This window comes from Cryptomeria japonica, chromosome 11 (assembly GCF_030272615.1).
Source record: "Cryptomeria japonica chromosome 11, Sugi_1.0, whole genome shotgun sequence".
Lineage (NCBI taxonomy): Eukaryota > Viridiplantae > Streptophyta > Pinopsida > Cupressales > Cupressaceae > Cryptomeria > Cryptomeria japonica.
In genome coordinates this window covers 481703327-481775415 of record NC_081415.1, presented here as the reverse complement: position 1 = coordinate 481775415, position 72089 = coordinate 481703327, and positions in this window count along the sequence as shown.

The following is a 72089-nucleotide window of genomic DNA, read 5'->3' as shown; positions in this document are numbered from 1 at the left end:
CAATTTATAAGAAAGAAATAATATCTCAAGTTTGATTTCTCTTTCAATTCAATTCTTTTATTTTATTTTCAATTTAACTCTTTCTTTGCATATTGGTTCCTCTTTTGTGATAAACTAATTCCTTTTTTTTTATGATTAAATGACAAATTTATTAATTAATTAAATATGCTAGGATATTTAATAAATTAAATAGGATAATTGATCAAAATGATTTTCTTGGAATGATTTAATTAATTAAATAAATATTTAATTAATATTGAGTTATTGATTTACCAAAAGAATTAATAATGTGCTCAAGATTGATTTAATTGCCTTTGGTTAGGACCTTCGTGATGTTGTTGAGATTAGGGGCCCATGGTTTAGTTGACCATTTTTAGGGTATTACATTTTCCCCTCTTTGAATTAATGTGCGAGCAGCGCATTGGTTCAAAGAATAGTTGATGTCTAGCAGATACCAGTTTTGAACTTGATTAATCACAAACTAGATGAAGAGTGAGGTGTTTAGCTTGATTTGAAGCAATGAAGCTGAACAAAGTTGATTAAACCAAAACTGATCTTGAACTTGATTGAACTAGGACCGATAGAGAGCAAAGATATCGAACTTGAACTTGATTGATCAAGAAGCGGATCTTACAAATCTAGAACTTGATTCAACTAGACATAGTGAGTGAAGATAAAATCGATCTTGAACTTGATGGATCAAGACACGATGAGAGAAGATAAACTCGGTCTTGAACTTGATGGATCAAGACACAATGAGCGAAGATAAACTGTCCAGCTTGATTTGAAGTGATGAAACTGAACACCTACTTAGATTGAGTGTGTGATCAAAGATACTCTTTAAACTTTTGATTGAGTTTAAATGAATAATTAGCTTGATGAAAAGTGATGAAACTGATTAACGTTAAGAGACTGATTCAGATGAAGAAAAATATCAGCTTGATTTGAAGCAATGAAACTGATATGCCCCTAGCGATTGATTCAATTTAGATGATCGAGAGATCTCAACTTGATATGAAGCGATGAAGCTGAGATGCCCCTTAGCAATAAGAATTTGATTTTCTTTAGTTGAAAAAGATTTTGGCTTGACTTTTGATGAAGATTTGAAAATTTTCTCGACTTTGAAGACGTGAGGTCATAAGGTCATGAGTATGCCCCCTCAGGAGAGAAATCGAAAGATAGCGAGAGTACATGATGATTATAGGCAATTTTTGGCAATGATAATGATTTGAGCACAAATGATTCAGAGGAATTTTTGAAAATTTGGTGTCGATTGATGATAAATTGAGCGCAAAGTTGATTTGTAGAATAAAATTAAGATTCAGCGTTGATTCATTAGAAAATGAGCTCAATTTGAAGAAAGATTGAGCTTTTAATGAAAGTGCTAAGTGGTCCAAATTGTATTGAAATTGACTAGGAGAATGATCTCAGATTTCGATTTCGATCCCAAAAATCGAATCAGGATGGGCAAATTAGCTACGAGTACAATTTTCATGTCCATTGGAGCAAGTTGAAAAATTAGGTTATGGGCTATATAAGGGGTCAAAGTGTCATTTTCAATTCATTTTAACCTCTCCAAATTTGAAATTTCAAAAAAAACCTTCTGCAAAGAAAAATGGTGGTTCCCACATAGGAGCATCAATTTGAGCGCCAGAGACAACATAATCGACCTTGGAACTATGAGCCAACGGTAAGAGTCTAATTTTTAGCCCTTTCATTTCATCAATTTTGAATTTATTTGTTGATTTTTTTGAATTTTTAGCTTTGTAAAACTCAGGCTTTGTCGATTTGTCATGCGAGATGACATCCTGTGTCGTACGACAAACTGCTTGGTATTCTTTTGTCATTTAAGTCCATTAGATTTGTCATTTCACACCTACCCTTATATCATACGAGCTTGTTCAAAAGAGACCATTTTGTCATTCTAAAGCTTATTTTGTGTTGTATCAGAGTCTTTTGTTGTCCTATACCCAGTCTTGACTCGTATGAGTTTATGCCTCTTCTGTGTTATGTCGTTTGAAAAACAGTGAGCATTTTTTAAGGGTGCAAACATGAAATTTTGATTTTGCAATTGATTGTTTTGGATTTGCGTGATGTTTTACTTGGCGTATAACATAATTTGAAATGTTTTTTGATGATATTTTGTTTGATTCTTGCAGGTTCGACTACCTCACGTTTTTTTCTAGATGTGTCTATCCACCGACAATGACATTAGTTCATGAGTTATCTGATGTGGGCAGGGTACATATCGATTTATGCGGGTTTACTCATCTTCTTGACATGCCTGATATCCATGTAAATCACGGGATGCTCATTGCTCTTGTAGATAGATTCCATTATGAGCATAACACATTTCATTTGCCAGTTGGGGAAATGACTATCACTCCCAAGGATGTATATAGGATTCTCTAGATTCCATTCATTGGGATAAGGTAGATTATGATTCAGCACAACGTTCTGGCCTACTAGCTTTAAGACAGGTATTTCATGATGCAGACATTCTGACACGGTCTATCAATTGGGATGACATGATGGCCAGGTACAGTCAGCAGTTTCCACTGGCATGCATCCTAGCAAGATTCATCGGTTGTTTCCTTATGCCAGACAAGGGACAACGTTGTTTCTTATGCGACTGGGGTAGGATGCTAGAGAGGCTTGTGGAGCACCCTCAGAGATTAGGATGGTGTTCTTGTATTCTGGTGCACATGTATCATGAGATGCATGAGGTGCTTTACTTAGAGGAGAAGAGTATGGCTGCAAGGGTTTTGATATTACAGGTATGGGCCTGGGAGCACCTCCCAGTTTGCAGACCGATTGTGAATGACGCCAGAGATCCACAATAGCCTATTGTTTACAGATACTCTGGATATGTTACTCATCCCCATCTGGGCAAGACAGAGTATTGAGACGGCAGCTAGATGATCTTATAGTTGTCATATTATAGGGGTCTTGAGCCTTGGGATGAATGGAGAGTTATGCGCAGAGACTATTTATGACTCAGCCCCTCATTGGCAGATCAGTGATAGTGGTCGAGCGGTTTGTGGTTACTCGAGTGATGAGGTAGTATGGTAGACCTCAGGGGATCTTGCAAGAGTTTACTGCATACGCGCGTTATGCAGAGGAGGAGAGATGGGGATGGGGACCTAGGTTATCATACGCTCTAGGCATGCAAGAGTTGACTGGGTTGCAGCAGCTCAGGTGGGATTATTTAGAGGATATTGTAGATGAGGGGGTATTGCCCTAGTACAGGGATTGGTTCCAGCAGCATCCATTCCCTAGATTCACAGATCCGGTGGAGCAGGCACCTCTGATAGAGGAGATTGAGGATGATGCCCCTGCGCAGGAATATGGAGAGGGACAGAGGCAGGGACAGAGATCTAAGACTCCGAGGCGGGCAGGTGGTGATCCTAGTGCTAGCAGCAGCAGGGTACCAGCTGGTGGTAAGTAGCAACAAAGAGGAGAGGGTGGATCCCTAGGGGCTATTGGTGTCAGACTGAGTGGAGCTAGGGTACCAGAGGGTGGAGGAGAGGAGGATTGAGTAGTTCCTAGGCAAGTGAGATAGAGGAGAGATGAGCAGGGGGAGTTGGAGGTGGAGATGGAGGTGGTGATGGAGGCAGAGAGCCTGCAAGGGAGAAGGGGGTAGATGTAGTGCGGTTGATGAGAGTACGTTCAGTAGGTCTACAGTCACAATTGATAGTGGCATAGACACAGTTGGTGGACCTTAGAGAAGAGAGAGATTGTTAGTTAGCTGATGTCAAAACAGAGCACAATCATCAGGTCGCAGAGATGAGGGTAGAGTGAGATTCTTTTTAGTAGGAGGTGTTGAGACTCATTAAAATTGAGTCAAAGTTTAGAGGCCCAATTCAAATTTTTGCTTTGCATTTCCAAATAAGTCAGTTTGAATGGCCTAGTTTGCGAGCGGGTGAAATGGAGCCAGTTGATTTTCAGAGGGTAAGGCTCAGGATTCATGTCCCACACCTTTCATTTGGCCTATGCAGTGATGTGCGACTTTCAAAATTCAGTTTGGAGAAGTTTATCAGGTACCCATTTCGAGGGGTGAGTTGAAAGTGCATTTTAGGCACAAATGCAGATTTTATTGAGTAGCCTACTTTGAGTGTTTGTATCTTTTTCCTTGTTGATTGTCATGAAGAAACTAAAAATGGATTCAATTCTACGCATAAATTTGAGTCAGCCTACAAAATTTCAAGTCTTGACAAATCCATTTGCTTAGTTTTTGAAGCCAAATCCATTTGCAGTTTGTGTGATTTGGCAAGTCCCTATTTCGACAGCTAGTCGGAGCCCTGTTTCACATAAGTCTAAAAGTTGCCTCAGTAAGCGTCATGTTAGAATGTTTACTCTGGGTTAATTCTGATATAAATGATGAGGTATCTTTCAAATTTCAAGCCTCTGCCAATCTGTTTGATCGGTTTTCAAAAGAGTTCATTTAGCCATCGTTTTCAGTTATTCGTACTTTCAATGCTATATCAGTTAAAGTAGTTGTTTTTATGAGTGCGCCATTTGCATCCAGTCAGGATTTTGGTCAAACCAAGAATTCAAGGAGTTAACATGTACTTCAAGGTACCTGTGTTTCAAATTTGAGGGCCTACAGAGGTCGTTTGATATTTTTGAGAAAGGCGTCATGTGTTGCCAGAACATTGACTTCATCAGGTCCGCAGTGTCGACAAAGCCAGTTGGCCATTTTCGCCGATTAATATCTCTTTGCTTGGGACTCGTCTTGAGAAACCACTTGGCAGATTACATGCTTGTATATCAGAGTACACGCCTATCAGATGGCGAGCCCCAGAAAGGTATTTTGATAGGGTTGAAAAATACGTCTTCACGATTAAATGCGAAAATGTGGTGTAATTGCTTGAAGGTTTCATAATTCAGTCTGATGATTTGAAAATGATGTTGATTGTTTCCAGAGGTATGTTTGAGGTTTGTGAAGCATTTCAGAGGTCAGTTGCATGAAAATGAAAATTTATTTAGTCGGACCCACTTTGGGGCCCGACCTGACTTGCCATTTTCAAGTGTCTTTTAAGCGAGGTTTACATTGTTATTTCGCAGTCATGTTATGTGATTTAAATATAATGAAATGGAGGTTCGATGCATTTTTACAAGATGGATAACATGTCTTATGGTGGGCATGAAATTGTTGGAGCACACTTTCTGCTTGGATGTGGTCTGGCCTTTGCAATTAAAATAAAAAAAGTAGATGGAGTATCAATTACTTCTTATGATAATGGTGCTCCATCGGTGTCTTCTATGATAAAGAAGATAAAAGGTCATGATGGGAAGAAATTGGATAGAATTCAAGACCGTATTGGAATAATCACAAGTATGGTTCTTAGTGACAAGGCCATAAGTGTGGCACAATCTGGCAATGTCAATCTTCCTTGCAGAGGGTGTGGTGGCTGAGGAAAAGATTTGTTTTAAAGGAGCCTGCAGAGGAGTCAAAGCAGATGTAAATAAACTGCAGTAGCTTCCTCTCTCACATGCCCCCACAAGACTTCACTAGGCATGGTGTTTTGAAATGGATGCAGGAGTAGTATGCAACGTGGTGAGTAGAGTATGGAGGAAGGAGAGGCCAAACCTCCTACGTGATGTGTGGAAAAGGGGGGCATTTGTAGTTTGATCAAATGAATGCTAGTCAAAGCATCCTCCCTGTTGAGTGCAATGTGGTGTTGGAAGTGCTTCAGCGGTGGCTTCCACTCTCACGTGCCCTCCCAAATGCAGCAACCAAGGCAGCGTGGAGTTCCTTTGGTAGGTGTAGCCCCAAACGCCACAGGCTCGTTATCTCCTCCAAATGCCATGGGCTTGTAACATCTTCCAAATGTCGTGAGTTGCAAAGGTAAAAGGCATCACGGAAAAGGTAAAAGGCATCACGGCAAAGGTAAAAGGCATTGGTGATGGAGTATGGTGCGGAATAGAGGTAAACCAGCAGCATCAATCCTCCCCTCTAAGCAATGTTAATGCCTCCCCCCGCGTGGAACATGGTAAGTGACTAGGCTGCAGAAGCTTCAGAGAATGCAATGGGATGATGAAAAAGACCAGTAAAACATTCCAAACAAATCTAACGTTTGCCAGTATCCTTTTATCCTATGTGGAAAGCAATGGAGTTTGAGAGGCATTGATCACTTTCCTCAGGTCATGTGAGCCCTCTGTGAGGCATTGAAGTTGCAGAGAAAGCTTAAAAGTGAAGTTCTAGGCATAAGCCTTAATCCCACATTGGCTGGGTGGGCATGTTTTTTGGTATTTAAGTATAGGGTTCCACCCAAGTATAATGTCAAAGCCATCAAGGCTTTTGACGGACGGTGCCCATTCGGCGCCCAAGGTGGGCACACGTGCGGGTGCGGATCTTGAGGCGATGGAGGAGGTGACTGAGCGGCGACCAGTGGACCCCATGCAGGCACGCTTCTCAAGGCAAAGAGGCAAATTTTGCAGAGAATGGTCGGCTTAACCAGTGAGCAGTTTGCAGAGGATCTGACGAAGCACATGATTTCACGGGCCGAAGATGCACACGAGTTACACCCTGCGAAATGGCAAAAAGGGTAAAGATCATGCATGTTTTGGGAGATCAAACGATCCACGCGGTTTTGTGAAGGAAAGTTGCTCATGAGTTAAGGTCCGTGAAATAGCGAAACACGAAATGATGAAAATGGTGAAAATGCAGTATGGTAAAGGTCGAGCAAGTTTGGAGCAGATCGACAGCCTGTGTGGTTTTGTGGAGTGAAGATGCATGCCAGATAAAGGTCACGAAATGGCAAAAGCCAAGTGGCGCACAAGTGGCAGGTCCAATCAGCGGTCCAACTGATGAGGTGGTGATGAGGTGGCAATGACATGGCACTTAGGTGGATGACGAGCAAGCAGACACGTGGCGGAGTGACGAGGTGTCATCCCAGGTGACGTCCAGTAGACCCTACAAACCAATCAGGTCTCGCCACATGGCAAGGCGTCAAAGCACAATCAGAGCAAAAATTAAAATTAAAATCAGTAAAAGATATAGTTTCAACTATATTAAAATTCAAAAAATTTAAATGATGTGCACATGTTGAGGATTAATTCGCCCAGGGTCTCATTTTTGGCCAAAATATGAAGTGTTATATATCGCCAGAAAGCTCTCAGAATGTGGAATCCAGTCAGATAGTTAATTTTGACAAATGTGAGATATTTTGAGAGTAGTTTCCATGAGAGTGAAATTCAGTTAGAGAGGAGATATTTGGCAATTTCAGTTGCAAATTTGATTTTCTTCCCTCTCCTTCTTATTCCCAATTCTTCTCAATTGTAGGGGTTCTAGTTTTGGAGAGATTTTCTCCAAGGGAGAAATTCGAAATTGCAGGTTCCAATGATGGCATATTTTTATCAATGCAAATGACAGTGTGTTCTTCTATGTTTTTAGTGTTGTCTTTATTGTAGGTTTAGTTTCAGTTTGCAGGTTCACACTTATACAAGGCATGTGTGAGTTTCCATGAAATTGTCTCCAAAATATACTTAGATTCATATAATTTCATATTATCAAGGATAATTTGAGTTGTCTCTTTTAGATTCCTCTAAGAGTGTAATGTTTGTCTTTTGGGTATTCTTCAAGGAAGGATTTAAATCCTAAAACCCAGCATTAATGATTTTGAATGCATATTGGATATATATATATATATATATATATATATATATATATATATATATATATATATATATATATATATATATATATATATATATATATATATATATATATATATATATAAGTATAGTTTTGTGACAGAGCAAAGGATTATATTAATGTAAGGCATTGATACATGAAAATTTAATGTTGAAAAGAATTTGCATCTGAGATTTCTCTTCCAGTTTTATGCATGACTCTGTGGCCTGGATAAGACACTGGTCTCTTGTACTATTGAAAGGTTGTCAAAACACCATTTAAAAATCCAAAATCAGAATATCTTTTATATTTTATGTTATGTGGAAGTGTCCCTCCATCTCATAATTCAAAAATGTTGAGTTATAAGTATGGATCTAGCCCGTCTACAGTAACTTCCTAGTTTTTGAACCTTTTGAGATCCATCTGCTTTTGATTGATGCAATCTTGTGTGTAATAGGTCTGATTAAATGCATCAAAGGTACACCCACCTAGGTTTTGCAAAGCCTGAAGAGAAGAAGGATTCATATCCTTGTCATGTTGTCCAAGCCCTGAGGTTCTTCATAGATTGAATTGGCTACTGCATAGATCAATTGCAGGTATACTTGGGTTATCACTTTTGGTGAACAACGGGAGGTCTTACACCAGACTAGTTGGACAGCTTATTACGTTACGGCTTATAGCGTAGCAGTTCCTGTAGCGCAATAGATTGTACCCTACTCACAGTACATGGCATGGTCTAAGGAAGCTCGGGCACCTTGTCAGGACCTTGGTTAGTAGGCTCCACCTCCTCCACCTCCTCCACCACCTGACAATGAGGGAGAGGTAGAGAGCTATATTTCTTACAGCTCTTAGATTTTTGTTAGATACCCCATTTTTTGTAGCCCATACGATTCTTGCTCAGATGGGAGATTGTATACAATAGTTATATCACTTGTACCCGAGATATTGATGATTATATACACGAGATCTTGATTTGATTTCATTGTACTTGTGTCAATTGATTTATGAGCTGATTTCTTCTATATGTTGTGTTCTATATGTATGCATATCTTTTCAGTATGGATGTATATAATGCAAATGAATATGACTGTTTGTTTTTATTTCTTTTCGTATGAAAATAAATGATGAAAATGAGTAACTAGTAATGCAATTGTTTTTCATTTTTCTGTGCAATAAGATGAATGCAAATGAATGTATAAATCTATATAAGATGCTTATGTATGCAACTAACTTCTCAATACACAAGTACTTGATCAGAGAAATGATGAAAAAGAGAGACCACTTAGCTTAGCAATGATGAAACTTCAAACTCTCATTCATAAGATAAAGAGATCATTGTTATCATGCAAAAATCACTCTAAATGGTAAAAATGCAGAATGAATGCAAACTAAAACTAGTCACTGGATTTGAAATGCTTAATGTTCATCACTGAGAGTTTACAAACATAGCAGTCAGATTAGAGTTCCTTCCTTTTCATGTGCAATATTAATTATCTTGTCCACAATGACCCTTTTTTCATTCATATCCTTGGACAGATTACGCATGGACCCCGATTGCACATTTAAATAAATTCCCTCAAAACAGATAAAGAAATGATGAGAACCTCCTTGTAGCATTCAAATAAGTGGAGATGAGGTATGTGTAGCAATTTCAACTTGATGTGAAGGCTCTTATCGCAGACACCTAGCTAATTAGATGTTTCCAGATCATCGAAATCATTCCTACAAGCAGAAAACAAAGAAAATATTATGCCCCTAGTCCTTGCTCCTCTTAGTCAAGTTAGACTTCCTTGAGTTACTCAAAGGGAATAATAATTGAAAACCAATATAAAAGACAACACACAGAAAATTTTCATTCATATCTCAAATTTTTTAGTGATGGTTTTCAGTTATGTTGTTTTGCTTGTGTACTCAGTGATAAAACTCTTCAGTAGTTAGGAGACAGGTGACTGACTCAGATTGGACGACTAGGTATCACTGATAGAATGATGACTTGGTTGATAATTCTTAGGACACGTAAATTGCTCAGTCGATTACCCTAAGACTAGGACATTGATCAGTTTCAAGCCATGAGGGTTCTATAAGAACCAAGATGTCACAAAAGCGACTAAAATATATGTACAAATGAAATCAAAGATGCATGAAAGAAGGAATGCCAATGTTGCGTTGATAGATGGAGCGTTTCAGTACAAGAGGCACCTATTTGCTAGGTTTTCACCTGCTTGGCAAAGATTCTTTTTTTTTCTTTTTTTTTTCAGGACTTTTTCAGATTTAAAAAAAAAATTCAGGACGTTTTAGCTATACAAGTTGCTGGAGCAAAGAATGTTAAGTGAAGAATTTCTTCAAGTGGATGGTGTTGATCAGTTCACGGAGTTGTTCTTCTTCTAATGTTGGGAGCTGATAGGCATCAGAGCCAAATACTACAATGATGATGTAGGGACCTAGCTAGTTGGGTTCAAACTTCCCTTTGTTGTCTCGAAACTGTTGATTTTTAGGATTTTCTCTCAAAACAAGGTCACCAACCTGAAATTCTCATTATCGAACCTTCTTGTTATAACCTCTGGACATTCTCTTTTGATACACTCTCAGATGATCAAAAACCACTTTTCGATGTTCATCCAGCTATTTGAGTTCTTGCAATCTAGATATTCTATAATCTTCATCAGTAACAAGACCTTGCAAAGAAACTCTTAAAGATGGTATTTCCACTTCAATAGGTAATACTACTTCGGATCCACACACCAAAGAAAAAGGTGTAGCCCCGGTAGGTGTTCTAATACTTGTTCTATAAGCCCATAATGTAGGATTGAGCTGCAGATGCCAATCCTTCTTAGATTTGTTTATTATTCTGTGTAAGATAGTCAATAGGTTTTTGTTAGATGCCTCAGCTTGTCCATTACCTTGAGGGTAATATATGAATGACCAGTGCTATTTTAATTTGAATTTTTCACACAGCTCGTCTAGATCTTTATTCTTGAATTGTCCTCCATTGTCAGTCATGATGGACGAAGGTATCCCATACCTAAAAATGATATGGTTTAGGATGAACAGAGCTACTTGCTTATCAGTTGCTTTTATGAGAGGAACCTCTTCTACCCACTTAATGAAGCACTCAGTGCCAGTTATGATAAACTTGTGTTTGTTAGATGATGCAGGATATATTTGGCCAATGAGATCAAACGCCAATTGCTAAAAAGGTCAATGTGTAATGAAGGGTATGAGAGCTCTTGCTAGAGCATGTATGAGATTCTCATGTAGCTGACACTTCTCACAAGTTTTAGAAAACTTTATAGCATCCTTCTCCATGTTTGGCTAGTAGTAGCCAGACCGTAGTAGTTTCTGAGCTAAAGTAAGACTATTCAAATGAGATCCACAAATACCTTCATGGACTTCTAATAATGCATGTTGGGACTCTTCAATTTCTAGACACCTAAGAAAAGTACTATCCAACCCTCACCTAGATAGATCGTTAGTGATGATGACATATCGTGAAGCATTTTGGGTTAGGTTCTTTTTCTCATTACGGGTAAGATTTTCAGGGATAATATGGTCACACAGATAAGAGTAAATGTGGCTCTAGCGAGATGAGTCATGTCCAATAATAGAACAGACCATCTGGGACTCAGGAGAATCATAGGAAGGGTAATGTAACTCTTCCACTAGGAATTCAAAGCAAAAATTAGACTCTTGTAACTCTAGTATGGATGCCAAGGTGGCCATACCATCTGTTGCTCTATTTGCGGATCTGGGAATCTGCTGGAATGATACAAAAGTAAAATATTTCTTGAGATCATCCACCATTCTCTTATAAGGCATAATTTCTCATCTCGAGTCTGATATATATCATTGATTTGATTGCTGATTAGTGGAGAATCTCCATAGATGTGTAATTCCAAAACCTTCCATTCGATAGCTAGCTTGATCCCATTTACCAGAGCTTCATACTTTGAAATGTTGTTTGTGCAGGGGAAAAGAATCTTGTAAGCCTTCAAGATTGAATACTTTTGAGAAGTAATAAAAATTATTCCAGCACCAGAACCATTTTGAGTGAAAGACCCATCAAAGAACATATTCCATGATTGTTGAGTAGGGTGCATTATTGATTCATCTGGAAATTCTATATGCAGCGACTGAGTGTCTTCAAGTGGAGCATTAGCAAGTTGATCTGCAATTACCTATCCTTTGATGGCTTTGCGGTCTACATATTCAATATCAAACTCTGTAAGAACCATGACCCATTTAGCCAATCTTCTTGTAAGTGTTGCTTTGTTGAGAAGATATTTGAGTGGATCAATCTTAGCTACTAGCTTGATAGAATGTGCTAACATGTAGTTTTTCAATTTTTTTGATGCAAAAACCAATGCCAAGCATATTTTTTCTATTATAGTATAGTTCATTTCATAAGATACCAATATTTTGTTGATGTAATATATAGCTCTCTCTTTTTTATTTTCATCCCATTGCGCCAGAAGTGCCCCCAATGATGAATCAGTAGTTGATATGTATAAGATCAATGGTTTACCCTGAATTGGTGGTGTAGACATCTAAAAAATGGTCAATGCTTGTGGAGTCATACTTTAACATTTGCGCATTGCCTTATTTTAGGGTTCTTGCATCGCATTAACATTTCTTCTATGTTGCGCACTTGGTCTTTATCATTTGCGAGCATCGAGTCCTTCTTCTGCATTCCTCATTTTTCTCGCTTTTGAATTAGGTCTTGTCGATAGCAATCTTCAGTCATGATTTTGGTCGATCTTTGTCCTTGTCAATCTCGTCATTTTGTGATCGATTCATCATCGATCCTTGTCCTTGTCAATCTTGTCATTTTACGATCGATTCGTCATCGATCCTTGTCCTTTTCAATCATGTCAATTTGGATCGATTAGTCATTGTTCCTCATCAATTGGCACCTATCAATTTGATCTCCTTGTCAATCTTGGTCAATTTATCATTGATTTTTTTCAACCAATCTCAATCATTTATCAACATTGGTCCTTTTCCAATCAGAATCATGATCGAACCTACATTAATTTCTTGTTGTCTTGACCTAATTCCTTGTCCTCTTATTTCTAGGGTTTTATGATTTGTTCATTTAATCTTTTTCTTTTTCTTTGTGGGTTAAATAAATCTATTTATTTAGTCCTAGGTCTCTTTCATGAATTAATTAATGGATGAAAACCTATTAATTAATTCACCTAATTTCTATTTCATCTTTTTCCTCAATTTTCTAATTTGCTAATTTCTCCTAATTCCTAATTTCTATTTCTCCTATTTTCTTTAATTTTTCTAATATTTCCCCTAATTTCATTCCTTCATTTTCTCCTATGTTTATGCTTCCACTTGCCATAATTTGTCATAATTTGTCATGTATTTTGCATAGCAACTCATCATAATTTACCATACTCCTTGCATAGCAAATTGTCATTTGTCATAATTTTGCCATTCTTGATTTTAATTTCCTTTCAAATCTCTTCATGCTAATCTTATCCTCTCTCCAATTTGTCTATAAATTGGATGATTTTCTTCAATGAATGGAGGAATCAATCACATTTTCAATCAATCAACCACGCTTCTAGTATCCTTATGCTGCAATTTTCATCTTGTCATCTTGCTTGCTTTCATACTTTGCTCTTGCACTTGTAGGTGAGATCCACAAACAAGATAATTTGAAGGAGAAAGAAGGACAATGGAGGTCAATTGAAAGAGACATTGGTGATGATTTTTCATTTATTTTGAATGTCTTATTTTCAATTCTTCTATTGATTGTAATAGGATTTTATTTCATTGCAATTTAGCTTTGTGGTTAGCTAATATTTATTGCTTTGATGCATTCCATTTTTCCTAGTTACATTTTTTGGTGAACCCGACGTGAACACGTAAATCTAACAATTTTGTGAGTCTGATATTTGCATGCAGGTTTTATGTGTGGATTTGTTTTTGCATGCATGTTTTTGGTGTTAATCTATTGTTGCTCGCAGGCTTTTTGGACTAATCCATTGTTGCATGTGTATTATTTGTCCTAATACATTGTTGCATGCAGGTTTTTTAAACTAATTTGTTGTTGCATGCAGGTTTTATGTGAGCATTTGTTGTTGCATTTGTATTTTTTGGACTAATCCATTGTTGCATGCAGGTTTTTTGCACTAATATGTTGTTGCATGCAGGTTTTATGACAAGATCTATTATTGCATGTGGGTTTTATGGAGTCTAAACAATGATTTATGCAGGATTTCTTAACATGCAATGAACAACAAATCTTCACATAGCCTAATTAGGAGGTTTGAATGAATCCTACAATTCTCAAATAGTTTTAATTAAGATTTGGATCAAAGAACAACAACAAATTCCATATTTCATGCATGCAAAGGGTTTAAAATAAACAACAAATTGCATTTAATCATGGCTTAAATTGATTGAATCTTTTTCAAATTAATGTGGAATTAATCTCATCTAGTCTTAATTAGGATGCAAATGAATCAATAAACTCATTTGATTTTCTAAAGGTCAAAAAAATCAATGCTTATCATGTCTTTTTTTTAATTTTGTTTGTGTGTTTTTAGCCTTTAGATACTGGGCCTACCTCCCGATTTGCCTGGCACTTCTCACAGGCATTGGTGAGAGGGAACGACCCAAAGTGGTGATGGGCTAAAGCCAAGCTCTTCCAAACCACTCTAAATAACTATGGATGCAACAAAAGTTGTAGACAATGGGTGTTGGAATGGTATTGTGATGATTTATTCGTCGGATCAATACCCACCCAAACGGATGCCCTTACTAGAATCTCTTGTTTTTAGATGTCAAAATCCTTCTATCTGTTGGCTTAGGCATTGTGATATGTGCATGTTGAAGACACCTCTCATGTACTCCTCAGTTAGAGATAGCAAGTTCTTGGGAAGTAATGCCCCTTGAACTCAAAGCTTGGTATGCTCGAGAAGTGAGTGCATTGTAAGGGGGAGCCAGTGCTACCAAGCATCTAGCTATCTGGCTGAGTGTTGTATTTTATGGTTAGAGGATTCAATAGATATTTCCCTTGCTAGCCATAGGATTTGTTGTGAATGTGCTTGATTGTCTTGAGTCAAAGTCAAACAAACATTTTGTCTTCCGTGATTGTCAAAAGTTAAATAAAAAAAAAACTTTCAAAAGTGCTCATAATCAACTTGGGTTTTCAAAATCAACAACCTTCAATTCAAAATAAAATCCAAACAAAATTCCAAATTTGTCCAAGTATTCATCCAACATTTGAACATGGCTTGTCAAAACATTGAATATCTTTGTTTGAAAATTCATGTCACTTTAGGCTAGGTTTTGCATAGTCCAACTTAGGTCCTAGGACATATTGTCACCTCCCTTCATTTTAGTCCTTTTCATTGCAAGCGTCCTCATTTTGCACTTAGGTTCAAAATCATTTCCCTAAGTTTGCATTTCATTGTCATATCCAAGCTAGATTTCCATTTAGGTGACATTCATGCATTATCCTTGTCATGCTAAAATTAGGTCTTGCCTAGGTTGCATTTTGCATATTCCAAGTCATTGGTCTTCGCATATCCTTATCATTGTATTGTCATCTTGTCTTGGCTTCATCTTGTCATATCATATCCTTAGATCATTTTCATGTCATATCCTATTTCATTGTCATAATCATTTCCTTCTTTCATTTAGTCTCAAAAATTTTGTTAGTCAAACTTGAAAACTCAAAACTTTGGATGATACCCTAAGTTGTTGTTAGGGAGTCTTGACCTTGTCTAAAATTTGTCCTTTCATTAATATCATTTTTGTTAAACCTAGCTTATTATCCAAGTATATAGGTGAGACATTGTCAATTTGTCCTATTGTCATTTGGTCCTTTGTCCTTTAAGGTCTTGGCTTCATTTCAACTTCCCAAGGTTGTGTCTTTAGCTTTGCATTTCAAAAGTTTGTCTCCAAAAATTCAAAAGGTACAAAAACATTAAGTTGCATCGTCATCCTTTTAGGTTGCATTTGTCAATCCCATTAGTTGCATTGCATAGTGACATGTTCGTTGAAATGAGGTCTCAACCTTCTTACGAAGCCATGTCATCACAATTGAGAAATCAATCATGTCAATCCAATCTCTACATGTCTCATAACTTGGATCAAACTTATCATGATGATGTAAATGTCCAAATACAAAAACTAGAGGAGAAACTAGCTCAAGAAAAGGACATTTTGGAACAAAAAGTGAAAAACATTGAGAAGAATAGATCACAAATGTCCAAAATATTTAAAAAATTTCTAGGTCGAAATCCAAATATTGAGCCAATTGATGTAAGATCTCTTCTTGAATGATCAGACATACTAGCTCTCCTCTCACAAATAGAGATGATGAAACAATTTCAAGAAAAGAGACAACAACATTATGTGCCTCCACAACAAGAACAAGAAGGTGTTTACTATCAATCACATTTTCAACCATCACAACCAATTGTTCAACAGTTCCAACATTTCCAACAGACACAACCAATGGTCCAACCAGCACAACCAATGGCCCAGCATATACAACCAATGGTCCAATTTCAACAATATGTCCAACCAACTATACAATGTCCACAAATAGTTCAACCAATGGTGGAATATCAACAAGTTCAATCAACATATCAATGTCAACAACTACAACCACAAATTCAAAAACAAAACTTGCAACATGCACCAAGCCATATTTTGAACATGTCAAACCAATTTGATCAACATCTAGTTCGAAATCAAAACATGACATTAGACCAGAACCAACTCCTTGCCAAACAAGTTCAAATTTCAGATACAACCATGTCAAAACCTCGAAAGAAAGGTGGCCTTATTGCAAGGATCTTAAGGAAACTATCAAGTGAGTTCTTTGAGGAAGATCAAGATAATACAATTATGTCTAGCAATGCCTCATCCCCCCACAAACAAATTGACTCTCCAATGGCATCTATCCCTACACCTTTAGAAGTTTCACAAGAACCTTCCATATTGTCCTCATCAAATAATACACCCAAGGATGAAATTATCCAAGGGCTATCCATAATTGATTGCCAAGATAATCAATTCATTTATACAAATCCCTTGTACTATTTGGAAATTCAAGATTTAATGCCATCAAATGCTTCTCTTTTAGAGAGTCCTATTCAAATTCCATCCCCTTTGTGCCAAAGCATTGATCCCTTACCAAAATCCCCTATGCATATCCAAAGTCCAACCCCATGTCAAGAGGATAATTTAGAGCATGAAGAAATGTGTCTTGAAATAGATGAAGATCAAGATCTTGAAACCTTATCATCCCATCCAATTGTTGACCAAGATCCCATTTCCCCAGACACTCGCAATGATTCACTTATTCTTGTTAATTCTATCCAAGAACACAATGTCCTTTCAAATCCCATTGACATTCCACTTCCTAAGAAAGATCAAGATATCCCTTCCATCTTTTCCGATGATCCCATTAAAAGTCAAGAGAAAAGCACCTTTAAAGAGGATTCCAATGATCTTCCTCCTTGTCAAGATCAAATTATTCCTTCAGATCCTCCACAAGATCAACTTGTTCCTCCATCTCCTTGTCTTAATGCTCCATATCCACTCCAAGATTGCATTTCTTTTGATGATCCCATTATTTCTCCCATTCCATCTCTTGAAGAGCCTGTCATTGAACGATGTCCACTACACAATCCTAGTCCCCCTCATGATCCTAATCCCCCTCATGATTTGAACGTGTCAGTGCAAGATGTTCATGAACCCCTGACGTTACCAATGGGTTCTTCCTCTTTGGTCCAATCTGATCCACTTCCAGATCTCATTATTTCTCTCATATCATATCCACCTCATAATGGACTCACATCTTCTTCCCAATGAAAAGAGTATCCTACAAGTCAAAATATTCATAAAGGCAAAGGGGTAGACCTTCATGAGAAAGAACCCCTCCATATCAAAGAAGATCTTAAGGGTCATGGCCTCAGTGAAATTCCTCAAGATGTGGGTACCCCTACTAAATCCAACATCCCTTCAAAATCTAAACATATCCCTTCCCCATCATACTTTCCATCCATCTTAGGTCCTTATATCCCTTCATCCTTTATGCAAGGTCAGCAAAGGCACACATCCTTGAGTAAATTTCATCAATCCAAAAGAACTCCATTTCATTCATATCCATCCATGCATTCCTTTCCCCCTCCAAGCAATTTGGATGCCAAGTATAAACATCATAAGTCTAGCAATCCACATGTATTCAAAGATCAACATGTCCAATATAATCAACATGTCAAAACAAAGAACAAAATGATCTATAAAGAAAAAGAAATATCCAAAAGGCCACAAAGGCCCATTGCTCAAAAGCAAAAGTCAAAATATATATGGGTTCCTAAATCCCTTGTGCAAGCAATGCACTCCAAGGAACCACAAAAGCATGAAAAATCAAAAACCATGTGGATCCCTAAGCGGCTCCTTGAAGCACAAAAGCCTAAAGAAACATCAAAATTGGCATCTAAAATTGCTATTCCTCCATCCAACCCTCTCAAATTTGTTCCTCCATCACCTTCTTCATCCATTTTGGGCCCTTATGTCTGCAAATACCTAGCTATTCCTCTGTCAAAATCTCAATATCCAAAATATATCTTTCCTCCATCAGTCCATCACCCCTCAAGGTGTGTGCCAATGTTGATCTTGCCAACATTTCCGTCCACTGAAGCCCAATTCTTCCAATACCCTATCCATTATCCATTGCATATTTTTCATCCTTCGATCCCTTTGATCCAATCCTTTACATAAATCCTTGCCTTAGTTTCATCTTATTTTCCATGTCCTTATCCTACCAACGTCTTTGAGCATACTTTTAAAGGTCATGGTCCATTTTTTTTTTAAGGCTACTATCCAAAAAAAAAAAAAACAAGACTCTTCAGTCCTTCTTCCATCTTCTATTGAAAAAGTCAAAATAAAAAAAAAAAGAAAAAGAAAAAGTAAAAAAAAGTAAAGCAAAAATAATTCGTCCACTTGTGAAAGCCTGGCAAACAGGCATCTTGGGCAAGTACCGTGATGAAAACCTAGCAAATAGGCGTCATGCGTAATCTATGAACTTCTTGCATACAGTACTTGGGGATAGGTTTTATCCTATCATATCCTTTTGTCCTTCATTGTTCCATTATCCTATCGAATCCCTGTCATTACCCTTCATTATCCTATCATATCCTATTACACTTCATTATCCTATCATGTCCTATTACCCTTCATATCCTATTGTCCCTCATGCACATATCCCCTTTTCCACATTTGATCTTGACAAGGCTGAGGATCGTCATGAGCATCAAGCATCTTGTTTGTAGCTTTTAGTCCATCATAGCTTTTGGTATTTATCCATTTGCTTATTATAACCTTTCATCCATATTCCCTAGCTTATTGCAACTTTCTGCCACTATCCCTTAGCCTACCCCGACCTTCAGTCCATGTCCCTTATCCATTCTTGGTCTTGCTTATCCTATCCATATCTTATCACTATCCATACACTCTTTTTCATTCCTTGATCTTGATCTGACATAAGGACGCAAAATTTAAACATGGTTTCAAAAACCTCTTGACATGTCCCTCATGCCATGTTCCTGCTTTACATTGTCATATCCAGTCTCTTGTCCCATCACGCAATAGCCCTTGAAAATTGCATCTGTACTGTCTCCATGATCAAAGGCCTTTGTCTTCCCTCTATCCACCAACATTCCAGAAAGCCTATTTATTCACCTGTCATATTCCTTGCCTTGCTAGACACTGGGGGCAAAATCATAAAAATTGAAAAATGTCCTGAAAAAATCCCTAAAAGTCATAAAATGTCCTTAAAAAATCCCTAAAAATCATATAATGTCCTGAAAAAATCCCTAAAAATCAAATAATGTCCTGAAAAAAAATCCCTAAAAAGTCAAATAAAGTCCTGAAAAATGAACAAAAAAAAATTGTAAAAAAATCGAAATTCCTACAAAGTGAAAAACATCAAAATCCAAAAACAATTTCTTTGGCATTTTGCATTTTGTCAATAAATGGTCTCCTTTGTGCATAGATAGATCACTGAGTATACATCCAACGACAATCAATCAAATATTGTGCTTTAATGAAATCATGCATTAACAGATGAACTGTTCGACCAAGCAAGCATTCAACCTGATCAAAATTGTCATGTCCATCAATCACCACCAATATCATTTGTCCTTGTCACTATTATCATGGGTCTTATATAGGGTGTGGTATACTCAAAACCAAATTGTGTCTTGTCTTAGATAGGGTACTGCATTCCCTAAAACCAGACAGCATGATCATTCTTGTTTTCCACTTTTGACAATGACGATCAGACTGTTTGTTTGACTTGGTTGAATTTGTGCGTCTTATCTTTTTACTGATTTATCTTTGGCTTCGATCATGTTCCTATGTTGCTAACTTTCTAATTTGCTAATTTATCCTAATTCCTAATTTCTATTTCTCCTATTTTCTTTAATTTTTCTAATATTTCTCCTAATTTCATTCCTTCATTTTCTCCTATGTTTATGCTTCCACTTGCCATAATTTGTCATAATTTTTCATGCATTTTGCATAGCAATTTGTCATAATTTGTCATAATTTGTCATACTCCTTGCATAGCAAATTGTTATTTGTCATAATTTTGTCATTCTTGATTTTAATTTCCTTTCAAATCTCTTCATGCTAATCTTGTCCTCTCCCCAATTTGTCTATAAATTGGATGATTTTCTTCAATGAATGGAGGAATCAATCACATTTTCAATCAATCAACCACGCTTCTAGTATCCTTATGCTACAATTTTCATATTGTCATCTTGCTTGCTTTCATACTTTGCTCTTGCACTTGTAGGTGAGATCCACAAACAAGATAATTTGAAGGAGAAAGAAGGACAATGGAGGTCAATTGAAAGAGATATTGGTGATGATTTTTCATTTATTTTGAATGTCTTATTTTCAATTCTTCTATTGATTGTAATAGGATTTTATTTCATTGCAATTTAGCTTTGTGATTAGCTAATATTTATTGCTTTGATGCATTCCACTTTTCCTAGTTACAGGTGGCATCAGTATTGGTGGATTAGACAAGTATTCTTTGATTTGATGAAGGTGTTGTTCACATTCTTGATCCCAGTTGTATATTACTCCTTTCCTTAATACTTTTGTGAAAGGTGGAGCTTTGTCTGTCAACTGAGAAATAAAGCATCTAATTTATTGGAGACGTCCCTATAAACTTCTCATTTGACTGATGTTCTTCAGAGGTGGCATTTCCATTATAGCTTGGACCTTCTCAGGATCAACCTTGATTTCCTTTTTTGAAATGATGTAGCCAAGTAATTTCCCTGATGTTGCCCCGAATGCACACTTTTTTGAATTTAGCCAGAGTTTGAATTTTTCCATTCTGTCTAGTATAAGGCCTAGCTCTTGAATATGTGTGGATCTCTTCATAGTCTTCACTAAAGTTTCATCAACATAGTCTTCCATATTCTTATGCATCATATCATGAAGATAGTAGTTACCTCTCTTTGGTAAGTTGCTCCTGCGTTCTTTAGCCCAAATGGAATGACATTCCAGCAAAAGGTTCCCCACACATAGGTGAAAGTTGTCTTTTCTTGATCCCCAGAAGCTATTTTGATCTGATTATAGCCAGAGAATCTATCCATTAGTGAGTACATCTCATACCCAGCAATCATATCGACTATGTTAGGTCCCAGAGACAACTGAGAGGGGGGGGGGGGGGGGGGGGGGGGGGGGGGTGAATCAGTTGTCAAATAAATTTGAACCAAAAACTTATTAACCAACTTAATGCTTAATATCAGTAAACTAGTTAAGTATGCCGGTAGATAGTGTTAACAGTAAATTGCTATACCGGTAAAGATTAATGCATGAAATATAAACATAAATTCATCCACAACACATGACACCAATATTTGTACGTGGAAACCCTGTAAGGGGAAAAACCATGGTGGGAAACCTTACCCACAATCAGATGATACTACTGCAGATAGTATGTATACATAAATGGGGTTTGCACATGCAGAAAGGCCAATAGCCTAGAGCTCACTGCGCAATCATAGAATGGGAGTCACACTGACTATAATTGGATGGTTAAATCCAATAAGAATGTACTGCTCAAAATAGCATCTTCATATGCTGGATTCAGTACCGGTGTAATGCTGATATGCTTCTACAAAAACCTAACTTCACCTTTAAATGATGTCTTCATGTATATCCCTGCTTGATCTTACATATACCTTCACTTAATTCTTTTCGCATTCCACCCTTGATCTTACAAATAAGATCTTACATTTATACCATACACTAAGACCAATTTTAGTAGGTCGGCTCTACAAGATATTACAATAAAAACATTTTACAAACAATATAATATCCGATGCAATAACCAATTGAACATGTCGGCTTAATGCATTTACAACAATAATAAACCATCTCCATAGCATGCCATGCTGATCTGGAAAAGATAAACCTGCTGGCGTAACCCTAGATAACCTGGACCTATTTGCTGGTAAAAGCAAATATGCAAATATGAATATACCAATGATTATTTCTTCAAAATAAAGTGTCCACATGATGTCTTTGACATTACCAAGTGTCTTCCATATCATTCTAGGTATCAGTGAACAATATATCCTGCCAGTGAACCATATACCAGCAACTGTTGCACAGTTTATTTGCTTGCCAATGAATGTTGCTGGATCTCCAAAGTAGGTGTATTAGTAGGTGTTGACATCAATGACAAAACCATACAAAAATACCAACAATCTCCCCCTATGGCATTGATGGCAACACAATATGGAAAAACCATCAAAGTGCCAAAACAGAAATGCCAAATACAAAAACTAACAATCTCTATTTCTCCCCCTGGGAGTAACAATACCAATCCCCTAAAATCTCTCCAAAAAAAAGATAATGTGTTTTTCCATAGATATCTCTCCCCCTTTGACATCAAATTCCAAAGTCACAAAAGGTCAAGTTCATACAAAATACCAACCAATTCAATATACCAACTACTCCCCTTGAGAAGTAGCTTCCTCATCAAATACCGAAATAAAAGGTTTGTCTTTTAATTCTATCGATTGATGACAATCATCAACTATCTAGGTCTCTACCGATGGAGGTATGACTCCAAGTTGATCTTTGAGATACTCAAAAGTCTCCTTAGGCAAAGGTTTTGTGAAAATATCTACAAGTTGTTCTTTAGTATTCACATAAACCAGTTTTATCTCCTTTTCTTTGACTTTTTCCCTTAGAAAATCTAGTTTAATAGAAACATGTTTTGTTTTAGAGTGTGTAAAGCGGAAAATCGAACCCTAGGTGTTCCCCCCACTCCAAGGAGAGAGAAAGGAGGTCACTAGGATTGACGGTTTTCACTTAGGAGAGACTTTACATTCAAAAGAGGGGTTGAAACTCACAAGATCCAATCCCACACAATGCAAGATTGAATTCTAAATGAGTTTCAAGGGTTGAGACAGCAAGGATACCCTCTTTTGTAAAGAATGTAGATAGAAGGATTGAACTAGGAGTGTATGTAAAAGTAAGAAAGATTCATTTGTAGACAGAGATAGGGACACGGGATGAAGCTGCGGACCTGAAATTAGCAGTAAAATGTCAAGACGATGTTGTCCTGCAAGTTTGAGCGAAAGTTGACGAGACGATGGCGCCCGGAGTGCACACGGTCCTCTGAAAAATCCGAGAAACAAAGGGGGATCTGTTCGTCTCTGCACAAGGATTCTAGATCTTCAATTACAGTCACGTACTTGCAACCTACACACAAAAAAGAGAGGATGATTGGAGGGTTAGGGATTAGGGGTTTGCCTTCAGGTCAAACCCTAGTTTTGGAATTAACCAAGAAATGAGAATGTTGTAAATGTAAGTGTTTGTAATGTAATCAAGTATTGATACCTTGTTGTAAGAATGTTTGTATTCTTACATGTGAAGGTGTAATGATGTTGTATGTTGTATGTTGTAGGTGATCTCCTCTTCAATGGTTGAATCCTTGTCTTGAATGCAACACCTAGCTTTGAATGGAGACCTAGAATGCTCAATTGCTTGAAGGAATGCTTGAATGCTTGTCTATCGCTTCTGCCTCTTGCACACATATGTTTCTCACCCCCCCACCTTCAAATGGGAGGGGAAATGTAGTTTATATACTTGTCAATTAGGGTTAGGAGACTGATTTTTCCGACCTTAGGCCGACCTAGGAACATTATTTTCCAAATTGCAAACTTGAAGACCCGATGCCCAACAAGAGACCGGGCCCAAAATAGGGCCAGGGACCAGGGCATTGGGTGCCATAGTCCTGAGGGACCAGGGCGCTGGGCGCCATGGTCCCACCTCCCGGGACAGCAGGGTACAAGGAGGATCAGGCCAAGGTGCAGAAAGATGCAGTTTTTGATGTCGTAAACAGGTTTTGGGGTCTCCATTCAAGTTCAATGTTGCACCACCATCGTGAAGACCCAAATGCAGTCGAAATTGCAAGTGTCACAATTTTACGATGCTACAAAGTGTAATACCAGATTCTTAGATATATCAATTGTTGCAGTGTTATCACAGTATATAGTAATAGGTTCCTTGCATTTTACCTTTATGTCTTTCAACATTTTCTTAAGCCATAATACCTATGTACAGTTAGTTGCTGCTACAATATATTCTAATTATGCTGTTGATAAAGATGTACAACTCTTTTTCTTACTCAACCAAGAAAGTAATCTCTTTCCAAGAAAGAATGCTCCTCCAGTGGTGCTCTTTCTATCATCTATATCTCCTGCCCAATTTGCATCTGTGTATGCACATAGATCAAAATTTTCATCTTTAGGATACCATAATCCAAGATTTGTTGTGCCTTGTAAGTACCGGAAAATCATTTTCACTGTTGATTCATGATTTTCCCTAGGATTACTCTGAAATCTAGAAACAATACATACTGCATTCATAATATCAGGCCTGGTTTGTGTCAGATACAGTAAACCTCCTATCATAGATTTGTATCTAGTTGGAATAATAGGTGTAGATTCATCCCTTTGAGATAATTTGTCATTTGTAGTCATGGGTGTGCTTATCGGTTTAGAGTTCTCCATCCCAAATTTCTTTAGTAATTCTTTCAAGTACTTGGATTGACTCAAAAATATACCTTTATTAGTCTGAGAAATTTGCAAACCTAAAAAGAATCTCATTTCTCCAATCATAGACATTTCAAATTCTTGCTACATTTCAAGAGAAAATTCCTTACATAATCCATCTTCTCCTCCAAAGATTATTGTATATGGTGAACATGGATAATCAACAATGTTGAAAAGACTAAACAGATTCAACCACAAAACCCTAGCCTAACAATAACAAAGATCCACCATAGCATATGAAGATTACCTAAGACAATGCAAATCAAATGAAATCACAAAGATTATACCATCACATGTCCAATAGGGTTTGGATCTCCATTCTTCCTATCTCCATTGATCTTGTTTGATATATTTGCTCTCAGATTTTATGTGCACAAGATCTCAACAAAGAACGGAATGTGGTTGTAAGTAGGATCGCATATAAAGGTGCAAAGCATAGTGTAGTCAATTGATCAAGTAGTCGGGAGGGGGTTTGATAATGAAGGAAGCATCTCCTTATATAGAAGACACTATAAGAAATGGAGGGATAAGATTGAGAGGTGTAAAAGAGGTTGGCTATGATTAGAGGGTAGGTAAAGAAAATAATAAAATAATAAGAGGGTAGGTAATGTATGAATTAAGAGATAAATGACATGTGTCATGGGTGGAAAAGGTTAATGAATTAATTAAATAAATAAAGATTTATTTAATTCATAGAGGAAATGGGATCAATTAAATAAATAAGATATTTATTTAATTTAGGAAAAGGATAATTTAAATAAATAAATGTATTTATTTAAATGAGAAATGAGGCTAGAAGAGGATAAATGAATTAATTAAATAAATAAAGATTTATTTAATTAATAGAAGAATTAGGCTAAAGAAATTAAATAAATAAAATATTTATTTAATTAGACATGACAATTTTAGGTGTCTACAATTATATCATCAACAAATACTTCAATAATCAAGATGTCATCATTAGTTACTTTGTAGTATAAATTGCTATCTACATTTCCTTTAGTAAAACCAATCTTCAAAAGATACTTATCCAACCTTGCATACCAAGCTCTTGGGGCTTGTTTCAATCCATACAGAGCTTTTCTTAACCTACAAACCATATCATTGTCATCTGTCAAAGAAAATCCATCAGGTTGTTCAATATATACTTCTTCTTCAAGATCTCCATTCAAAAATGCACATTTAATATCCATTTGATAAACTTTGTAATCCTTGTGAGCTGCAAAAGCCAAGAATAATCTAACTGCCTTAATTCTGGCTACCGGTGCAAAGGTTTCATTGTAATCAACTCCTTCTTTCTGAGAATATCCCTTACACACTAGTCTTGCTTTGTTTCTGACAACCTTACCATCTTCATTAAGTTTGCTTCTAAATACCCATTTAGTTCCAATTACATTTTTATCTTTAGGTCGGGGAACTAATGTCCAAGTATTATTTTTCTCAATTTGTCCTAATTCTTCTTCCATAGCTTTAATCCAAAATTTATCTTCACGTGCCTCATTGATAGATGATGGTTCAATTTGAGAAATAAGACATACCTCTTCATTTGCCAATCTTCCTCTTGTCATAACTCCTTTAAATTTGTTTCCAATTATCTGATCTTCAGAAAGATTCAATCTTACATATCGGGGTGTCTTAGTTTGTTGTTGTTCTTCAATTATTGTGGAATCTTCTGATGATACCGAGGTAACTGGATCTTCATTTTGTATCGGTGGATTCAGTATAGGTTCATTTGTCACAATTTTTGTTGCCGATTCAGAGTCTATATACCTTGAAGTTCCTCTGAATTGTTCATCAATCTTTACATTTGTACTCTCAACAATTTTCTGCAATCTTTTATTAAAACATCTATATGCCTTGCTCTTAGATGAATAACCAAGAAATATTCCTTCATCACTTCTAGGATCAAATTTGCCAATATACTCATCTCTTCTAATATAACATTTACTTCCAAAAATTCTGAAATACTTAAGAGTAGGAGCATTACCAAACCATAGTTCATGAGGGGTCTTACCGGTTTCACCTTTGATGTGAACTTTGTTGAATGTATAGACAGCAGTGCTAACTGCCTCTCTCCAATACACATGTGGTAGATTTGCTTCTGATAACATACTTCTAGCTGCATCCAAGATAGTTCTATTTTTCCTTTCAACAACTCCATTCTGTTGTGGTGTCCGAGGTGCTGATAACTGTCTTTTGATTCCATTCACTTCATAGAATATATTAAAGTCCTTAGATGTGAATTCTCCTCCTTGATCTGATCTTAAACATTTGATTTTCTTACCAGTTTCATTTTCAACCATTGCCTTGAATAGTTTGAACTTTCCAAGTGCTTATGACTTCTCTCTGAGAAAAGTAACCCAACACATTCTAGAATAATCATCAATAATTAGCATGAAATATCTATCACCTTGTAAGCTTCTAGTTCTAGCTGGACCACATAAAACAGTGTGAATTAAGTCAAGAGCATTATTGGATTTTTCTGGAATACTTTTGAAACTAGCTCTAACTTGTTTTCCAAATTGACATTCCTTACAAATTGTATTCTGAGGTTTCACAATTTTAGGTAAATCTCTAACTGCCTTAGAAGTACTAATTTTTACCATGCAATCAAAGTTTACATGACATAGTCTCTTATGCCATAACCAAATTTCATCTATGTGTGCAATTAAGCATGCCTTTTCACTATTATTCAAATGAAAGATATTGCCTCTAGTTTGATTACCGGTCGCAATTTCCAAACCAGCTCTATTCATGATTTTGCATTTTCCATTTTTAAATTGTAACTGAAATCCCTTCTAAACTAATTGACCAACACTTAAAAGATTATGCTTTAATCCTTCAACATAGTAGACATTGTCAGTGTTATGTTTACCATCAAGAGATATTGAACCCTTACCTTTGATTGAACAGGCTTTGTCATCTCCAAATCTTACTAAACCTCCATTGAATTTTTGAAAGTTCAAGAATTTACCTTTGTCTCCAATCATATGATGTGAGCATCCCGAGTCAATAATCCATTCATCCTTTCCTTCAACTTTAGCTGCTAGGGCTTGTTCTACCAGTTGAGCAATAGGTGCCAGTTGATCTTCTATTATAGCAACAAAAACCCATCCATTTTCTGCTGGATCCTCATCAGAATCATCAGTCACACCTTCATTAGCAATGTAACAAGATTTGTCTTTGTTCTTTTTAAATCTGTATCTCTAATATTCAGGATTAGGCTTGTATGTTCTTCTAGCTTCTTCTCTTAGTCTAGCATGTCTATCAGGGTATCTTGAAGCCATATGACCAATCTTATTGCAATTAAACATTTAAAGGGTGCTTTACCTTCATACTTACTTCTAATTGGACCTTTTGGCATTTTCCTTGCAAATAGTGCTTCAAGTTCTTCAAGCTCTTCATTCTCCTTTCTGGTTTCTTCAAGTTCTCTTGCATAAAAGGCTCTCTAGTCTGATTTGTCAAATGATGCAGCAGATGATGTTGATGCTTTAAAGGCCAAATCAGTCTTTATAGCAACAGGACCAAATTCCTCAATTTCAAAGGCTAAAAGTTTTCCAATCAATGTATCCCTAGTTACTGATGTATTAGGCATTGTTCTCAATTCATTTATAGCAGTAACCTTCATTTTATATGCCGGTGGCAAACCTCTTAAGATTTTTGAAACAATTTCATCCTCACTCAGAGTTCCTCCACAACATTTAATACCCAAAACAATTTCATTTACTCTTTCCATAAAAGCAGAAATCCTTTCATCTTCTTCCATTTTCAGATGTTCATACCTGACTCGGAAGCTTTCAAGTTTTGCAATCTCGACTGTGGAATCTCCTTCATTCAGTGTTTCCAAATGATCCTAAATAGTTTTAGCAGTAGACCTATCTAATAATCCTATGATTTGTTGATCTGATAATGCGCTCAAAAGTGCTTCTCTTGCTTTGTAATCATTTTCTTCATCTTTAGCTAAGGTAGTTGGAGAAGTCTGACCAGCTACAGTAGTACTATAACTTTTTTTAGTAACTTCCCAGATGTCTTTACCAATGCAATTTAGATGTGTCTCTATTCTGATCTTCCATATCCCATAGTTGGTTCCATCAAGTTTAGGATTGTCCTTCCTGAAATAATTAGTAGACATTGGATCTCCTCAAGTTGTTAAACTTTTGCAAAAGAGGACTAGGCTCTGATACCAATTGTTAGGTCCCAGAGATAGCTGAGAGGAGGGGCGGGGGGGGTGAATCAGTTGTCAAATAAATTTGAACCAAAAACTTATTAACCAACTTAATGCTTAATACCGATAAACTAGTTAAGTATGCCGGTAGACAGTGTTAACAGTAAATTGCTATACCGATAAAGATTAATGCATGAAACATAAACATAAAGTCATCCACAACACATGACACCAATATTTGTATGTGGAAACCTTGTAAGGGGAAAAACCATGGTGGGAAACCTTACCCACAATCAAATGATACTACTGCAAATAGTATGTGTACATAAATGGGGTCTGCACATGCAGAAAGGCCAACAGCCTAGAGCTCACTGCTCAATCACAAAATGGGAGTCACACTGACTACAGTTGGATGGTTAAATCCAATAAGAATGTACTGCTCAAAATAGCATCTTCATATGTTGGATTCAGTACCGGTGTAATGCTGATATGCTTCTACAAAAACCTCACTTCACCTTCAAATGATGTCTTTGTGTATATCCCTGCTTAATCTCGCATATACCTTCACTTAATTCTTTTTGCATTCCACCCTTGATCTTACAAATAAGATCTTACATTTATACCATACCCTAAGACCAATTTTAGTAGGTCGGCTCTACAAGATATTACAATAAAAACATTTTACAAACAATATAATATCCGATGCAATAACCGATTGAACATGTCGGCTTAATGCATTTACAACAATAATAAATCATCTCCATAGTGTGCCATGTTGATCTGGAAAAGATAAACCTGCTGGTGTAACCCTAGATAACCTGGACCTATTTGCTGGTAAAAGCAAATATGCAAATATGAATATACCAATGATTATTTCTTCAAAATAAAGTGTCCACATGATGTCTTTGACATTACCAAGTGTCTTCCATATCATTCCAGGTACCGGTGAACAATATATCCTACCAGTGAACCATATACCAATAATTTTTGCACAGTTTACTTGCTTGCCGGTGAATGTTGTTGGATCTCCAAAGTAGGTGTATTAGTAGGTGTTGACATCAATGACAAAACCATACCAAAATACCAATAGACTATCATATCAATGCTTGGCAATGGAAAGTCTTCCTTCAGATAAGCTTTGTTGAGATCTTTCAAGTCTGTGTAAATCTTAATACATTTATTTGCCTTTGACACAGGTATATGTTTGAAATCCATTCCGCAGTCTATAGCTCTAATAAATCCAGCTTTTAGCATTTTTTCTAGCTTAGCCTTAACTAGCAGTGCCACGTGAGGGTGCAACTTATGGAGTTTTTGCTTGATTGGTTTAACTCCTAGTGTGATAGAAAGATGGTGGATGATAAGATTAGGATCTAGGCCTGTCATATCAGAGTACATCCATGCAAAATTGATCTTCTTTTCTGAAAAGAGATGAGTGAAATCTTTCAATTCTTTTGCTGACAGTGATTGAGCTAAGTGAATGATGTGTGGTGTCTCTTGACTCCCAATGTTCATTGGCTGAGTTGGCTCAATCAATATAGAAGACCTTTCTTGAAAATGACTTGGCAGTATATCAAGTATCTCACCTTCAGGCGCCTCAGAGAGGTTTTCACCCTTAGGTACATCCTTTATTTTCTCTTTTTTAGATTTGAACACCGCCATAATGTGGTTTTTACCACCAGATCTTTTATTTTTATTTTTTCTGATTTTTGCAACTAAGATACTTGATATATGTTTTAGTCATGTTCTCACTCTGTTCGCTGGTGGAAGAGTCCATGTGTTCAACTGCGTTGAGGTAATAGGCTAGCATGTAGTCATTGGAAAAAGTAGGTACATTCATAGGTTGGTCTTGTAGACTACAGTCAATTAATTCAGGATGTACCAAGGATAGAGTGTGGACAGGTTCGAGGGAGTTCATGGTATTGTCATCACCATTGTGAATCAGAAATTCAAGGTCTATAAGACTACCTTGCGTAAATGTCTCCAGACTAGGAAGAGTCAGAACATGATTATTAACGTGCGCGTTAATATTTAGTTGACCTAATCCAATAGACCTACTTGTAGCATCGTTCTCTACACCAGACTGGACTTCATATCGTGGTTCGACAGTAACAAGATCAGTAGACAGATTCTCATCATTTACATTAGATGATTTAGAGTTTGATGCTAAGTAGATATTGTCATAAATAGGACTGTTGTCAGAGTCATTGGATGAAGTTTCCAAGTCTTCTTCAAGTGATTGAGTGAATGTATGTATGGTATCAACACCTACATCTTTAATGATGCAAGTTCCTTCAAGATTTGGCTCATTTATCATTTGTATCTGACATACCTATTGACAAAACCTTGATGGTTCTATGAGTCCCTATCGTCTACTCCATTCAACTTCCTCTGGACTAATGACCGGTTCTGCTTTTGTAGCTTCCAATTCTTCTTGTGTAGTCCCATACACAATTTGTTCTATCCTATTAGAGAGACATCGTAGGTAGAGAATTTTCTTGTGTGCTTCCTTCTTTCAACTTTTGTTCATAGTCTGCCTGTATTTTTAATTTGATTTCTTCTATCCTTGTTTGTAGTTTTAAGTGTATCAGCTCTTGAGTTTCATCTATGATACCATTGGACTCTTCTGGAGTTTTTGTACTAGACGTATCTAAGAGATGATCTGGACCTCATTCATACTCATTCAAGTCAATTTCTAAATCATCTCCTTGTTGCCTACCAGTGTATGTGACTGGAACTTTCAGTGGTGCAAACAATTCTCTGATTCTTTCTACTTCGTCTCTCATATCTTCTAGAACTTCAACTCCTTGTATTGTTGTAGATGACACCATCAAAACTTGAGTACTGGCTATTTCTTCTCTCTTGATTGCTAGTTTCTCTTTTTCTTTTCCACACTCTGCTTGAGTTTGTTGAGTGTTGACTTCCTATGATGTTGAAAATGATATCCTTTTCTTCCACTTAGACTTAGAAGCATGTTTTTGGTCTGATGTCTTTTTTGGATTGTATCCCAGTCTAGCCTTATCATTTGTAGATTTTGTTTGCAACTGAATCAGTTCAATGATACCCTCTTGATGTTTTCCAAGGGGACTAGTACCTGAATATCCCATGCATTGGATCATTTTGTAGCCAAACCATATTGGGTTGGGGAAATCTCACAATGTCGTACTTCCTCGTTTTGACTATCTTCCTTGAAAAGCCACTTAAGAACAACATCCTCTTCTATTTCATCTGCTAGGGAAGTAGAAGACAGTACAAAAAGACCATCATATATGATATTTGGAGTTAAATTATGTGTTCTCATAGCCTCTGATGGTTTGCCAACTGTTTCGGTGATGGAGGGAGAGAGACTAATGAAAGTACTGGTTCTATCTTGTAGCCATCCATGCCAGTATTTGTAATCTTCAATTTCTTTTCTAAGTCCATCAGAGCTTCTAGACTTTCATTTGTAGAGGCTTCTCTATTATGAGGCACAAAGGTATCAACACCTTTTGTCAATGCATTACAGGGGATATTTGTATCAGCAGGAATACTGACTTCAACTCTGTTATGAGGAAATTTTAAGCATTGATGGTATGTAGATGGAACTGCCTTCATTTCATGAATCCACGACATGCCCAGTAAGATATTGTATGACAGAGGAAGATCAAGTACCTGGAAAATGACATCTCTTTCTACAGTTCCCACCTTGATTGGTAATAATACCAGACCTTTAGAGGTCCTTTCTTCTTCATCATAGGCTTTAATTGTTATTTTCTTGGTCGGATCAATGACATTTTTCCAAGAATCCTAGTTGTGTAAGCAGACTGTAAGTACAAATATTCAACCCTGCACCTCCATCTATCAAAACACATTTAACTCAGTGTTTATGGATCATAGCTTCAATGTGCAATGGTTGTTTATGTGGATGATTTAGCGAGTTGACATCTTCTTCAGAGAAGGTCGGATAGTGAGGTGAAGTCAAATGACCCACCATAGACTAAAACCGATCAATATCTAAATCTTTTGGAATATTAGTTGTGAGAAACGCTTTGTCCAAGATCTCTTTATGAGCAGAAGAGATTTTGAGAAATTCAAAGATGGAGATTTGAGCATTCGTTCTTTTCAGTTGTTCAACAATGCTATATCTAGAGGATGATGATGAAGTTAGTTGTTTAAATTTATCAAATGTTATATCTTTTTGTTTGTTTGATGAGTTTGGTAGGTTTGATGTTGTTTGAGCTGGAGTTGAAGAACTAGCTCCTTGGAGAGTGACTTTCTTTTGAGAACGGGTCATAGCATTTGCATGTTGTGATTCATGTTGTTTGTCTTTGATTATAATTACATTCCAATATTTAGGTTGGGAAGACTCAATCATGTTGATCACATTGTCATTGTTGGTATAAGTGTAATTTTATTTGGCACCTCCTTTTGTCTTTGAGGAATCACCTTGTTCGTAAACAGGTAAAGGGTCCTTAAAAGCTTTACGATCAACATTTGTCGGGTGTTTCCCGACAACAATTTTACCAACTTCTATGAGATCTTGAATCTCATGCTTGAGCTTCATGCAGTTGTTTGTGTTATGACCTTTGTTTCGATGGTAGTCTTAGTGTTCATTTTCTCTCCACCATTCTGGTTTGACTTCGAGATCATATGGCCTATAATTATCTGGTAAGGTTATCAGATCATTTGCCAATAAAGTTTTGAAAGTAGATTCGTATGATTCTTCTAGAGGAGTGAATTCACGTCTAGGTTTCGAAAGCCAAGGTTTCTCTTTGAACCACTCTTTTACTTTCTTCAGAGGATTTATGTTAGGACCCGGAGGCAACTGAGGGGGAGGGGGTGAATCAGTTGTTTGATAATTTCAACCCAAATATAACTTAACCAGACTTGATACTTAATACCAGTAAACCAACTTGATGTCGGTAAGCAGATTAATAGTTAATATTAATATCAGTGAAACTTAATGCATAAAAAAGAAAGAGAAACAATATCCACAATACACAACATAGAGATTTGTACGTGGAAACCCTATAAGGGGAAAAACCATGGTGGGAAACCTTACTCACAATCAGATGATACTACTGCAGATAGTATGTGTTTACAAATGGGGTCTGCACATGCAGAAAGGCCAGCTGCCTAGAGCTCACTGCTAAATCACAATAATAGGAGTCACATTGACTACAATTGGATGATTAAATCCAATGATAATGTACTGCTCAAAGTAGCATCTCCAATGTTGGATTCAGTAATGGTTAAGCTATGATTGTCTTTTGCAAACCTTTCTTGAATCTTCAAATGATGTCTGTGTGAGTAGCTTTGCTTATATTTGCATATACCAAATATCATAACCTTACAATACCTTATTTCATACCACCATTTCAATCTCACAATTGAGATCTTACATATATACCAAAACTGAAGACCAAATGTGTAGGTCATCTTACTAAGAATAATACAATAAAATCAATTACAACAAGTCACTATGCGATGCATCATGTCGTCTCAATAACAATATTAATTGATTAAACCATCTCCATAACATGTCATGCAAATCAGGAATAGATAATGCGTGTCGGTCCATAACCTAGACCAATTTTCTAGTAACAACAAATATGTCAGACCCGATTAGACCAACAACCAAATCTCCAAAACCAAGTGTCCAAACTATGTCTTTGACATAACCAAGTGATTTCCAGATGATAACAAGCCATCCTTAGTGTTGGTGAACAATATAACCTACCGGTGAACCAAATACTAGTGATTGTACATAAGTCACTGAACTTGCCAGTGAACATAACCAAAGATCTCCAGAAGGATAAGTGTTGATAAGTGTTGACATCAATGACAAAACCAATGCAACATATCCATAATACCAACAATCTCCCCTTTGGCATTGATGTCAACACAAGATGGAAAAACCATCTAAGTGCCAAAATAAAAATGCCAAAAAACCAACAATCTCCATAATAGATCAATACCAGAAATTAAAATACAAATGCAGAGTGTAAAAATCTCTCCCCCAATGAATAATCTCTCCCCAAAGGATAATGTGTTTTTCCATAGATATCTCTCCCCCTTTGACATCAAATGCCAAAGCAATACAAATACCAGATAAGACTAGTTCATAGAACCAAAATACCAACTTATCCAACTACTCCCCCTGAGAAGTAGCTCTCCTCCATCAAAGCTGGAAAAATGTTTTTCTATAAATTTTGCCGATTTGATGTCAAGCATCAACTGATTAAGTCTCAACCGGTGAGGGTATGACCCTAAGCCGCTCTCTGAGATATTCAAAAGTTTCCTTAGGCAAAGGTTTAGTAAAGATGTCTGCAATCTGCTCTTTAGTATTCACATAAACCAATCTTACTTCTTTTGCTTCAACATTCTCTTTTAGAAAATTGTATTTGATAGAAACATGTTTAGTTTTAGAGTGAAATACTGGATTCTTAGATATATCAATTGCTGCCATATTATCACAATAAATGATTATAGGTTCTTTACATTTTACCTTTATGTCCTTCAACATTTTCTTAATCCATAATACCCGAGTACAATTGGTTGTTGCTGCAACATATTCTGATTCTACTGTTGATAATGATGTGCAACTTTGTTTCTTGCTCAACCATGAAATCAATATGCTACCAAGAAAGAATGCCCCATCGGTGGTTCTCTTTTTGTCATCTACATCTCCTGACCAATTAGCATCGATGTATGCACATAACTCAAAAAAATTATCTTTAGGATACCATAAACCAAGATTTGTTGTGCCTTGTAAATACTGGAAAATCCTTTTTACTGCTAATTCATGATTTTCTCTAGGATTACTCTGAAATCTTGAAGCAATACACACTGCATTCATTATATCAGGTCTTGTTTGTGTCAAATAAAGTAAACCTCAATCATAGATGTGTATCTTCATGAATTAACAGGAGCTGAATCATCCTTCAATGATAGTTTATTAGTTTTAGTCATAAGAGTACTTACCGGTTTAGAGTTTTCCATACCAAATTTCTTTAGTAATTCCTTCAAATAATTTGATTGACATAAGAATATACCTTTATCAATCTATGAAATCTGCAATCCTAAAAAGAATTTTATCTCCCCAATCATAGACATTTCAAATTCTTCCTACATCTTATTAGAAAAGTCTTTACACAATCCATCTTCTCCTCCAAAAATGATGTCATCAACAAAAAATTCAATAACCAAAATGTCTTCACTAGTCACTTTGAAATATAAGTTGATGTCAGCATTACCTTTAGTGTAACCAAGCTTCATGAGATATTTGTCCAATCTAGCATACCAAGCTCTAGGAGCTTGCTTCAATCCATATAAAGCTTTCCTTAATCTGCAAACCATATCTTTATCATTTATCAATGAAAATCCATCAAGTTGTTCAATGTAAACTTCCTCTTCAATATCACCATTTAGAAATGCACATTTAACATCCATTTGATATACTTTATAGTTTTTGTGTGCTGCAAATGCAATAAATAATCTGACTGCCTCAATTCTAGCTACCGGTGCAAAGGTTTCATTGTAATCAATTCCCTCTTTCTATGAATATCCCTTACACACTAATCTTGCTTTGTTTCTGCTTACCTTACCATCTTCATTGAGTTTATTTTTGAATACGATTTAGGTCAGGGAACCAATGTCCATGTATTGTTCTTTTCAATTTGTTCGAATTCATCTTCCATAGCCTTAATCCAATGTTTATCTTCACATGCCTCAATGATAGATGCTGGTTCAATTTGAGAAATTAAACATACCTCTTCATTTTCCAGTCTTCCTCTTGTCATAACTCCTTGATACTTATTCTCAATTATCTGACTTTTAGAGTGATTCAATCTTATATACCTGGGTGTGTTCACTTGTTGTTCTTCAGTCATTGTGGAATCTTCTGATAATGCCGGTGTGACTGGATCAACATTTTGTACTGGTGCACTTTGTATAGGTTCATTTGTGATTATCTCAACTACCGGTTAAGAATCCATATACCTTGAATTTCTTCTAAAGTGTTCATCAATCTTCACATTTGCACTCTCAATGATTTTCTGCAATCTCTTATTAAAACATCTATATGCTTTACTTTTAGATGAATACCCAAGAAATATTCCTTCATCACTTCTAGGATTAAATTTACCGATATACTCATCTCTCCTAATGTAATATTTGCTTCCAAATATTCTAAAGTACTTAAGAGTAGGAATATTACCAAACCATAATTCATAGGGTGTCTTACCGGTTTCACCTTTGATGTGAACTCTATTGAAAGTGTAAACTATTGTATTCACTGCTTATCTCCAATACACATGAGGTAGATTTGCTTCTGATATCATGCTTCTAGCTGCATCCAGAATAGTTCTATTCTTCCTTTCCACAACTCCATTTTGCTGAGGTGTCTGGGGTGCTGATAATTGTCTTCTGATTCCATTCACTTCACAAAATGTATTGAACTCCTTAGATGTAAATTCACCTCCTTGATCTGATCTTAAACATTTGATTTTCTTGTCGGTTTCATTCTCTACAAGTGCCTTAAATAATTTGAATTTCCTAAAATCATCTGATTTCTCCCTGAGAAAAGTCACCCAACACATTCTATAATAATCATCAATGATTAGCATAAAGTATCTATCTCCTTGTAGACTTCTTGTTCTTGTTGGACCACATTAATCAGTATGAATTAAATCAAGAACATCATTTGTTTTCTCAGAAATACTTTTGAAAGTTGTTCTGTGTGAGGCCCTACCCCGACCCATCATAACATTTTAGTGATTTTCATGTTGGAACTATTATGGATGCTTTATTTTTATGCACTATGGATATAGAACTTTATATGATCCCAGGAATTGGATAACATTGATATATTGATGCTTCATTTCTATGCATTGTTGATATAGAATTTTATATGATTCTAGAATAGGATGGCATTGACATGGTGCAGGTCATTATTTGATTTGCAAGACTTTATTATGATGCTATAAATATGATGCATATCTTATGAATGGATTAAGTTTATGAGGACTACGATAATTGCTTATGTGAATTGCTTTGATATATGGTAAATTTTATTGTATGATGTCAATTCTATACAGAGTGATTGATTTGTATTCTTATTTATGTGTTTAATATTATATGAGACTATTTGGGAATTACTAATGTGTAATTGAGATGTGCAGGAAAATTATCCATGTGACCATGGAAACATTATGGAGAATCAAGCCTAGGCCTATGTACGTTCGTAAAACTAGGGGTTGTCTATTTGGAGAGACAACACCCTGTATATATTGTATTTTATTCGTAAAAGTAAATGTTTTGCATGTGTGTAAATTGTATTTATTAAATTGTTTAAATCATTCAAGGGACAATTGCCATGTGTGTATTTGTGATGTGGAATTATTTTGTAGTGTCCCTTGACACATATGTTGTATGTTGTGTTGGCAATTGTCATGTCACCTTTTTGAGAGATTTACTTTTTGTTTAATTGATATATTTCCAAATTATCCTTGAAGGTTCCAAGAAATCTAGGATAGTAAGCCATAAGGAGGGTCAACTTAGAGTTGAGTCGTAGGTTAACTTTAGGTGGACTTTCAAAGGGTTAAATCAACTCCTAGAGTAATTTTTGGAGCATATTTATTGGGCCTCATGGGGTACCTATGGGTGAAGGCCAAATTTGGCCATGTGTCCTTCCCCTAGGCCTTGTTTAACCACCCAAAAAAGTGGGTTTTCCTAGATGGCCGAATTTCATCTTTATGAGTGTCATCCTTGGTTAGATAACCTTCTTGGTAGGTGTCATTCCTCTTCCCCATTACATTCCTCTTCTTGAGGTGCCTTGGTTAGGGAGTGTGTAAGACCTAGGGAAGACCAACCAATGGGAGTCTCTCACTCTATCCAAGAGGTTGGAAAGAGTGAGAGAAGCCTTATTAGGCTAGAGATTGAGACTTAGTGAGTTAATCACCCACTCTCCATCTTTGGAGATCTTGCAATTTTGAAAGAAACCAGTTTTGGAATAGAAATTTTGGCTAAGTGTTGCAGAAAAGATTTGTGGAATTGGGTTTCTCTTCTCCAAGCTATCCCTAGAATACCCTTGGCAGATTCAAGGTTGGTGCTTTTTCTTACTTGTATGTTTGAAATCTGTCTGTAGGAATGCTTGAATGTAAATGTTGCTTTTCCTTGTCTTTCCTTTGTAAAAATATTATGTGATCTTCCTCTTATTTCTGTTTATGCATTTCTTGTGTTCTGGGAGTATCCAAGGCCTTCTTACCCTTGGGAGGGTAGGATGGTCTTGGGGGTGGAAGGAGTTTGACAGCCTTAGAGTGAGAGGCTCTCATTATGAGAGTGGTCTCAAGAGTTTGTTCATGTGACCCTTGTTGCATAGTTTTGTTTATGCATTTGGGGGTCATAAGGGGAGAAAATATGGCATGTATGCCTTGGGGGTCATAAGGATGTGGGGTTAAGATGATTTTTTTTGTGTTCTTGGTTGCCATGAGTTGGTTGTGATCTACTATCTTGCAGTTCTCCTCAGAGGTATTTGGTCCACTTCCACCCTTGTAAACATCATATTATGTGATGAAGTTTCAGCCTTGGGATGGGAATGTGTTTGCTTGAGTTTATCCCTTACTTGTTTGTGTTTGTTTGAGTGTAACCCATCTAGGACTTGGTTCTCCAAGCTCGGGGGTGGCTTCTAGTAAGCCTAGGCTAGGAGGTGAGCACCCCATGGTCATAGCCTTGAGTTTTGAATGCAGGTTTCTTGGAAAAGAAAGCTAGGAGATGCTGATTTTACTTTAGTTGCAGAAAGAAAAAGAATGTAATATTGTATTTTGTTGAAAAGAAAAGAAGAGAAAGGAAGGATTTTTTCTGTTGTAATGATATTGTAAATGATTTAGAAATTTGTATTATTGACTGAGCCATAAGATGTATTTTATTGATTTATGGATCATTTAAAATTAATAAAAAAAGAGTGCATTTGGTTAACTCTGTTTTGTATAAATTGCAAGGGAAAGGAAATGTATTATGCTATTGTCTTTTATTTAAATCTGACTTTTATTTAAATTTGTCTTATATTGAAATTTGTCATCTATTTATCTCTGTAATTATATAAAGAAAAAAAAAGAAATGTAGAAAGAGAAATGGGAATGTTTTAAGTGTTTTTCTGGAATATTTAAATGTTGTAGTTGTGTTTATTGTTGTCATTTTTCTATTTAAAAAAAAACAGAAAGCTAAAGTAGATAAATTTAATCTCTTCCTATAGATGACTATATGGCATAGAAAGTAAAATAGAAATGCATTTATCCCAATATGTCTTAATGTTCTTAGGAAAAATATAAGAAAGAGGCTAGATACCCCATATTGGCTTGTTTAAAAGAAAATCTAGTATATGTTTAATAGATATATGCATTTCTACATCTGTTGAAGAAAATAAACTATTTAAAGTTTTTAGATTGTTTCTATTATTTATTGTCATAATATTTATTGCTGTAAAAAAAAAATGCAGATTTATTTCTAGACAAAGAGAATAAACTATATCTATTTAAATGTTGTATGTACATTTATAACACTCCTGCATGTTAATGTCTTAATTTCATTTTAAGAAAAGAGATTAAAAAAAGGGATTCTAACCCTAAGACTAAAATATATATATAATACAAAAAAAGGGGGTTACCGTGTTTGCAGTGCGGTTGAGCCACTGTGTTTAAACACAGTGGACGGCAGGGCCGAGCCACTATGGTTAAACACAGTGGACAGCGGAAGCCGAGCCACTATGGTTAAACACAGTGGACAACGGGCGGCCGAGCCACTATGTTTAAACACAGTGGACGGCACGGTCAAGCCACTGTGTTTAAACACAGTGGATGGCACAGTCGAGCCGCCACTGTGCTTACATATAGTGGATGGCACGGGGGCCATCACTATGTTTAAACACAATGGACAGCATGGGAGCCGCCACCATGGGTTCCCTCTACCGCCCCTTCAAACCGCCACCCTACCTCCATTTTGGCCCCTGCCTCCATGGCCGCCACCTCCACCGAACCCTGCATCACACACAAAATATATATATATATATATATATATATATATAATAAACCCTAACTCCATTTCAGGTTAGGGTAAAAGCAATAAAGAAAAAAAAATTCTAGTTGTTAAAAATGCAACCCTAACCCAATTTCGGGTTAGGGTTAGCATTTAAATAATAAAAGAAATTTAGATATGCAACCCTAGCCCATATTCAGGTTAGGGTTTGCAAATAAAAATAGAGGAAATTGTTAGATGTGATTTTTAGAATTAATTTATCAAATATTAGGGTTTGAAAATTAAAATATTAATAACAAATAAGGAGAGGGGGAAATCCTTTTGAAAAATTGAAAAAGGTTCCCCCCATTTAATTTTAGCTATATGTGATATTAATTTTTAAACTCCTTATTTGATTTAGGAGAGAATTGATTTTAATATAGTTTTTCTTTTTATATGATTTAAAAATGGAGATTAATGTTAGATGATTACATTAATCGCATAATTGAATTAATTTAATTAACTAAGGTTATTGTATAGTTATTTTTATATATTTAATTAAGTATGGGCGTTGAGTTAAATTTAATTTGGGGAAAATTTATAAATGAAAATTATTAATCATTTTATGCAAATTTTAGCCTGAGGTCAATATTGGCTAGATTATTTAATAGTTGAAATTCGAAGGCTTTGAGGATTTAAAATTGACTTCATTATAAAATATGTTTATTTGGCAAATAACAATATTGAATTGGTTAACCTTAGTGGTTATATTTTAAAAGTGAATTTGCATGCACTCGATTAATTAATTTTAATTTAAGATATCCTTATCATTATTTAATTAGCCTGGAATAGTTTTAATACAATCAAGACATTCAAATATCTCTTCACCTTAATTAGTGGCAAATTAATTAGGTTGATTAAATTAACTAATTAAATTACGATGACCCTCTTAGGGAATAATTAGTCCTCATTAACTATTGTTGCCCTATCGATTGAGTTAATTATTCCAACTTAGTAAACAATTATATCTACATCTTAGTTAAGACAAAACTTAATTGACTTCGTTATAAATGTAGATTATTCTATGAGATTTTGATGTTCAAAAAAAAAAAAATTGTTCCGTTTTGCCCAAAAGTTTGGGCACGACATTCTAACTTGATTTCCCATTTGACATTCCTTACATACCGGATTATGAGGTTTTACAATCTTAGGTAAATCCCTTACCGCCTTAGATGAACTAATCTTCACAATGTAATCAAAATTTACATGATAGAGTCTCTTATGCCATGACCAACTTTCATCAATGTGTGCAATCAAGCATGTCTTTTCAATGTTATTCAAATGAAAGATATTACCTCTAGTTTGATTACTGGTTGCAATTTCTAAACCAATTCTATTCATGATTTTGTATTTACCATTCTTGAATTGTAACTGAAATCCTTTTTCAACTAATTGACCAACACTCAAAAGATTATGCTTCAAACCTTCAACAAAATAAACATTGTTAGTATTGTGCTTACCATCAAAAGATATAGTGCCTTTTCCTCTGATCAAACAAGCTTTGTCATCTCCAAATCTTACTAGACCTCCATTGTATTCCTAAAAAGATAAGAATTTACTTTTATCACCAGTCATATGATGTGAACATCCAAAATCTATAATCCATTCATCCTTTTCTTCAATTTTAACTACCAGGGCCTGTTCTAATGGTGGAATAGTAGGTGTCGGTTGATCTTTTGTTATTGAAACAAAATCCCATCCATTATCTCCTGGTTCTTCATCAGAATCATCAGTAACTCCTTTATCAGCATAGTAACAAGATTTGTCTCTATTTTTCTTGAATCTATATCTCTGATATTCAGGGTTAGGCTTATATGTTCTTTTAGCTTCTTCTCTCAATCTTGCATGTCTGTCCAGACATCTAGATGCCATATGACCAATTTTATTATATTTAAAACATTTAAAAGGTGTTTTACCTTCATACTTACTTCCAATAGGACCTTTAGGCATTTTCCTTGCAAATAGTGCTTCAAGCTCTTCAAGTTCTTCATTTTCCCTCCTGATGTTTGCAAGTTCTTTTGCATAAAGTGCTTTCCAATCAGATTTATTAGCTGATGATGAAGATGTTGCAGATGATGATGCTTTGAAAGCTAAATCTGTCTTAATTGTAGCAACATGACCAAATTCCTTAAGCTCAAATGCTGAAAGTTTTCCAACCAAGGTATCTCTAGACATTGATGTATTAGGCATAGTTCTTAACTCATTAATAGCAGTTACTTTCATTTTGTATGCCGATGGCAATGCTGTTAAAACTTTAGAAACAATTTCATCTTCACTTAAGGAACCTCCACAGCATTGTATTCCCAAAATAATTTCATTAACCCTTTCCATAAAAGCAAAAATTCTTTCATCTTCTTCCAATTTCAATTTTTCATACCTGACCCGGAAGCATTCCAGTTTTACAATTTTGATAGTGGTATCTCCTTCATTCAATGTTTCCAATTTATCCCAAATAGATTTAGTAGTAGATTGGTCTGATAATCCCATGATTTGCTGATCTGACTAGGTGCTCAAGAGTGCTTCTCTTGCTTTGCAATCATTCTCTTGATCCTTAGCCAATGTAGGTGGATTAGGTTGACCTGGTATAGGACCAACATAACCATTCTGTGTAGCATCCCATATGTCTCTTCCAATGCAATTTAGATGCATCTCAATTCTGATCTTCCATATACCATAGTTAGTTCCATCAAGTTTCGAACTATCCTTCTTGAAATAGTTAGTTGCCATAGAATCTCCTCAAGTTGTTAAACTTCAAAAAAACAAGAACTTAGCTCTGATACCAATTGCTAGGACCTAGAGGCAACTGAGAGGGGGGTGAATCAATTGTCTAATAATTTCAACCCAAATACAACTTAACCAAGCTTGATACTTAATACCGGTAAACCAACTTGATATCGGCAAGCAGATTAACAGTTAATATTAATATCGGTGAAACTTAATGCATAAAACAAAAAGAGAAACAATATCCACAACACACAACATAGAGATTTGTACGTGGAAACCCTGTAAGGGGAAAAACCATGGTGGGAAACCTTACCCACAATCAAATGATACTACTGCAGATAGTATGTGTTTACAAATGGGGTCTGCACATGCAGAAAGGCCAGCTGCCTAGAGCTCACTGCTAAATCACAAAAATAGGAGTCACACTAACTACAATTGGATGATTAAATCTAATGATAATGTACTCCTCAAAGTAGCATCTCCAATGTTGGATTTAGTACCAATTAAGCTTTGATTGTCTTCTACAAATCTTTCTTGAATCTTCAAATGATGTCTGCGTGAGTATCTCTGCTTATATTCACATATACCAAATATCACAACCTTACAATACCTTATTTCATACCACCATTTCAATCTCACAATTGAGATCTTACATATATACCAAAACCTAAGACCAAATGTGTAGGTCGTCTTACTAAGAATAATACAATAAAATCAATTACAAGAAGTCAATATGTGATGCATCATGTCAGCTCAATAACAATATTAATTGATTAAACCATCTTCATAACATGTTGTGCTGATCAGGAATAGATAATGTGTGTCGGTCCATAACCTAGACCAATTTGTCAGTAGCATCAAATATGTCAAACCCGATTAGACCAATAACCAAATCTCCAGAACCAAGTGTCCAAACTATGTCTTCGACATAACCAAGTGATCTCCAGATGATAACAAGTCATCCTCAATGTCGGTGAACAATATAACCTACCGGTGAACCAAATACTGGTGACTATACATAAGTCACTAAACTTGTCGGTGAACATAACCAAAGATCTCCAGAAGGATAAGTGTTGATAAGTGTTGACATCAATGACAAAACCAATGCAACATATCCATAATACCAACAATTTTCTGTTGTGGTTTCAGCTGCTTTGAGTGTTTGTGTGCCACTAGCTAAGTTAAATATCATGGATTTTGTTTTTGCTTTAACAGTGTCTACCACTCCATAATTAACAACATTTTTGTTGCTATCTTTGCCATATTTCCAATGTTTGTTCTTTTCTTTGGAACTAGATCCCGGTTGTGTTTCTTTCCAAAGTGAGATATCTCCCTTCTTTATAAGCACATCTTCCATCTTGGGGGCATTATCTACCATTTTGTTAAATGAAGGATGCACTCGCATTTGGATACTGTATTTCAATTCAGGGATTAAGTTGTTGACGAAGATATCCATCTTCTCAGAATCTAGAATTGGTTGTGAATATCTAGAGAACATCTTTCTCCATCGTTGGAGAAAAGTGAGAAAAGGCTCCCCTGTTTTCTATTTAGTATTGCAAAGCTCGATCATAGTAACGGGGTGTCTAATGTTATAGGAGTATTGTTGTAGGAATGATTGGATTAATTCTTGAAAAGTTTTTATTCCCATAGGTAGGCTTGAGAACCATTCCATAGCTTTCCGCCCTAAACTTCTCGGGAAAAGGCACATGAGATACATTTGGTTGTGCATGAGCTCCATACATTAAGCACAAAATTCTCTGATATGGTCTTGGGGATCTACCTTACCATCATATTTTTCAAATTTTTGGATCTCCAATCGTGAAGGAAATGGAAGTATGTAAATGTTTTTGTCAAATAGAAATGGGCATATTGTGTCTAGACAATATTGTTTTGGTGATTTATCCTTGTTTTTCAGTTTTGTGATCTCAGTTTGTAACGCTTGTAATTGTTTGTTTACCATTGCTAATGGTGTCTCTTCCTCTTTAGTGACGAGGGTCTTAACGTCATAACTAGTAGAAAGTTTAGCACCTTGTTTTGCTAGTTCTATAAAATAGTCTTCTTTTTCTCTAGCCATGATAACCTTCATCATTTTTCGGAAATCTTTATCCTTTTGACATTTATGAATATCAGTTTTTGGAGGTTTAGAGGCTTCAGATTCACTTGATGAGGAATCACTGTCAGTATCATGGATACTGATATCGTCATAAGTTTTATGTTTAGCAACTTGTCTTTCTTGTTTTGTTCCAAATATAGTGGGAGACAAGGATTGATCATAAACTAGCATATCTGATGTTGAAGGTTTATCAGTGAGAGGATCCTTTATGTAAAATAGATTATTTTTATATGAAAAGGATTGTCCTTTGCCCTTGGCAGCCTTCTTATGAGAACTTATGATTTGAATAGGCATTTTTATTGATTTTTTGTGACCTAAAGATGTTTGTGATGCGGAAGTGAAGATCAAATTTGGAGCTAGTTGTTCATTTAACATACTGATTGAGAGCAGCAACTAAGATTTAGTCTAGTTTCAGGAAAGATCTATCCTGTGTAGGACATTTATCTAAGTTACCTAGTTTGATTTAAGAGAAATGACTAAGACTCAGTCTGGTTTCAGGAACGATCTATCATGTGTAAGACGTTATCTAAGTGACTTAAATTGATTAGTTGATTGAACTAGCTGAAAGATGATCGACAAAATCGAGCAACACAAATGGCAAAGGTACACTATTTTGATCTGTTTATGCTCAGGATGATGATAACTAGTTTTATGCTCGTTGTAGACTGTTTTAGGCAAGTTTGGCTGTTCTGGACTGACAAAATCAGAGATTTGTACGACGGGTTTTACAGGACCAAATGACAGTGTAATAGCTTTAGGATGATGACAATAGTATTTCGGAGGAGTTGTTGCCTAGTACCGTATGATAGATGGGTAAGTCTGAAATGAAAAAGTGATCAATGCAATAATTTATCGTATGACACAGAATGCAGGCTCAAACGATAGTTCTCTAAACAAGACAACAGATAATCAGGTATCATACGACACAGAATGCAGGCTCAAATGACAGACTGTTAGGATTGATGGAATCTCGTACGAAAATATGTATGAAGCAGGATGATATATCAGAAGACTCACAAGATAGTTTACTGGACAGAGGCTAAATTATGAGTTTTCAATGACTGAGTATGACCAATTTTGAGGCGGACTGAGTTTTCATTGATTGACGATGACCACTTTAGAGGTGGACTGAGTTTTTGATAGCTAAGGTATACTAGTTTGTGACATGGACAGAGTTTTGATCACTGAGTTGTTTCTTGTTTTCTCTAGTTTTGGTATTCCAGTTTTAGTTTTAGGGATGAAAACACAGAAAACGCGTAATATGAATAATAACTCCAATCACAGCATGCAAACCCTAGGAAATTGGTGAGAGAAGAAAACCTTTGCTTGTAGACTTGGGTACACACCCAATAGCTAATCAGAATATGATCATTTAGTCTCACACAATGGATTCTCAACGTCGTATTAGCCGACTCCAAATGCTAATGGGGGCACGAAATGACAAGTATCTTGGGAGAGTTACTATCTCTCTTGCATAAAGATTATCCCCCCTTTCGGAGGTGAATCAGGTAGCTTCTAATTTTAATTGGAACTAGTAAGGGATTTGTTTGGCATGTCGAGGTATAAACTCAATTAAGAGGTCTCCCAACCTTGAAAACCAAGGTTTAATATACCTGAAGGTACAGAGGAGAGCTATTCCCGAGCATTGTCATTGAATTGATTTTCAACAAATCACGTTTGTTTTATAGTGGATTGGATTACTTAGCATTTAGCCATTCTCACTTGGGTCATTCCCCTCTCACCAGTCGTAATGGCTATAGAGTTATTAGCTCCTCGGGAGGGCAGACCTGCTAAAGATATACAAATCTCAAACTTAAAGAAAATGCCTCAAGGGTTTGGATTTATGATTGTCTATAAAGATAAGAGCATACTCTCCTGCCTCTCAAAATTTTCTTAAAACATAAAATACAAATTTGTTCTTTAACGAGATAGCAATTTAGGTGCCTAAAAATGAATTTAAAGAATACACGATGTTTGGTCGATTCTCCTCAGGCAACCTGCAAAGACAACAAATCAGTAGTCATAATGTCTTTGTGCAACAAGCATATTCTTTGATAGGCATTCTGCAAAAACTGATTAGGCTGTTAAATTTCTCAGATAGACAGAAAACAAGCCAAGGTTAGCGTCAGTATAATCAAAATTGAATATTGCCTACATGGGGACCAAACCATTCCTGATCTATATCTCTCTTGTTTGCCTTGGTAGGGGCCAACCTCTACTTACCAAATTTATTTTCCCTATCACATGGCTATCTAGCATGTCGCTACCCATGCCAGAAAACTTATCTTTATCTTCCCTATCGCATGACTATCTAGCGCGTCACTACCCATGCCGACAAAATTTATCTTTATCTGCCCTATCATATGGCCATCTAGCATAACGCATCTTGCTACCCATACTGGTGTATCTTATACCAATGGCGGTTTCTTATCTTGTATCTTTCAATAGCCAGGGGATTTCCTCTAGAGTGAGGTTAGTTTTTGTTACGCTATCTTATCCATTTCTTTATCTTGTCATCCATCATGCTAGTCTACAGCTAGCATGTTTGAGATGTACCAAATAAGAAACATCTATACCAAATACTGGCATCATCTTGCTAGGGGAAACCTCATCCGATCAACGAAAATATGCCTCCCTGTCATGGATGTTTTTTCTCTGTATCTTCCTCTACTTTAGCTTCGCATACCTCAGGAAAGGCATGCTCACTAAATTGGGGGAAAAATGTAATATAAAAAATATTATCCCATGTAATTAATGTGACAAATGGCACTTTTCCTCCATGTCATCGGAGGCCAAGATCTGCCATCATGTCCTTTTGTCCACTCAGACCATCCATGTCATCTTTGGCCGAAGCATTACCAACTCCGTCAACCTATCACCTTCGAGGACACAGGCGTGGTGTGGAGATGTCAGAACGATGCGCTAGCGTCTCGCGAATCTAATAGTCTACAGGTGGTCGTTTGATCATTACACCTACGCTCGGAAGGAACTGTAACACCTTTGCATGCACCCATCAACATCCAAATTCCTTCCTGGCTCTATATCTCTCACTTGGGAAGCATTTGGGAGGATCTTTTTGGAAATTTAGTTGCAGGTTGAGCTCTTTAAGAAAACTTGAAGCCATTCCACCACTGTTGTAACACTACCAAGTGTGTAGCGGAAAAAGCGAGACTAGGTTAACATGCCCTAACCCTACCTTTTGACACACATTACGGAATACGAAAGAGCCTAGAGATATCGCACAATTGGCTACTTCTTTTTGTGAAAGAGAGAGCCACGGGATATCTATTAGGATTTCTATTCCTTTGTTGAAATTGGAAGATCAAATGATGCAAGTTCAATCCCTAACCCCAAAGTGCAAGTATGAACTAATAACAAGATTGCAGAATTGAACTTAAACAATGAAAAGCTGTAAATACAAGGATGAAATAAGAATGCAGGTGCGTACCCGGAGTTAAAATCTGACTGAAAATGTTTGGGACAGGGGCGCGGGCGCCACTGTCCTGATTCTGCCCCTAAAACTGCTCCGGAAACTGCTGTTTTTGCACTTTGGAAAAAGCTGTCAAAAATGCTGAAAATGCTGTCGGACCAGGGCGCCCAGCGCCCCTGTCCCAGGGACCAGGGCACCCAGTAGGGACCAGGGCACCCAAAAGGGACCAGGGCGCCCAGCGCCCCTGTCCTGGCAGGACCAGGGCGCCCCACGCCCCTGTCCTGGTCTTTTTCTCTGAAATTTGGTGGGAAGGTCGGTCTCAGTCTGCTTCTCCTGGATCTGCAACCTGCGGCGTCATCCGAGTCCCGAAACCTGCACTTATATCTGAAAAGGTGTTTGGGCGGCTATATAGGGTTTTGTCTTAGTCAAACCCCCGCTTCGGTGATTTCCACCTCCACGAATAGCCAAGTTGTATTGTAAAATGTATTGTGTGTGCAGACCTAGTGTGTGTGCAAGGTCCTTAAATGCAAGAAAGCAAACTAGAGCAACCTAGAAAGTAAACCCTAATTGCTTGTAAATGATAATGTAAATGCTCTAAATCAAGATGCAAAGTGATCTAAAGCATGAATAAAGGATATATTGAAGCTTATGCAAAGACATGAAAACAACATGAAATCATACCCAACCCTCAAGGGAGGAGTACAAGCCAATCTTCAGTCGGTAATTTCCTATTGTTCTTCAATGTCTTCCAAGCCCTAAGTGGATGAATGAATTTGATAAGTGCTTGATAGAGGAATGTTGAATGTTGTTGAAGTCTTCAAAGATCTGCTCTTTCGCTGCATAGAAGGTCCTTGAAAGCCAAAAATCGGATCCTTTCCAATGAGGAAAGAGATCTTTTATGTATGAAACCCTAGGTCTTAATTTCGTATTTTGGCCGACCTAGAGATTGAATATCCCGCCAATTTCTTGGGGTTAAGCTTTATTTTATGATTGGATCGTGCTCCCAAAATTTCGGGAAAAATGTCTGGGACCATGTTGCATGGGCGCCATGGTCCCGACAACTTTTCACCAAATTTTCAGGGCCGTCAGATATGATGATTTTAGAGAGAATCCCGAAGTTACAGGTGATTTCGAGATGTTTTGACCCCCGAAATCAAGCCCCCAAGTTCAAAATAGGACCTAATTAGGGTTTTTGATTAAATGATGTATAGGAGGAATAAAATGAAAAGGGCACACTTTAATGAAAGGGCCCAACTTTATGATATGGGAGATGATAAAATAGGACCTTAGACCTAATTAATTTAATTAATTAAGTGCTAAAGGGGAAATGCAATGCAAAATGCAAAGTGCGCCAAGGCGGGTGCTAAACTAGGTGTGAAATTGTACCACCCTAGAAAGTGCATACAATTTACGACGCTACATTTAGCCCCCACTTTAGCGGTCATATGAACACTACGTGCATATGCAAGCTAAAGTACAGAAAAGTAAACATTATTTGAAAAAGGATATATCCATAAGTTTGTCGAACGAAGCCCCCAGCGGTATCTGCAGTACACAGTTAGGAACCACACCCTACAAAACACACACTAGATCACAAAATCACCTAATGCTTACTAAGGAAGGTGATGAAAATTCGAGGGTAGCTATATGCCCCCCCCTGTTTCGGCTTGCTAATTTTAGTGAGTTGAAACAGGGTATCATGTTTACCACTTCGAATTGTTAAAGAATATTGATGACAAATGCTCACAAGAAGATTTGATATGAGATCAAAAACTAATGGAGAATCATTTGGTAAGAAAGAGGACTAAATCTCAATTTCAACACAACAAAGAGTGTGAGGATTTGAGAGTTCTCTAACACAAGATGAAGGATGTACATGGAAACAAAATGCAAAGAGAAGAAAAAGAAAGGAAAAAAAGGCATGAATACACACATTGGTGATCCATGAGTTAGACAAATATAACATCTTCTAGAATAAGACAAAGAAGAGAATAAGAATGCAATACTTCCTTCTTTTGCGAGGTGAATGTGATTCTTAATGAAGGATGACGCTCCTTTTAACGCAATTAGGAGAGTGAATTCATTATAGATGTATTTTACCAAGTGCAAAAGAGGTTGTAGTCAAGGACTTACACCTCTTGGAAGAGAGAATCCTTGAACAAACAACAAATGCCTACAAGGAATAACATCAAGTAATAAAGTTCACACCATCCACGAAATAGGAAAAAAAGTGGATCCTTAGATGAAAATAAGGAAAGATCATTGCCTCAATGAGAAGGACTTACACAATCTTCTAGGGAGAGATTTGGACATAAGCAAAAGAAGAGATATATGAAATCACTCTTGTCCCCATAGGAACAAGAAAATTAGGCTATTATGTTGCTTCAAAAAAATATGATTGCACTTGAAATTGTACCATCATGAATGACAATGAGCCCCCAGTAAATGAGCTACCAATGTCACATAATGATGAGCAACATAATAGCCATTAATGTTATTTAAAGACATGATAGATTGAATGAGGTATTTGAATATGACATGCTAAATGCTCAACTATAAGTGAGATCAAAAACATGTATAAAATTGAAGAAGAAAAGTCACAAGAACTCTTAGAAGAGGGATGAGTGTAATTTATTAGAGCCTTATCCCTGGAGGAAAGGACTTTATGATGAATAGGAGATAAAGATTCATAAGTGGATTTAGAAATTTGAGGGGATTCATAAAGAGATTTGTTCATTGCCAAGATTTCCTTATGAGGGGAATGAGAGTTGATAGAAGTAGAAGATGATTTAGTTGAAGTGAGATCATCATCACTACTAAATATAGCATTCACATTGAGAGATGGTCTTTTAGATGCTTTAGTGCGTTTGCAGGGATTATAGCCAAGTCCAAAGGCATAATTGTGAAAATTAGTCTCTAGAGGAACTTTTATCCCTTGTTCATGAGCGCCACAACCATTTCCATGATACCCATGCTTAGCAAAAATGCGAAAACCACGACCATAGCGATCAGCCATTTCAGGAAGAGAAGGTGGTTTTTCATAAGACAAAGAATCAAACTCTTCATAATTAGAGGTGTGAGGAGAAGAAGTTTGAGAAGCGGCCACAAAATTATTGCTCATAGATTCAGGTAAGACTGATTGATCTCTAGTTTCTTCCTTCTTTTTACCTTTAAGATCTCTAGGAGGAACCCTATATTCACCTACAAAGGTGGGATTAAAATCAAGAGATCCCCAATCGTCTTCCGCGAGAACCTTCTCAGGATCAAAAGCCTTTTCATGTGTAGACTCAAGTCCAGAAGGATCTTCTTCAGGAGCTTTAGGCTCATCCAAAGAATTTTGATTATTAGAGGGTGATGATTTATCCATAGGTATCTTGTTCAAAGAGTCATTACTAGAAGAGGAAGGCTTAGAAGAACTCCCTTTGGAAGTAGATGTTTGCAAACAAGCCTGAAGATTGGTATCACCTATCAAGGTATATGTCTTATTGTTATAAATGAATTTAACTTGTCTATGCAATGTAGAGGGGACAGCTTGCATACTGTGAATCCAAGGTCTCCCTAATAACAAGTTGTATGTTAGATTTCCAGACATAACATGGATAGGAGTAGGCAAAGTAACAGGTCCCACTGTGACGGGTAAGGTGATAATACCTAATGAAGACTTAGCCACATTATCAAAGCCTCGAATGGGACGAGAGTCAGGCTCAATAAGGGATGTATCCACATTCATCTTATGCAATAGATTAATTCTACACACATTAAGGCCAGAGCCATTATCTACCAGTGTTCGTCTTATAGCAGTGTCATTTATGATAACCACAATCATCAAGGGATCATATTGTTGTTGAATTTCACTAGTAGGCAACTCATCTTGGGTAAACACAATTTGAGCTTTAGGATTCATCACAGAGTTAACCAAAGACACTATATTACTAGATGTATTAGGTGGAGGAACATTCAAATCTTTCAAGGCATCTTGTAACATTCCATGATGAACAGAAGAAGTTTGTATCAAATCCCAAAGAGATATCTTTGCCGGAGTAGTTTTAAGTTGTTCTATGAGATCATAGTCCTTACTAAGCATTTGTGAAATATGAGGCGCTTGAGGAAGAATAGGTTGGGAAGGAGGAAGTGAAGTGGGGATAACTGGAGGAGGACTAGGTTGCCTATTGTTTCTTGTGTTATAGGTATGAGCAACCGCATGATAACTCTCTCTAGTTAGTTGCTTAGCATACTCATAAGGGCTCTTAGAAGAATAACCTCCTTGCACAGTAATAATAGGTTTGTTAGGAGTGCAAAAAGAATCATTAGCATGACCACCTTGAACCACTAAGATAGGCTTATTTAATGGTTGAGAATTTTGAGAAGGACAAGCACCTTGGACAGTGAAGAGAGGTTTGTTAGGTGCCTCATTCACATGTATCAAATTGATTGAGGATGGTTTAGAGGAATGAACAAAAGTGTTGGAAGAATTATTGATAGTCTTCTCTTGCACTAAAATCTTATCACGGATTAAATCAATTTTAGGAGAGAGACAAGGGGTAAGCATTGATGTTCTAGTAGGAAGAGGAAAGGTCATATCATCCTCTATCATCATAGGATCTACATGGGGAATAAACTCTCTAGGAAAAGGATCAACACTACTCTCTAAAGTCTCACTTTTGAGAGGGAGATCTTTGAAAGAAATGTTAACCATCTTGCTTTGAACTAGGGTTTCCTTATGAGTAGAACCAAGTTGAGGAGAGGGAGATGCCTTATTTTTAGAGGGAGAATAATTGAGATTCAAGGAAGGCGAGAAACTATCAAGGGAGTTTCCAATCTTGATTTCATCCCCTTTGGCTAGGGGTAGAGAATAATCTATACCTTCTTCTAATGGTTCATCCCAAATAGTGAGGTTGTTGAAAGGAATGTTTGAAGTATTGTCAATTTCGGGAGAGGAGATAACATTGTTTATTAATTCTTCATCCTTAGGAGGGAAAGCATCAATAAATGTGTTAAACTCATTCTCTTTCCTCAAAATATGTTCAATATGATCTTTAGGGGAGAGAGAATTAAGGAAATTGCTTATTATTTCATCTTCTTTCTCTAAGGGATGCTTATGGGTAAGACAAACTTTAGGAGAAGGGTAAGCATTTATCATTAATTCATCATCTCTAGTGGGAATTTTGTTGGAAAAGGAAAGGCCATCACTAGGAAATGTAGGGATAATGTCATCTTCTTGCACACAAGGATCCTCATGAAGGGAGCATTTTTTAGGAGACACAAAGGCATCAAGGGCATCATCCCACAAAGCATGATCATATCTATTAAAAGGTTTATCTTTTGATTCAAAAGGAGATATTTCCTCATAGAGGGGATTATTGAACACAACCATGTTACTAGATTCAGTGGAAGAGTTGATAGGAATGTACCCTTGAGAGGAACCATTTGACTTATCTTTCTCATCACATCTAAATGGCATAGTAACAAGGTTTATGAGTTTTTGGTAAAATGAAGGTTTGGTATATTTAGGTTTCAAAAATTCATCTAAAGCTTCATCTAACTCATAATCATCACAAATATGATCATCTTGCAAATAAAAATCTAACATTTTGAAATTGCATAAAATTTAAACACACAATGCAAAGAAACACAATTTTTTTTTTCTTTTTAATGAAAATGAAATGAAAACACACTAAATCTAGATCTAGATCTAACAAATGCAATGCAAGAGGAAGCAATGATAGATTCACGTCGGGTTCACCAAAATGTGTAGGGGAAAAAGCGAGACTAGGTTAACATGCCCTAATCCTACCTTTTGACACACATTACGGAATACGAAAGAGCCTAGAGATATCACACAATTGGCTACTTCTTTTTGTGAAAGAGAGAGCCACGGGATATCTATTAGGATTTCTATTCCTTTGTTGAAATTGGAAGATCAAATGATGCAAGTTCAATCCCTAACCCCAAAGTGCAAGTATGAACTAATAACAAGATTGCAGAATTGAACTTAAACAATGAAAAGTTGTAAATACAAGGATGAAATAAGAATGCAGGTGCGTACCCGGAGTTAAAATCTGACTGAAAATGTTCGGGACAGGGGCGCGGGCGCCACTGTCCTGATTCTGCCCCTAAAACTGCTCCGGAAACTGCTGTTTTTGCACTTTGGAAAAAGCTGTCAAAAATGCTGAAAATGCTGTCGGACCAGGGCGCCCAGCGCCCCTGTCCCAGGGACCAGGGCGCCCAGTAGGGACCAGGGCGCCCAGAAGGGACCAGGGCGCCCAGCACCCCTGTCCTGGCAGGACCAGGGCACCCCACGCCCCTGTCCTGGTCTTTTTCTCTGAAATTTGGTGGGAAGGTCGGTCTCAGTCTGCTTCTCCTGGATCTGCAACCTGCGGCGTCGTCCGAGTCCCGAAACCTACACTTATATCTGAAAAGGTGTTTGGGCAGCTATATAGGGTTTTGCCTTAGTCAAACCCCCGCTTCGGTGATTTCCACCTCCACGAATAGCCAAGTTGTATTGTAAAATGTATTGTGTGTGCAGACCTAGTGTGTGTGCAAGGTCCTTAAATGCAAGAAAGCAAACTAGAGCAACCTAGAAAGTAAACCCTAATTGCTTGTAAATGATAATGTAAATGCTCTAAATCAAGATGCAAAGTGATCTAAAGCATGAATAAAGGATATATTGAAGCTTATGCAAAGACATGAAAACAACATGAAATCATACCCAACCCTCAAGGGAGGAGTACAAGCCAATCTTCAGTCGGTAATTTCCTATTGTTCTTCAATGTCTTCCAAGCCCTAAGTGGATGAATGAATTTGATAAGTGCTTGATAGAGGAATGTTGAATGTTGTTGAAGTCTTCAAAGATCTGCTCTTTCGCTACATAGAAGGTCCTTGAAAGCCAAAAATCGGATCCTTTCCAATGAGGAAAGAGAGCTTTTATGTATGAAACCCTAGGTCTTAATTTCGTATTTTGGCCGACCTAGAGATTGAATATCCCGCCAATTTCTTGGGGTTAAGCTTTATTTTATGATTGGATCGTGCTCCCAAAATTTCGAGAAAAATGTCCGGGACCATGTTGCATGGGCGCCATGGTCCCAACAACTTTTCACCAAATTTTCAGGGCCGTCAGATATGATGATTTTAGAGAGAATCCCGAAGTTACAGGTGATTTCGAGATGTTTTGACCCCCGAAATCAAGCCCCCAAGTTCAAAATAGGACCTAATTAGGGTTTTTGATTAAATGATGTATAGGAGGAATAAAATGAAAAGGGCACACTTTAATGAAAGGGCCCAACTTTATGATATGGGAGATGATAAAATAGGACCTTAGACCTAATTAATTTAATTAATTAAGTGCTAAAGGGGAAATGCAATGCAAAATGCAAAGTGCGCCAAGGCGGGTGCTAAACTAGGTGTGAAATTGTACCACCCTAGCAAGTGCATACAATTTACGACGCTACACCAAGCATTCCAAGCACTTCCAAGCATTCCAATATTCATCTGTGATAGGGGAGTTATCTTAATCCTCTTTCTTGCATATTTATCAACTTTATTTCCAATTTCACATTACATTATTATTCTCTTTATCATTTATCTTTCTCATGGCTTTCTTGGGTTGTCCATGGAGGTGGAAACACCAAAACGGGGGTCTGACTTAGGCAGGCTCCAAAACACAAACCCAACATTTTCCCTTCTTGCTTGTGTGTAGGTTCATGGAAGTAAGAGAATCGTCATTTAGTGGGAGGCTTCCATCATGGACTAGTTGTAAGTGTTTTCATCCTTCTCCCTTCCTTTTGTTTTATTTCAGTCATTTCGCATCTCACAACTTTTAGCTTCCTTCATTCATTTTTTGTGTTTCATTATATTGTCCACGTATTTGAAACTCTTCGTATGTGCTCTATACTTTGTTCATACAGGATGATGGCATGCCACGCTGGTGTCCCAACCCCACATGCTCGTCCTAGGGATAGATGCTTGACAAAGTCATTCGTGAGTCCTGGATCATGGGCAGTTATCTAGGTTTATTACTTTATCCCCTGGCTCATCTTAGCGCCAGTTCGCAGAGGTAATCGAAAGGACAATTTGTCCTCAAGGGCGCATCATCCTTGAGGTGGCAAATTCCCTCCATTATAGAAGGTATTGACTATGAAGAAAAATTTTCTCCTATAGGTAGAATTGAAGTTGTTATATTGTTGATGGATATCAAGTTAGCCTTTTTGAATAGTGATCTTGATGAAGTCTACATTGAGTAATCAGATGGATTTTCTTTATCAGATGAAGGAGACATGGTATGCAAATTGAAGAAATCTCTATATGGAATGAAGCAAGCCCTAGAGTCTGGTATGCTAGATTGGATAAGTATTTATTGAAGTTGGGATTTTGTAAAGGTACTGCTGACAGTAATTTATATTTCAAAATTAAGAGTGATAAAATTTTGATTGTTGAAGTCTTTGTTGATGATATCATTTTTGGCAATGATGATGATTTGAGTATGAAGTTTGTTGATGATATGCAAAAGGAATTTTAAATGTCTATGATAGGTGAGATGAAATTCTTTTTAGTATTGCAGATAACTCAGACCAGTAAAGGTATTTTCATTTCTCAATCTGTATGTGAAGGAATTGTTGAAATTTTTTCGGTTAGCTAATTCTAAATCTATTGGAACTCCTATAGTGACTAGATGTAAGTTGTCTAAAAATGATGAGTCTCATAAAGTTAATCAAACTTTGTATAGATCTATGGTTGGTGGATTAGTGTACTTAACTCATAGAAGACCAGATATTATGTATGTCATTTTCTATTGTTCTAGATTTCAAGTAGATCCTAAAGAAACTCATGTCACTACTGTGAAGAGGATTTTCAGATACTTGAAGGGGATTGTTGACTATGGCCTATGGTATCCAAAGAATGATGATTTCTTGTTGTGTGCTTACACTAATGCTGATTGGGGTGGTGATGTTGATGACCAGAAGAGCACTACCGGTGGAGCATTCTTTTTGGGAAAGAAGTTGATTTCATGGTCCAATAAGAAACAAGATGTTGTATCTTTTTCTATTGTTGAAGTTGAATACATTGTTATTGCTAGTAATTGTACTTTGGTATTTTGGATGAAAAAAATGTTGAAGGATATTAGAGTGATTTATAATGAGCCTATTGTTATATATTATGAAAATTCAAGTGCTATCAATATTTTAAAGAATTCGGTGTTGCATTTTAAAACAAAGCATGTGTCTATAAAGTATCATTTCTTGAGAGAGAAAGTCAGTGATGAAGAAGTCGGATTGGAATATGTATCTACAAAGGATCAGATTGCAAATATTTTCACTAAGACTTTGCCTGTAGATACATTTGTCTATTTAAGAGACAAGTTAGGGGTCTTTGCCCTCCCTATTGAGAAATAGATGCATGGAGTTGCATCAATCCGGTGGATTTCAGAGCCTTATATTATTGTCCAGGTTGATGAGTTTGTGTTGCTACTCAGCCGGAGTAGTCAGTGTGTGATTTTGATGTTCTATTGTGAGTTTATCCTAAGGGGGAGAGAGTGTCCTTCTTAGAGGATGTGTTTTGAGGGAGAGAGAGCATAATATGTATTTTGTCTTTGGCATTGTTGTCAAAGGGGGAGAGAGTCATGTGGAAAAATGCTTTATCTTTGGAGCTTTGTGTGCATGATCTTAGGGGGATTTTGCTGGTGATGATTCATTCCTTTACATTGATTGTTTTTTCACATTCATATGTTGCCATCAATGCCAAAGGGGGAGATTCTTTGATATTGTTGCTGCTAGGATATGTTGTTGTCATTGATGTCAACATATTCCTGTGTTCTGGTGCTACTGAGAGCTATTTTGGTGTTCTAGTGATTGCATTGAGTTGATATAGTTGAATTATATGTTTGGGATGCTGGAATAATTCATTCCTTAATAGTTTCAGTGATCTAGAAGTTTACTTGGTCATATTATTTGATCCGGTGAGCTCTAGTATGATTATATATTTGGTTGTGAATTTGGGATAATGTTTTGGATGTTCATGTGTATATTCGGTTCAGATGGTTCATGATTTGGTGCTCTGCAAGCTATCTTTCTAGTCTGAATTGCTGGTGTTAAGTGTTCCTGTGAGTTAGCGTGTTGATTGATGAAGATTTGAATAAGTGGATTTGGGAGAATGTTTTGGATTTTCATGTGTATCTTCAGTTAAGATGGTTCATGATTTGGTGCTCTGCAAGCTATCTTTCTAGTCTGAATTGCTAGTGTTAAGTGTTCCTGTGAGTTAGCATGTTGATTGATGAAGATTTGAATAAGTGGATTTGGGAGAATGTTTTGGATGTTCATGTGTATCTTCAGTTAAGATGGTTCATGATTTGGTGCTCTGCAAGCTATCTTTCTAGTCTAAATTGTTGTTGTTAAGTGTTCGTGTGAGTTAGCGTGTTGATCGATGAAGATTTGAATAAGTGGTGTTGGTGCAGCTATTGCAGATGGTTCTAATGTTCTTGTTGGTGTTTCCTAATCATGTCCTATTTTTTTTGGTGGTTTGCATTGATCTTTGTGCACGTTCTTAAAGATCTTATGGGTTTGGTGATATTCTTCATGGTATGTGGTATTCTTGGTGGTGTAACGTTTTGTGGTTGGTCTTGGCAAGATTTTTGGTAGTGATGCATTTTTGGAGATTTGATTTAGGTCCATTCTATGTCATATATGTTATTGTATTGGTCTGGTGGTTGATTTATGTATCATGTGATGTAATTTTGTAATTAACGGTTGAGGGTTTGGCCGACCTTGTAGTCAAGGTTGATGATTTGTATAAATAGGTGGTATAGTCATGTAATTTGGGTATTGGTGTTGTGTCTACATTATCAGAGAGAGGTGTATGCATGCATAAGAAAATTTATCCTTCGGTGTGGTGTATTGAGCATAGTTTGTTGCATGGAAGACATATGTTCTTAACCGAAACTGTCATCAGGCATAAGGAGATGTTATATTTGTAGTTCATGTAATTCGGATTGTAGTCCGATCATTATTGTAAGCTAATGAGCCTTCTCTAAGGGTTGGAGCCTTTTGGGTCTTCTTATTTTGAGCAGTGAGCTCTAGGCAGCGTGCCTTAATGAATGTGCATTCCCCATTGTAATATTTACACATACTACTACAAAGTATCATCTTATTGTGGGTAGGTTCCCACCATGGTTTTTCTCTTAACCGGTTTTTCATGTCAAAATCTTGGTGTTATGTGTGTGGTTTCATTATTCTTATCTTTATTGTTGCTATTGTTGTTAAGATCTTAGATTGTGCTTAAATTGTCTAATCCGGTGAAAATTGATTCACCCACCCCCATCTCAGTTTTCCTTCTTGGTTGCTACTAATAGGTTGGGAGAATATTCTTGTGAACATTCTTTATGTCTATCAAAACTACCATTTTCTCCAAGGTCTCATGGACAACCATCAACATCTAAACAAAACTCTTCACAACCCATCAAGATCTTTGATGGTACATTTGTCAAAGTCAGAACTTTGGGAGATGAATCTAATGATAAAGAATTGAGTGTGGTTTCACTGCTTGATTAAGTAGAAGCAAGAGCTTCCATGTTGTGTGGTACCAACACATCTTGAACTTAACTGAGATTGTTGCACTACTAGAAGGGATTAGAATCTACTGAGATTGAGATTTCCTGTCCATTGTAGGAGAATTTTGCACATTGGTGGTAGGTATATGGCACTGCTTGCATTTCATGGATCTAAGGTCAACCCAAGAGTATTTTATAGGACAAGTCTATGTCCAAGACTTGGCAAATTGTATCTTTCTGAATTGGTCCCACTCTGATAGGCAATACCACTAATCCTTCCAAAGTTCTCTCTTCATCATCATAAGCTTTGATGGTTATATTTCTCTTAGTATCTATAGCCTCTTCTAAGAAACCCAATGTGTGGATGAGCTTTTAAGTATAGATATTTAGACCAGCTCCTCCATCTATTAATACACGTTTGATCCAATGTTTATATATTAAAAATTCGATATGGAGGGGATTGTTGTGCAGATGACTCAAAGAGACATCATTATTCTTAGAAAATGATAGATTGTGAGGCATGGTTAAATGCCCCACCATGGCTTGGAATCTATCAACATCCAAATTGTTTGGCACCGTGATGTCCACTAGAGCTCTTTCTAGAATATCCTTATGCGCAGGCGAGATTATAAGAAGTTATAGTATGGATATTTGTGCAAGTGTCTTTTATGATTAGTCTACTAAATTGTATTGATTTGAAGGAATAGTAGATGTTTTAGATGTGTTCCCTTTCAATACAAACTTAGACTGGCCTCGTGTTGTCACATTCACTAGTCTATGTTCTTGTTTATCCTTGATTTTGATGACATTTATTTGATTGTCAGATGTTTAAATGTGATTGATGACATTGTCATAAATGTAATTCACTTTGCCCCCTTTATTATTTGATGAAGAGGGTTCTCTCTTTTCATAATTAGGAAGAGCATCTTTGAATGATCCATTATCATCATTTTCTTTGTGTCCTTCCATCGTTATGTCACCTTTGTCTAGAAAGTACTGAACTAAATGTTTTAATCTTTGGCAATCATTAGTTCTATGACCTTTGCTTCTATGAAACTCACAATGATGCACGTCATTCCACCATGTTGGTTTGACTTTTGGTTCAAAATCTCATGTATCTGGCAGCATTATGAGTTTGTTTGCAAGGAGCTCCTTGAATGCTAATTCAAGTGACTACCCCAAAGGTATAAATTTTCTTCGATATGGTATAGGGGTTGGTTTAGATTTATTGTTCTCTGGATTGTTTGTGGATGTAGTACCTAATAAGTTTAAGACTAGTTGTTTTGGTTTCATGTTATGTGCATCAACTACACCATCATTAACAATGTTCTTGTTTCTTGTCCAAAATTTGGATTTCATATTGTTATTGTTATTATTATTATTATAATTATTGGAAAAGTTTGTGCTTTCTTTAGAAAATTTAAATACTCCTCTTTTAACCAAGGCTTCCTCAATTTTGAGACCATTTTCGATCAGTTTTTCGAAACTTGGTGGATATTGTAGTTGGATTCTATAATTCATATCCCTGTTTAGATTTTCAATAAAGATATCCATCTTTTCTCTCTCAGGTACTGTACAAGAATATCTAGCAAATAATCATCTCTACCTTTGTAAGAATGTAAGGAATGATTCACCATTTTTCTATTTTGTGTTGGTACATAAGTCGAGCATAGTTATCTCATGTTGGATGTTGTATGAATATTGAGATACAAATTTTTTAACGAGCTCTTCAAATGTTTTAATACCAAGTTTTGATAACCATTACATGGATTGTCTACCCAAACTTCTTGGAAACAACCTCATTAAATAGGTGTCATTGTGTGCAAATTCCCTCGCATGGTCTTGTGGGTTAGTTTTGCCATTGTATTTGTTGCATTTTAGAATTTCACAATTTGGTGGAAATAGTATCATGCTCAAATTCTGATGAAATGGATAGGGGCAAATGTCCTCCAACGAATGTCTCCCCATTGTTCCCCTTTGCATGTCTTGCATTTGTTGTTGAAGAACCTGAATTTGTTGAGTTAAGGTGCTTAAGGGATTATGATCATTAGTTCTTGCCTCAGGTTTTGCTTGCTTAGGATTCTCTTAGTTTTTTTAAATCAAAATCAGCAGGTAGTTTAGCACCTTAATTCGCCAACATCAAGAAGTATTTTTCTGGGTCAGTTTCTATAAGCTTTTCCATAAATTTTTGGAATTTGGGGTTTTGTTGAGCCTCTTGAATTAGGTCATCAGTTATCTCTTCTACTTCAGAATCTTGATACCTGGAAAAAGGATTTTCCTCTCTTTCTGCCATGATTGTTTGTGGTTTTGTTTCCTTCCCTTTGAGTTTATGTTTCTAATCTCTAGTTAATGTGAGCATACGAGTGATTAGATTGTGACTATTTTGAAAGGTTTTGGATAAATCAATAGGTGATTTCTTGTTGAGGCATATAGGACAAGGAGATTTGACCACTTCTATTGAGAGATTGGGACAAGGCAAATCTTTGTTGAAAGGAACAGGTTTTTAAAGATTCTTTGTCAAACTCATTTTCATGACCGTGTAGATAATCACAAAAACAGTGTAGGAATGTACGATGTTTTAATAAGAGTTTGTGATTTATGTAAAGAAAATCTTCTCTTCTTTAAAATTTTCTTTTGACTAGGTTTCCCTTTCTTCAATTGATGATAAATGGTCATACAAGTGTTTGAAATTGTTTTAAAATTTTGATCTTTGGTGTGAGTGCTATTTGATGTGATACCTAAGTCGAATAGGAAATATCCTTCCTATTGATAAGACTAGGGTAATTTGATTTGCAGTGTTGTTTCATGATAAAGGATGATAGATCCTGATAGTGAAACTCTTAAAAATCAGAGATCAGATTGATAATTGATCACTTGAGTCATTTGATCTAAGTTTATATGAAAGGTTGCACTTGTAATAACCCAATTTTCCCAAATTTAAACTATTGTTTGATGACAGATAGACAAACCTTATTTTGAAAAGGGGGTCTGAAAATTATTCTTTTTTTGAGAAAATTTCAATTTTACTCTCTGTCCAAGGTATTTTAGATTTATGCACTAAAACATACAATATATGCGCTAAAAGATTAAGTGTATGCACTCTCTGGACCTCTAATGCACTGTGCTATACTCTGGATGCACTACATTGTCATCTGGATGTGCTAATCTAGGGTTAATTCAATTGTTTGGATAGTTTGAAATTTATGCATCCTAATGTGCTACTGTGAACACCTTATGTGCTAATGTTTTCTGACAATGCGCTACTATATTGATCCTATGCATTGAAATAAGACCTTTATGCGCTACTACACCCTGGTGATGCGCTAATGTTTGGAGTATATGAGCTAATGTTTTCTGTTGATGTGCTAAACTACTTTGTGACTGATAGTTTTGACAATTTTGATTGTGTTTTTGGTGAAAATCTGTGTGTTTGAATGATGATTCTTCTGAAAAATGATTGAAAACATAGTAGCAAGCAATAAGACAATTTGTTTCTCTCTATGATTTAAACAATAAGTTTATGTTCAAAGGATATTTTCAAATCCCCTTTGTTTTCACTAGTTTGAACAATTGAATACAAATCAGTCAGACTCTTCTATTCTCAAAGGTCGTTAATAATACCATAGCCCACATCTTGGAACTCCTTCAACTCAAACAACCTTATCACACCCTAGGGTGCACCCATCCCTTTGCCTTTTGCTAGAAAATGAACCAAAGAAAATTTCTTCTCAATTGGATTATTTTCGTGGGAGTTGTATGGTGAGTTCTCGGGGGCAGATTCTTCCCCACCCTTGCACTATGATATTACAATGTTTGGATAACTAACTCGACGTGGCTTCTATTCTTAAAATTCATAGTAACGGTTTCATTCGGTGTGTCAATGATAAACTCCCTCAAGAGGCTTCCCAACCTTTAGAACTAAGGCTTTATGTATCTCAAGGATACTGGGGGAAGGCTATCAATGAACACTACTGTTGGATGTGATTTTCATCACAATTCACATTTGATTATAGTGGGTTGGAATACTTGGTGTTAGTCGTTTCCCACTTAGGTCGTTCCCCTCTCACCGGCTTTATGGGCTTCTCGGGAGGGCAAGCCTACTAAATGGGATTTAATGCAGTAAATGAAAGCGAGTCTAGTGTTTTGGTCATCCAATTAAGGGGAGAGCATAGGCCTATCACAAGACAAAGCAGATATGTTGTTTATGATCCCTTTGCAATAAGAAATGTAATCTAACTTGTTCTTTTTAGCTTGCACCCAAAACAAAATGTGAGCTAGTTGCAAAAAGGAATGTTCTTTTGTTGTTCTTTTTATCCTTTGCAAGAAAAGAAAGTGAAATTCTTTTTAAAGCACCAAATGGAATGTGAAGTTCTTTTTATCTAGCACCAAATGAAGTGTGAGATTCTTTTTAATTTTGCAAGAAATAAAATGTGAATTTGTTTTTAAACCTTTGTAACAAGAAATGAAAACTTGAAACAAAAAGGTAAAAGAAAAACTAATCTAACTCCTTTGTATTTACAAACAAAGTTAGCTCCTGCAAAACACCTGAAATGTTAGTCCAATATTGTGGGCGCACAAGCCCAAAAATCCTTCTTGGTGTTACAAAATTTAGTTCTTTGCCTAGTGAAATAGGCACGCTAAAACAAAGAGTAAATGCGCTAGAAAACAGAGCATAAGCGCTAAAGTTTTTAGTAAATGCTCTACTCTAGACCTCCAATGCACTATTCTGATGACTAAATGCACTACAAGAAGGTAAGATAGAGAACATAGAAGATTATGTGGATGCGCTGAAACTTTGTGTATATGTGCTATTCTAGTCCTCCAATACGCTATTTCAGAGTTCCTATGTGCTAAAATATATGTTCAAAGCGCTAAAATTGGCCACCTATGCACTACTCTGAGACTCTATTAAAAACCTGCACAAAAATTATTAAAAATATTGGGGACGGCCCCATGGTGGGCACCAAAAATGTATGCTAGAATTATGGTTAATTAATCAGATAGAAATGAAGCAACTAACATACCAATGAAACAATATATACAAAAGGATTTAATTGATAAACTTAATTAAACAAACAATCTTTCAAACGAGTTCCATTGTTCTCTATCTCCAAAGATTCCTCAAGTCATGGTTTTGCTCTCATATCATTGAGCAATTGACTTTCAGAATGACAACTCAAAGAATGAGTGCTATGATAATGATCTATATGATATGTTATGATAATGATCTATGAGATGATGACACTACTTCTATGATTGATCTGTGATGATAGGAATGCTATGTTATTGATAATGAAAAGTTATGCTAAAATGATTAATTGATGATGATAATACTATGATATTGCTTTTAAGATTATGATCTAAAAATGATTCTATAATGCTTGTGTGAGAGTAACAAAGAGAGACAATATATAGATTCTAAGACTAAGACTTGGCGACCCTAATAATGAAGGAATGAGTCCTATTTGTAGAGGAAATGGGCAATTGGATGGCTAGAATGGATTTATCCTAGCAAGGGATAGGATTGTATGAGGAGGGATTGATCCTCAATCCATGTTTGCAACTTCCACCAATGCAATGATGACAAATGGCATCATGAGAGGGCTTGAGAGGAGAGGGAAGAAGCATTAAATTCTTGAGAGGACATGAGGGTAACCTCATGTGGTTGAGTTAAGGCTAGGTTAATTGATAAATCTTTTATCGAGGGGATAAAACAATGTGCAGGGGTTAAAAGGTTACCTTAGTCAAAGCATTAAATGCTTGAAGAGATTTGAAGGTTACTTTGGATGGTTGAGTTAGGGAATAAGTCTCTAACCCAGAGTCAAAAGGTGGGTTAGCTTGTTGGAAGAGAAAAAAGTTTTTAATGTTTGTAAGAGCCTTAAATGCTTTTGGGAGACTTTGGAGGCTAACTTGTGGAAGAAAAAGGCTTTGTAAGAGCCTTAATTGTTTTGGGAAGTGACTCCTTCCTAATCCTTGGTTTAGGAATGTTCAAATGCTTAGAAGGGGATTAGGCTAATTTAGAAGGATTTAGAAGAAAATTAGTGAGTAAGTGGGCATTGTAGGAGAATGCAAGTGGGTGAGGATAAATAGGGATTTTAAATAAATAATAATTTATCTAAATGTGAGAGATGGGATTTAGAAATTTAAATAAATATTAATTTATTTAAATGTGAAAGGGGGATTTAATTAAACAAATATAATTTATTTATTTTATTAAAGGCTAGACTTTGGTTAAGTGAATTAAATCAAATAATAATTTATTTATAGAAGAGGAGGGTTGGGGTGAATTAATTAAATATTAATCTAATTAATAGTTGAAAAAGGATGAAAGATTAATTAAATGTGAATTTAATTAATAGTTGGTTGAATGATAATTAAACAAATATAAATTCATTTAATTAGGTGGACAAAAATAGGTGTCTATAGTTCAAATGAAAACATGGTTGCGTTTCTTACTTCATTATGTTGTTGACAAAATTGAGATTTAGGAGATATTGAATTGTCATCAAGACTTGAACAAAAGTCCTCTATTATGTTTGTGAAAATATCTTCATCAAGTTCCTTCCCAGCTTCCTCATGCATAATATGTTCAAGTTCATGACCTTGAAATATAGATGCATTCTTTTCATCTTATTCAACATAACCGGTACCTTCATGCATATCCATCTTTTCACATCTCATGATATGATGGTCCTCATTTACCAGCACCTTGGAAAAGTGGCCTTCAATCCCTTGTTGTTTATTCCCCATGGTATCCTATGTAATGTCTTCTTCTTGTTCAACAACGTATCATAATGCATTGACTATATACGAGTTGCTAGCTATGTATTCTTCCTTCTCCTGGAAGAGAATAGCAAGATCATTTTGTTTAGATTCAAAGTTCCTCATTGTTGTATTTGTTGGTGGTACCTCAAGTGCAAGCTTTTTTGGTGGTGAAAGAAGCTTGTTCTAATTCCTTGCAACATAATTAGAAGCATTATTCAAATAGGTCCTTCTCGGGACATGTTTGTAAGAGGTAAAAGAAGAACCTTGTGATGACTACTTATTAAGGGATAACACTTCATTAGAGAGCCTTTGCACCATATGATCAATAGTATTTGTTGAAGATGACTCCAAAGAATAATTTCATTCGATTCCATTAGGATTTTTCCTTTTCTTCTCGACAAGAATTAGATCATCTTCAACCTCAATTGCTAAGGTTTGTGGTAACTGTCATCTTCAAACTTTGTTCTAAGTGTTTACCAATTGGCAATCATTTGCGGCGCAAGATGATATAAGGTTCAATCAACCGTAGCACCTTGTAGTGTTTCAACAAACAATCTTACTGAAACATCTTCATGCTCTACTCCAAGAACAACACATGGAATATAGAAAGCAACTATATGATCATCTGAATGTTGCTTACCATCTCCATAGAATTTAGGAATATTATTTCGTGAGCCATGAGGAAGTTCATGCAAAGGCGACGTCAAATTCAAAGGACCAAAAGCATTTCCCCAAGGACCTTGAGAAACCATTCTTCCTAGGTTGAAAGGAGGAATTACAAACCTTTGAAATTGTGGTATAACCAAAGGCCTATTAATATCAGAAGCTTCACTAGGCACAAGAGATCTTGCATTTGTAGGAGGGAAACTCCTTGTATGCTGAAGCAGAGATCTTGCTCTTGTAGGAAGAAGATCAAATTTATATTTTTGTAACAAATCAAATGTAGGATCTATAATCCCTTGACCTCTTCTTCCACATGTATAACTTCTTTCTACTAGAGTAGAAGCTTAACAAGAGATGTAAGTAAATAACAAAAGTAATTACCAACAATAAGGGAATGGCATACTTCGACCAAAAATGTGAGGCATTCTATTGTGTATTCGTTTCTAGTAGATTTGCTAAAAAACTATTGGGTAAATATTTTGTAATTAGGTAACTGATTACAAAATGATGGATTCACCCATAGTTATGATAAGATTTTATCTCTTCTCACAAAGGGGAGGCTACCTTCTTATTTCTAACTACTACAAGTAGTATCTAAACTAAAACTATATACACTAATCTATTCTCAGGGGTGTTACATTCATCATATTCTCTTCTTTCAAAATAGATGTTCTTTTTCTTACAATATCACCTTGATCATAAACTTGTGACAATTACAAAATATATGTTTCCACAAAATACTCATTGAAGCAATAATAGCCGATAAATAATCAAGTTACACAAAAGAGTAACTAAGAATGTACAAGTGATTCCTAAATAACAAAGAAACTCACGCAAGCCCAAAATCTATTGTTGCTTCTCCAAGTTGATCACAAGAACAAAATTATGATATATGAGTAGCTCAAAGTCTCTCACATATTACACCACAATTCAAAATACTCTAATTAGATAATAGAATGCAGGACAAAGTCTTCAAACTATTATCAATTTGTAGATATCAAGATCTTCAAATATAATGATGTAGCACAAACACGGGGGCTTCACTTAGTGAACCTAGGTTATAGCACGTGCATTCATGGCATACTAAAGAATCCCCCTATTTTCAAAAAATATTGCTCTAAACTCTTTTTTTGTCACCCCCTCCCAATACACAGACTGAATTAAAAGCCCCCCTATTTTCACCAAATATTGCATTTTTTCATAGCCTGAATTAAAAAAACCCCTATTTTCACCGATAGGCAATATATTTTACCCTCATTTTTTGGGATATTAAGCCCCCCAATATGAATGAACATGATATAATATTGCCTAGCTAGTGAAGCCCCCATGAGCACAAAGTCTACAAGATCATATTTAATTACCTTAAAACGAATAGCCTCTTCACAATACCTAATTCAATTAATATAAGATATTTGAATCAGAAGAATGTAAGAACAATCTCACCACATAAACACATTGAATCCAAGACAAAGATTGGATGCCAATTTTTTTTCTTTATTGGCTAAAACTTGATTTACAACTTAACGACAAAGTCTTAAAATGCTCTTCAAACTGACAGAGTTTTGATGCATGAGCTAAAGATCCTATTTGCAAAGAAGCCCCTCATATTTATAGAGGAGAGCTTATGAGCAAAAAGAGGAAAATTTACAACTAACTTTGACTTTTTCAATAGCAGAGTCCTATTTGACTTCGACTTGTGTTGTTGTTACATGAAAAATGTCATAAACAAATTACATAATGCATAATTGACAATATGAAAATAAACTAAGTGTTCGAAGACAAGTCTTCATTATCATCATCCTTCTTCAAAAAATCTTCATATCATTGCAAGGTAGCCTATGCTTTAGAGACATCCGGTCCCAGTGTGTAGGAGCGGGCATTTGGAATGAAATCACAACATTGAGTTTGAGCATTTCTTAGAGTTAGGGAAATTTTGCATATGTTCCATGTAATACCGGAGAAATTCTTTGTTTTTGCATGACATGTGTGGAGTGGCAGAGGAAAACCCTGAAAGTGCATGAGGAGAGAAACTGCCTAAGTACAAAGGGAGTTGCAATTCAAATTTTAAAACCTAACTATAGGTGAGAATGCGGTGAAGGATATGTCAATCCGGTTTTAAAACCCGATTGACAAGATTGAATGAATAACACAAGTGTAAAAAGGTTGCAACTCGACCTGCATGGAGGTATGCAACATTGTACAGATCGGGTTTTAAAACCCGACTTGCAACTGGGTGTTACGCAGTGGAGGTTAAAATGTCCATCAAATTTTAAAACCTGACTTGCAACTGGGTGTTATGCAGTGGAGGTTAAAATGTCCATCAGATTTTAAAACTCGATCAACATTTGTGAAAGGAAATGCAAAGAAGGTGCACATCGGGTTTTAAAACCCGAGGTACATGTTGGTCAACAAAGAAATATGCAAATTAGGTCTTAAAACTCGATTTGCACTTTGTGCAATGTGGATGCCTGTAGTTTAGGTTTTAAAACCTGATTTTCATATTTGTAGTTAAGACACATGCAATGTCAGAGAAAAAACCCAATCCTGTATGAGAAGAAATTTTTCTAACTCCTGGAAAACAAAGACTTCCTAAAAATGACAAGACAAGAAGGGGATTCGATCGAAATGACTTTTCGAGGGATCAAACTGCGTGCAAAGGCACTTGAAAAGGGCCTTGATATGTGTGTTTAAAGGATTTGAGCTACGAAAAAGACAAATTTCGTAGGGGTTATCCCTTGATTTGAGCAAGACATAATCTTAGGTTCCAAGTGCAAGGTTCACTTGGAGAGAATCTTAGGTTCCAAGTGCAAGGTTCACTTGGAGACCTACAACTGGATGGAACTACACAATGTGGGGATTTTGTGGGCCTAAGAGAACTCAAAGCCCTAGAACTTGGTTCCAAGGTTTCAAGTTTATTTGTGGACCCGCAATCCAAGAAGTTTACAAATTTGCGATGGTTTCCAGCCCTCTATATCAATAAAATATGGTTGTTACAGTTACAGATTTTGATTATGTGTTTACCGATAACTAAGTCATAAAATCAAAACTATCTTGGTGTCTACTACGCCCACTTCCTTCTGTACATTTTCTTACTCTTTTCCTTCAAAGTTTTTATATTTAACCTCAAGATAGGTTAAGATGGCCCAAATTTGAAGGTTGCTTCTTGAGAATATTATATTACGAAGATTCCCAAAATGTTGAAACTAACTGCGAGAAGCGTATAGAAGCAATCACATAGGCTGTTCAAGAATAAAAATAGCACTCAACAAAACCTCCTAAGGCAGATGGTGCTTAATCCTGCAAAGTTATAATGATTTGACCAAGGATCCTTGAATCAATGATGTCAAGGGGATGGAAATTGCCTGCTTTTTAAAGATTGAACCCAATCCACTAGTCGGTTAATGAGCATGAAGATGTCAGCATGAAAGATCCCAATAAGGGAACACTTGGTTACAAGCATGATATTAAAGCTGAAGTTCAGTTTGAAGGAGCTCTAAACACTCATCGAAACAGTCAATGGAATTTGCTTCAAGAGGGGTGGCAATGCTAGAACGATAGTGGATACTTATGGAAGTCAATTTGGTACTAATCTTCATAATGCTAAAGCATTTGCGGTGGGTAATGTCTATCTAGAGATGAAATTGCATCCGATAAAGACAGTTATTTTAAAAGCCTGATGTTTGTAGTCTCTCTCTAACTCACACACACAAAGAGATATGAATCTGCCATTCACATTTCTATAGAGAATCTCAGCAATAATGATGTGGAAATCCATCATCATTAGTTTTTATCCTTCCAAAGTAATATATCATAGCTCAAAGGCTTAAAATTAATCATTTTTAATCCATCAAACTGAATATTTCCGATTCCTGCATATAAGAAT